At 31.2% G+C, this 72,089-nt stretch overlaps 1 protein-coding gene across 4 annotated transcripts; it reads right to left on the bottom strand.

Annotated features, from left to right (window-relative positions):
- Positions 1-14,405: 14,405 nt before the first annotated feature.
- Positions 14,406-56,873, bottom strand: LOC148602107 (uncharacterized). 4 transcript variants are annotated; one of them, XR_015917194.1, is made up of 2 exons: positions 50,329-50,750; positions 14,406-15,434 (listed from the first exon to the last, which is right to left on the bottom strand). XR_015917194.1 is itself a non-coding variant. In XM_088555886.1 (2 exons), the coding sequence occupies exon 2, from the start codon at positions 42,511-42,513 to the stop codon at positions 41,317-41,319; it is 1,197 nt and encodes a 398-aa protein (XP_088412012.1). In that variant the 5' UTR covers positions 42,514-42,550; positions 56,711-56,873; the 3' UTR covers positions 40,303-41,316. The 4 variants fall into 4 exon arrangements, 3 of the variants coding, with proteins under 3 accessions (XP_088412012.1, XP_088412013.1, XP_088412011.1); XM_088555886.1 differs by lacking the exons at positions 14,406-15,434; positions 50,329-50,750 and adding exons at positions 40,303-42,550; positions 56,711-56,873; XM_088555887.1 differs by lacking the exon at positions 14,406-15,434 and adding an exon at positions 40,303-42,550 and having other exon boundaries at positions 50,412-50,739.
- Positions 56,874-72,089: the final 15,216 nt, after the last annotated feature.

Raw genomic sequence — 72,089 nt, 5'->3', positions numbered from 1 at the left:
CTCCATACGCAGGACCCGAAGGGATGTTGCCACAGATGAAAGGAAAGTTGACAATTCTGAATGAAAAGTCATCACGTTTGTCGTAAAGTTTGGTCAATAGTTTTCCCTTACCATCGATGTTTAAGTGTAGGTCAAGATATGAGGCTGACTTCACAGTGTCTGATGTATTAAATCCCCGAAATTAGGATTGTTTAAAGATAATACGTCATCTACATAGCGGAAACTGAGATTGAAGGATCTAGCCAAACGATATTCGTTCTTTTTGATCAGATCAGGTATAAGGTCAGCCTCATTAGAGTGAAGGAATACGTCAGCAAGTAAAGGAGCACAATTTGTTCCCATTGAAATGTCGACCGTTTGTTGAAAAACACGTCCACCACACTGGACAAATATGTTGTCGATTAAAGATTCCAGTATTTTGTAAACATCTTCCTCTGTATATTTGGAAGATGATTTGGAATTATTTCTTACAAAGTATGAGGAATCTCTACCAAGAACTATCTATTTGTATTTAGGTGTACCATCTTTTTTGGAAAAACAACGATGTATAATGTTTTAAAGTCCGGATTTGAACTGAGTATAAGAAATAGAAGTATACAGTGTTGACAAATCATAGGTTTTAATGCTATTGTATTTAGATAATAGTCTTAAACTGATTGTCTCCAAAAAATCTTTCGAATTTTTCAGGATCCACATTGAATTAATACCATTACGGGAGTAACAAGTGTTGTGGCAGGACTGCAGACCCACTTTAACAGTTGTGAGTATAGAAGTTAAAAGTTTTGAAAGAGGTTTGGTGGTACATTTTGCAGATCCAGCTATGAAACGTTGTTTGTATGGATTCTTGTGAAGTTTAGGACTCCAGTACATAGACGGTAAATTACAATCATCGTCCTTGGTAGACAGACCAAAAGAGGATAGCACAAATTTATGGTTTTCCACTGTCTCTTCCTTGGATATAGTGGTAGCAGTATAGGTCTTATCACTGCTATTATTTTCTACGTCTACCTCTGATAATAAACATTGGATATAAAACGTTTTGCAGACGAAAACAATGTTGTTTTGGGCTTTGTCTGCTGGTACGACAACATACTTGTCATGTATAGTAGACAATGTTTTTGCTACATCGGGGTCTTTGAAAACTGATGTAGCCTTGGCACTCATTGACCTACTTAAAACTTTCATTCGTTTCAAAATTAAAGACCTCAAGGCCTTTAACCACTCTGACATATTGTAAACTTCCAGTCAACACGTATGAGTTTGTGTCTTATTTAATAAATATGTCGTATTTCTTTGTTGTAGCTACAACACGTTTATTCAAAGTCGATTGAGTGGTACAACTTAAGTACCATTCTGTGTAAGAATCAGACAGTGGGTGGCACAACATTTTTCTAAATTTGGTGTTTTTTTACATCAATTATATTCAATATACATACAATTAGAAAACAACTAAAAAGCTTTTTTGAAGGTATCCTTAAGCATATGCGAAGTAGATATTTTTTGAAAGCTTATATAGCATAAAGAAGCAGAAAAAATATTGCTCTCATTGTTCTAGAGTGCATTTGAACTAAATTTGACCTACCAATATCTTAAAAAAGGCAAACTTTACAAACCCTTTCATGATTGTTTTCAGAGGTTATGAGGTATAAATACTTGTATAAGGCAATAAATCTTTGCGTTTTTTTTCTTCACGTACCACACCTTTTACACTTTATGCTCGATTCTGAAAAAAAATCTTAATACGTTAACGAATTAAAATCTATCTGATATGCAGTAATATTTGACTATAAATTTATGAGAATGTACCCATAAATGCTTAAATCATTTAAAAAATGCCAAACATAAACATTGCACATTTCGATATACTGTACACGTGTGTCAAGGAGTAACCTTTTAGCAAGAGCAGTAGAATCAAATACACGGTATGTCCCTCTTTCGTTGCTATTGGAGAGCAATAGAAACAATTAAGTGTCAGTCCCTGTAAAAATCAGGCAGTGGGTGAAACATAGTACGAAAATAAAATGTTAAATTGACTATTTGCACCATCAAAATCAAGAAAATAAGAAAAGATTTTCCTAGCACGTGGACAATTGAGTTTTGCATTAAAAAATAAACATTTCAAAGGCAGATAACTGTTAAAAACATTTTTCTAACATTTTATTAAAAAATTTCTTCGCAAAACCATACAGAGGTCAAATAATTGTCTTTTTCAAATATAGCATCCTTTGGTGATATTACATTGTTAGTTGGGTGGGGATTTTCCCATTTTGCCTGATTCTTACAAATACTAACACTTAAGTACTTCTTTGTCTAAGAATCAGGCTAAATGTATATAAGGGCTGACACATGAAGGAAAAAACATCCAGAGTTTTTATTGCATTAACCAATTAATGTTATCTGATAACCACCAGAAATAACCATCGAAGTGTGTGAAATTTCCCTTTTTAAAATATTGATAGGTCAAATATAGTTGAAATACACTACGGAAAAAAGGCAGGAACATTTTCCCGTACTCTTTCCATATATAAGCAGTAAAAAAATACCTACGTCACAGATGCTTCAGGATAAACTTAAATATATTTTCGGTTGTTTTCTAGGTGTACTGAATATATTTTAGGCAAAAATTACTAATTGGGGAAAATGATGTGCCACCCATTGACTGATTTTTATATAGAATGGTTCCCGAAATTGAGTCAATGTTATACCAAATATGCAAATTGAATCACTGAAAGCGGGTTTTACATTAAAAAGTACGTAGACAAACAAATGGAGATACTCGTCTGTAAGAAAATACATCTATGACAAGATGATCTTACAATATACCACTAATGCAACTATGTATAGATTAGGCGTCCATTATTTTGATTACCCTTCAAAAAGCGATAAAACCAAAATAAAACCGACTTTCTTTTTGACATTTAATTGCATTTATATTTTAATTAAATCCGTTAAAAGGTTATTGTAAACACAAATCGTTCCCTTGGTGTGTTATAAGTTGAATTAATTTCTCCAAGACAGGAAAAATCCAAGATATATGATATCATTGAACACTGAAGTTCTGGAGTATAAAATTACAGTAGTTACATTGTCCTATTTCACTTAAACGGGGTCAATATGTGTCATTGATCTAAAATTGGAAGATAAAAAAAAATAAATAGAAACACTCAAACACAAACACAAACTAAAACAAACAAAAACAAAAAACGATATTCACTAACTCACACGGTTAAAGCCTTCTCATTATGCACCATCGAAGTAATGTGTGCATATAAAATGTTTATTATTTTATGTATGTAGATTCTGTCTCGATGGTATGTTTCAGCTGTTCACATGCCGGATTTGAATCAAGTATATCATGTAAATTATGCGTGAGATAAAAACAGTTTAATCTTGATTAAAGGGTGATGTATGTATAGCATTGTCGATATAATCATTCGACCATCCAATATGCACGTCCTTTATTGATTTTGGGAGCACAAACTTTTCTCCACAAAAAAAAATTATTTGATGTGTGATGTTCAAAAACCTAAATTTTGTATCGATCCTGCCATTCCAGGAATCATGCAATGTTATCTGTTTGTGAAACCACATTTGATTTGAATACTGTCTGATAATTTTGAAAGGTCTATTGGCGTTACATAAGAGAAAAAACAAACGTCTGCCGCTGAATGCTGTTCAATTATTCACAAAAAAATGCATCATCAGTTGGTCGGAGAGATGTAGTGTAAGGTTATATACACTGACCAGTAGATATTGGTACAATTAATACGTTATGGAATACTACAATATGGTTACGATGATATATGACAAACACAACTTAAGAGATTAAAATAAGTAAAAAGAAAACAGCTCCAAGAGCAAATATTTACAAATTAATGAAATAAACAGCCCCAACCACCATAGAAAACGATAAATCAAAACATACAACAATAAAAATCAAGTAACCAATCAAACAACAATAAAAAGCAAACATACTCAATAAAAAAATGATATATCCATTTTGAGTAGGGAGTGTTTTGTAGGCAAAAGGGTGTCCGTCCTTCCTTCTAACAGTACTTCATTCATTATTTCTGTAACACTATGTGGTATGAATCTCTGATCTGTTACTCTACACCACATAATGACATCAAGTGAATCATTCACAGGCTCGTTATGCCATGCGCGTCTTCGGTTTCGACATTTTGATTCTTTAGCAGGTCAATGCATGCTTTATCACATATGGGAGAGAAGGTATCAAATAAGTAAGGATTGCTCCCAGTTTTTTTCTAGTTCGAATTAAATTAAAATTAGAATTGCCAAACAACAGATATGGAGAAAACTATCCGTAACGTTACACGCATAAATTAAAAATTGACTTATTCTAGTTCTATTCCAAAAGATACTATCACACTAAACGGATCTATTCCTGCAGTTATCAACATTAAACATACAACATAGTAGCTTATGTAAGCATTACCACTCAGTATTTAAGCTATTCGTCTATTTCAACAACGACATTGTGTATTACATAAATAGCAATGTCATGAATCACCAAACATGTTTTATAGTTAAAAGGGAGGAGTAAACGATGCTTTACAAGAACACAGTTTTTAAGTTCTTAAGTGAAAGTTTCTGCCCTTGAAATGTTCATTTTCATTTCAATGAAATTATCACTTAATTTATCAAAGTGATATGGAAATCTTTTTTCCCTTGATTCTGGTTCTCCAAATAGTCAAATTTAACCTTCAAAATGGATTTTTTTTTCATACCATGCTTTACACAATGCCTGGTTATTACAGTGATCGATACTTAATTGCAAGCATCACTTATCTAATTCAAGTTCATTTCTAGCAGGTAATTCCACTCTTCAAATCACCAACAGTAACACCCTTGAATGGTAAAAAATTATACATGTTATATTAAACACAATTAGCTTTTCCGTTTGTCCACAATATATTTTCTCATGGAGAAATATGTCCTACCGCAATATCCTATCGCCAATAGAATCTGCCGTTGCATTTGTTTACCATTATAAACTCAAATTTGAAAAAAAAAATAACTAAGTGTAGTAAAAAATTATTTATATAGCGATTTTTACATTTGAGCCCTTTTACAATCCATGGCCCATACGTGATCCGTAATCTAAAGACCAACTCCTACAGAAAAAGGGTTTTCCCATACAAGTTCCATATCTTCATACTATTTTATCATTCTTAACGTTCTTGATAAATAGATTCATATTGTGTTTTTGTAACAATGTAGAAATATCGTATTTACTGACCATCAATTCTGTGTTTATTTTTATTGTCGAACTGCCCATTAATTATTCTTGGCAAATGCATTTTACAAAAACAATTCTATACATAGCAGGAAATATTGCTAATTTAAACACAAGTGACAAGAAACAATTGTTTGTACCGCTTAGTTGTTAGGGGAAGAATGAAATGGTTATTACGAGTTATATTGTTTTATTCAAGAACATATTTTGCTACAGAAAGTACATAAAAGTAATATTCTATCGTACTAGTTTTTTTTTAATATCGTTCAAAAGAAAACTCTGCCAGGATAAAAGAAAATCATCAAACAAAACACAAACAGTAGCCTATTGATAAATCCACACACACACACACACACACACACACACACACACTTTTTAAATAAGCAACAGTTTCGGTTCAGACCAATGACAAGAAAAAATCAAATATCAACAGGAACGGAAATTACTACTTCAATCACAATTCGAAGTAAGATGCTTCAGAAAACAAAAGAAAGAAAGAAAGCAAAGAACCATCTCATCAACCAAAAAAAAAAAAAAAAAAAAACAGCCTGATTATAGCAAATACCTGCATTAACATTCTAGATGACCCCTTTATGATTGTTGTCGAAGAATTTGATTATTGTTTCAATCTTTCTACACTTCACTAACTTACAATATTATAATTCCGATAGCGGAGCATGGAAGACTTACCTTTACCAATCATAGAGTTCATAGTGCTTGACTTTTTTGTGATACGTTTTTTTTGTTTTTGTTTTTTTTATTTGCTTCAGTATGCATTTAGATCGCGGCGTATTTGAATTGTCCTATTGTTCAAGCTCCGGTATTTTTGCGAATATTTCAATAATTACTAGACGGTAGTAATAAAAATGTTTCAAATAAAAACAATCATTAAAACACAAATATTTTCTATATATTGAAAAATACGTATATATTTTTTTTAATATGATGTCTTGATTACACCATATTCAATAGTGTTTTCATTGTATGTTTTTTTTAGAATCGCAGTTCATTAAGTGCAAAAGAATGAAGTGTCGTATAGATGTCATGTCATATTATAAACCTACTGTTATGAGTTTAAATACAAGCTATTATTAAATCGCCGAAGAGTACTTATTATTTATGGCGCTTATTATATAACGTTTATTTTAAATAAAGTGTACATTTACATTGTTTTTTAGCTCTATTGATTGTAATAAATGTCAAAAGAAATTAAAACATTTGAAATTCAAGAGCTGAAACTTATTTCTGTAACAAATCCGTTTAAACAATAAGATACCTAGATTTCATTCCATTTATTGGTATAAACGGATTCTCATGTACCAATGCCATAATAGAACTCACATATCTAAAAAAGAGTAATCAAGGGAACCAAGGTTTTAGCGGTAATAAAAATAAATGTAATCCAGGGACAAAGACCAGACATGGAAAACAGACATACACAACAAAGAACATTAAGTAACTAAAATAATACATACAAAGTAACAAAAGCAAATGTGCAACTCGGACTCGACTAAAAACTGGGAGCATGGACTAGGTGCACCGGAAGGGAAAGCGTCCCCTGCTTTTCTAGAAACACCCACCGAGTTGCTCATAAAAAGTCAAGTCCGGGGTAGTTAAACTTAACAATTTAAAAAAGGCTTTTTACAAAATCACACTATCATATAAACAAATTCCACATTTAATTCACAATGTAACGTTGTATATCTTTAGCAAAGGTACCAGTAAACTAAGGTATAATTTTCACTTTTTATTTTAATCATTGAGTATTTCAGTTTGGTAATTCTGTGATTACTCTTCATTTTCAAGTTTGTTTTCTTGATATGATGTAAATGTGATTAACTTGTCTGGCCTGTTTGTATGCACAGCTAACAATTCAACCGAAATGTATATTTGACAAGACAGTATTATCATATATATTAGATCAGGCTGAAATAACACGTACAACGAAACAAAAGTAAAAGACAATTTACGGTTCAAGTATAGGTTCTGAAGTGAGTTAGTTAAAGCTTTCAAAAAGGTATACCTTTCCAATTTCTGTTCCGAGTTGAGAACCATTGTGTTCAAAATGTCATAGTTGATTTGTTTTTTTCATGAGCAACTCGCCAGTTATCCATAGAAGAGCAGAGGATGCTTCCGCTTCCGGTGCGCATGATCCATGCTCCAAGTTTTTAGTGGAGGCCGACTTGGTCAATAACTTTCATTAATTTGTACGTGTTATTTTGATTATTTCATGTTTTTTGTTATGTATGTATATGTTTTCTCTGTCTGTTGTTTTTTGTTACTTGGTTACATTCTTTAGATTTCCATTTTAATTTGGTTCCCTTGACTACACCAAGGTATACCATGTTCAATACCACATTATCCCAATTCTCACTGTATATATTTCCAGATCGCCGTAAAGAATTCCAATTACATATTGCAAAATCCTTATCCCAATTGCAATAGATTCCAATTATATCATCGTCATTAAACTATTGCATCAACAGCTTGGAACGTATTAATTTCTCATGATTCAAACTATTTTTAAACAATAAAATAACTTTTTTTTTCTTCATATCACATACCTTTAAAATAATTTATTTCTTTTTTTTTCTATTACAAACTCATTACCAAATATCATTGAAATAGAACATTTTTCCCAAAACAAGTATTGGGCAACATTTCCTGCCTTTTTTTATAAATAAATACTACAAATTATCCAAAATATAAGCCAGATTTGTTGTGCTTCCAATCGCCTACGACAATAATAAAACTTTGTAAAATTCAACCAATATATGATGTTATCTTTATTCTAAGTATTGCATTTTCTTAAAATTACACAAACACCATTAAACCATTGTAAAGAAAATACATAAGAAATTGATTTTTACTTATCTACTGATAATAATAATATTATGAATATTTCTTTTTAGGTGCTTATATATGCACCCCGTTAATATTTTTTTTAAAATAATATTTAAGTACCGAGGATCGTTGTAAATGACACAACTTTTGAACAAATATATCTGCCTAACAAATAGTTTCTTCAAGTGTATGCAATTATGTTGTACCTCTGTACTCAAACATTTCCTTAAAGGACATGTTTTGTATTGTACTTTTGTGGTAAAATATTTTCTTAAAGTTGACATACTTGTGTTGTTTCTATATGCTCATACATTACCTTAAAGTACATGCAATTATGTTGTTAAGAAAAGGTTCCTTATTTGTTTTGAAATTTGTGATAAAATATTTTCTTATGGTACATGTACTTGTCGATTGACTGTGCTCAAACATTTTTAAAAGTACATGTACTTATGTTGAAATTTGTGCTAACACAATTCCTTAAAGTACATGTACTTGTGTTGCACCTCTGTGCTCAATAGCAAGTTCATATAGAAAGTACGTTTTTTGTTTAAAAAAAAAACGATCATAGACAGTCAAAATGATCATGATTACATCTAAAATTCATTTTCATAGCGATTCGTATTTTTAACATTGAACAGTTCTTCTGAAAATTACAGGATATCTTGAAAAACATATGGCACAATCGGTGCAAGTCATTTGATTTATGGCAAATTGTCGTTTTGATCAATGTAGTGTTACAAAAAGAATAATTCAGACGGATTCAATTATTATTGATTTGGCCTAATGTGTGGTAATTTCAAGGGATACAGTGAAGTTATGTAATTTTGATTGCAATGAAAAGCAGTTCATACCGGAAGTAATAAAAAGAGTAATGCAGTCAAGAGTAATTTAACAACATGCATGAATATAATGGATATGCCAAAAACAAGTCATTCATCCCGGGATCGTCCTTAATTATATTTGACTATTTTTAATCTCATTCGATCATATGATTATCGGTTAACAAGTGCCAATCCACATAACGTACAATAAGATTATCATTAAGCTTCAATATTGCAATGTGCTTACATTGTAGCTGCTATTGAAGAAAAGGATCATTGAGAACCAGTAGTATCATTGATTTATTATCGACAGCAAAGATTTTAATGCAACATGCATGTGCAAGGTAACATGGGTAAGAATGAAGAGAGCAAAACATTATCAGCTAGTATTTAGTAAGCGAAAGCAGTCAGAGCCCCAAAATCTAACAACAACAACTATATAAAAAAGAGGATTGAAAAGTACAAATACCATTCAAGTTATGAGGAAGACATATTGCAGTAAATTTTACCCCTAAGAAAACAAACAAAACAAAACGCATTTCGGAAAATTACACTCAATTTGCAATAGTTTATAACATATATATATAAACAGCCTGATATGCCTCATATGAAAATGCATTCGTGGTTCAAAATGCATATCTAGGTGATACAGATATGATACGGTCGCTGCTTGTAAATGTATACTCGACTACTCAATATTCGATTTTTTCAAGCTTCCTTCAAATTGTTTAAGAGTGATTCTAGAAGTGGGTCTAATTCAACTAACTCCACTATTTTTTAAACCCTGACGAGAATCTTCAAGGACTGTGACAACTATTCTCAAGGACTAAGAGATGGATTTATAGAACTTTGAAACAGTATGAAAGCTCCTGGTGGATATTTTCATAAACCAATCAAACAAGAATATGCTTGTAGGAGTTTGGTAAAATTTGACGATCTTTCGTATTTCATTTAAATATTGATTATTCTAAGCCAATTGAAGTAAATGATAAGCAACGTTTTAATTATTTTAATGATAAAATATTTGTAATAAAACAGAAAGCGCACAGAACTCAAATTATATAAAGACGCCAAGTGCATCGGTTCATGGTCTATATGCGAACAACGACTAAACAAGAAAACAATCACAAACATTAAAGAAATAAAAAAATAAAAAAACCTGTACAAATACATACAAGTAAACCAGAATCCACTAAAAACTAGAAACATGGAACGGGTAAACAAGGGGGAGGGAGTAAGCGTCCGCATTGATTTTAGAAAAAACGCCAGCGAGTTGACCATGAAATGCCACGATCAGGTAAACTTGAAACGTTTGTTTTTTTTCTGTAGAAATATGCTGAATGGTTGCTATATTGTAAAAAAAATATCATTATACAGAGGGTCAACAAAAATATTAAAACGAAGCATCCAATTTAAGTAGGAAAGATTAAATTAGAACTACTCAAAAAATAAAAATAGTGAACAAGATCGTGTAAAATATGTCCAATTAACTAGCCAAATCTTTTTTTTCGATCCCGTGAAAACAAGAGTAGTCAGACAAAAAATTACTACCGTATCCACCAACTGGTGTTAAATACATTTCAATCTCACAAATAACATTAACTAAGCCGCCATAGACGGATATAAAAATTGGTGATGTCATTTTGAAAATGAAATTGTTTAGAAAAAGTATTTTAAAATCATAATGAATCCAATATTGAAATGTTTCCAACAGAATAAAAGAAAATGAATGATGTTAGACATAACCCTGGCAAAGGTACAAATTAGATTATATCTTAATTAATCGTCAGTTGAAATATTTGACATTTGTCTGACAGTGTTATAGATTCGGACGTCTACAGTAAATATATATACATTTTATTCCATAAATCAACGTTTAACGAACGATTAAACGTGAATAGTTCGTTTAATGATCTTCAAAGCTTATCATCTTTTATGTAATTAGAATAATTTTCCAAGTTAATAGACCTCAATCGACCAAATTAGCGGGTAGGCTTTGGAGATTTTATTACGTGATGGAGTTTGTCTGGAAGAGAATAACAAAAAGTATACATATCATTACGATACCAGACTAGACTATAACAGTTAGCATACTTTTGAATTTTAAATTTAAATGATTTGTTAAATTTTTGCTTAGTTTGAATTGAAGTTATATAAGATGCTAAGACAACATCGTGTATTTGTATTTAGATTCAGTCCAACAAATCGAGCCAGTTTATTTTTGGAGCTGGCTTTCAGAGGACATTTACGCCAATGGTGCACCTGATCAATACTCCCAGTGTTTACCATCCTTGTTAATATTCTTTTGATACTTTGTGTGTATTTGACTATTTTATGTTATTTGTTAGATATTTCTGTTTTCCATGTCTGTTCTTTGTCCATGGATTGCATTCTTTTGATTTCCGCTAAAATCTTGGTTCTCTTGATTACTCTTTCAATTATGATAGTATTGAAGGTCGTGTCTATTATAATCAAAATAACGTTAAATTAAAGGCATACAAAGGTAAGTCAAATTAAGTCTTTTTTTCTATAATTATGCACATGATATACTGTAGAAAACTTTTTAAAATCAAATCAGTCTTCTTGTTTGTTCTCCGGAAACAAATTTTCCAAGTCATCATAGATGTATACATTAGCTTACAGCGAGGATCAGGTGTGCAATATTTCCTTTGTTTATTTGTATGGCAAAGACGGAACAATGTAACTAACAGTTATGTAAAACACACTAGTAATAGACAGATATTGATTAGGACTCCCATACTTTATTTTTCGTGAAAAACATGTATGTTTGTATTTATAACAAATTTTAAAGGAGACGTTTCATGAAACAGGCTGTAGGCTTTGTTCCCTGTTTGTTAGGTGGTTAGGTTAGATTAAACGTATATTAGACAGGGCTAGGATTAGATATGAACCTGTTCAACATATCTTATTGTAAGTGTTTGTAAAATCAGGTAAAATTGGAAAAATCAGAAACACGCATGTCAAAAGCCCACCGATCTGACAATGTAATACCACTCAAGTATACTTTCTCTATTTGGAATGACCAGTGTTTGTTCTCTGCATCATTGCCTTTGCTTAAACATTTTCAATATAATCTTAGAAAAATGAGGTTTTTCAAAGAGATATCTGCCCTTGAAATGTTTATTTGCAGTGTATTTCAATGAAATTGCAACTCTATAGTAAAGCATGATATTGAAAATCTTATCAGTTTTCATTGATTCTGATTGTGCAAATAGTCAATTTACACTATCACAAATGATGTTTTTTTTTCAAACCGTGTTTCACGTACTGCCGTGTGCTTACGGTGACAGACACTCAATACTTATTTACAGCTTATATTCTATCCTACCTTGCACTGCAAAGTTCTTTTTGGAATTTTTATAGTGTTTTTTAATTAAATGTCACTTGATTATTTAAGGTCTATAAATTTCGTATTCTGAGTTCACCCACACTCTCTTTAGACTTTGTTTTCAAGGACAGAGGAAAACGTGCTCGAAATGTGGACAGGCGCTTAATGATGCTATATTCACAATGCCTTTAGGAAATGTGTATGCATTTCTACGCTCGATGTTTGCTTGTGTCTGTGTTCTTTTTGTAACAATCAAGCTTCTTGTTAATCATGTCCTTGCAATATTTGATATCACAATAACAAAAATTGTAATAATTCACATTAAATATCTGCTCACGGCCCTTAAATAATGCATACGTTTTACTATTTGATTAAATAAAAGGTTCCAATAGAACGATATCATATATGACAATCAATTCTGCTAACAAGGTATTAGTCAAAGAAATAAACACATAGGTACATGTAGTTTAATTCATCTTGTGCATGTTTTAAATATATATATATATATTTTCTTTTATAACCTTTTCACACTGTAATTACAGCATTTGAGCGGTATTAACACTTACACCATCTAAAACACGCCATTCACCATCGTCTCCTACCCCATTTTCCATTGAAAATTTCCAGTTTCTGACAGATAAATCCCTATCCCCATTTAATGTACACTGCATATTTCTTATCAATATTTACAATATCAAATCAAATTTTAATTTTTTTTTCTAAATTCTTCAACATTAAAACTGTTATTTCAATATCAATTTGATACATCTTTTTCATATTGATAAATATTTGAAACCTACTTTTCAATTCCTCCATATTCAAAATCCAGTTCAATGATACTTTCAAATTGTGAAATTTAATCTGATCGATTAGCTCTTCAGTATAACGGTATTTAAATCATTTCTTAATGAAAAGCAGATTTATGAAAGTAGATTTCGAACTTAAAAATACAACCCAGACAGGGACAAAAAGGTATATCTATCAAAGACACGACATAACTAGACAACACGAATAATGAACGCAAAAGTAAATAAGCAACACGGACTCCACTGAAAAACAGGAGCACAGTACTGGTGCCCCGTCATGGTAAGCGTCCTATTTATTTCTGGTAACAATAACTCTAAATCATTTTTGTTTCCAAATACACATATTTTAACTTTATGTTCATATTCTGTTTATATAAGTAATGAATAAAACATTTCTTTTTTTAACGACAAAATATCAAAAGCGATTTTAAATAATGCGTAACTAGAGTTATGTAATTGAACAATAATTGAGGCTACAAGATTAAGACTAGAACAATAATAATGTTTTTGTAATAAAAATGATCTGATGATTTGATAGATGGATATGGGTACAAAACACACACCAAATTAACCAAAAGTAACAATTTTGTAGGATTTCATATTGTTCTTTGTTTTTCGTGTAATTGTTTTTCATCTTCAGTATAGATAACTAAAAAAGTAATCCATGATTGGAAAGACCGCATATTTTTATTTTTGATATGTTTTGTTTTAATGTTATACTAAGGAGAAATTAACACGTGAGTATTCATATAATCCCTATTCATAAGATATATAAATTACAACGAATGTACTATAGAATTCACAATTAACAGGGATACCCCAATAAATAATACTGAAAAACAGTATTAACTATTGAGTTTTCAATGTGAATTATCTCCTAAGAACAGACAGATTAAAATGAATGATTTTACACTTCATAATATAGACCCATAATATTTAAAAATAAAAAAAAACATGAAGCCTTTTTTGGGGTGTATCATGTATTTAAGAATTTGCTCGATTCTTACAAAAACTGTTACTTATCTAAAAACAGTAAGAAACTTTGAATTTATAGTTTAGGTGTCAAACTGTGTAGCCCGAAAGGCTATCACATTATATCATAAAACATCCTCCATTATTATGTTCCACTTGCAATAAGTCTGCAGATTATATGGCAAAGCAACTTTACACATGTCATCTATTCTCCTAAACAATGAAGGTGTATAAAATCAAAATAAAACAATTACATGAGATTCAAAATATAAATTGTATACTCAATGTATGTAGTTTGTTTTGTTTGTGTTGTTTTCGGGGAATTTTAGTGTCTTAGTTTCATCTTGCAAATAATTTAAAATGTACAAAACATGCAAAAAATTGAAATCGTTGATTAACACTGGGTGAATTTCAGGTTCCTCGTCAATCTTTAGTGTTCTACATTGAATGAATTTTTTTTAAGAATATCTCTCATGAAACTTTAAGTATCTTACCCCTTTCACCAGAATGTAACAGAACTTTTTTACCCACCATTATTCGTAGTCCTAGTCTTTTCCTTGAAACAAAAGTTATATGTTCACCCTTTTACACTTCACAGTGTTGTAGAGTATGTATTTTTCCTGTACTTTTGTATCAAGTAACATACATATATAAGACAAACGAACATTTTACAGGGCATCATTCGCAAATTTCCTTTTTTGTGGAAAACTGCATTACTTGAAAATAACTTTTACTTTTAGCGTTTTTTTTCCTTTTTCTCAATCTTAGACAATTTCCTTGTTCTTTGTAGCTTTCTTCTCCAGTCCTTGTAAGTTGTTTTTTTTTCGCCTGGAACAATGTACACTTAGAATCGAATCCATCTGACTGAGATACGGTATATACATTACAAAGGCTTGGAAGGGGTGGCTCAAGCCTATTTCTAATTGATTTTGCGGTATCAGATTTGTAGTATAAGCCATTTACTTTTTTTGTTAGTCGAGTTAAATGCCAGTAGATACTTGTTCATAAATTAGACAATGGAGATTTCTGGATTTATTGACCAAAAAGAGACACATTTGTTATGATTATGTGCATCGGTTTTATTTTCTTCTTGTTTGGCATTTGTCATGAAATAACATTGTCAATGCTACACAAGTATTACCAATAACATTAATAAAGTAACACGAAAAGTTTTGGACGACCGATAACCGTTCATAATGTATGGTTGTACAATACCCTAAATTACATCTCAAGAATAAGCAAGTATGATCAACTGTATTGATAATTCCGCATTGATTTTCGGAACGTAAAAATGAATGTATAAAGCCGTCTACTTTCAATACACAATTTTTTACCATCTCGAGTCACGACATTATTTAAATCACGAACAGGTTTCTCCTAGAAATCTGAAAAAGAAAATAGAAATTATGAATTGGCGGGACAAATCTTACAGAAATTTAATCACCGCGGTGGATTTAGTAACCACGTGTATTTTTAATCGCCGACTTAAATTGGGAGAACTTATATTCTCACGACTCCAAAATATTCTTAAATACATTCCATACTCAATTTCAAAACTGGTAGAATTTATTTATGGATTAGTTAGTGCAACCTAATCACCAACATTACATGAAAACTGACGCATACTCATTTAATCACAATTAAATGATGCGAAAAAGTAGGGGAAAAAGAATTATATAAAACGTGATATGCATGGGAGGATGGACTGTACACATATAACATTAACAATTTGCATTGACTTTTCTTTAACGATATGAACAATGCAATGCTTGAATTAGAAAATGCAATTTGAATGGAACTTACAACTCAAATGCATTTTCATATTCATAAACGTTTTTAATAGGAAGCTGACAAGCAAATCGTTTTGTTACTATTATTAAACTGATACCAGAGCCAAACCCCGCATACATTATTTCGAATGAAAATGAAAATAACTTATTCTCAGTACGATCTTTCTGCAATTTAATATGAAATACGCAATCAAAGTTTGATGAATATATAAATGCGGACTGTCAGTAAAGTTATTGTTGCAAATATAAACAATTTCCGAAGACAATGATAATGTAATCTTTGTATAGTACAGAAAGGCAACAAATTCAGAATATTGAAATGAACGACGAAATCAAATAAAGGTATAAACAATAAAAGTAATTTGATGGAAACTTTGAAACTATGAAACTGACGCCTGGAGAATAAGGCTTCATTCAAATGGGATTAAACCAAATATGTATAAAATTCTTTGCAATTTCTCGTGTCCTAAAATAATGAAAGGTAATAAAAAACGAACCTATAAGCTCAAAAGGGAAAGTCCATAAAAGAAATGTCAATATCAAGGTAAAAACATGAAAGTAAAGTTAGAAACCATCACAATGGTTCTGACTTGTACAGTCATCTATGTTGACTGTACTAGTTACCTGTATCCTTGCAAAATGACTTTGGACGAATTCAGGTGTTCACATATACCTTAACTACCACATACGATCTGATGAAGTAATCGTCGTTGTCACACAAACATTTTTCGCATATATTTGCGCAATTGATACATGTAGTCAAGTTGACATCTTCCATTTTTTGCAGAAGGTATAAAATTTAAAAGGCGTTTATTGACAATTTGAAACGCATTATCAAATAACCTTTTCTTGCATGTTTTTTTGACAAACTGTTAACATATCAATAGTGGCGGTGTGCTTTTTGTTTCGCATTGTTCGCTTTTGACAATTACCCTGAACAAAAAAAATAGTCCCTGCAAAATTGATATTCCACAAAATGAACATTAATTCTCTCTAAACATTTTCGTTTCACTTTAGTCTTCGTAATGTTTTAACGTTCACCTCAAATCGTGATAAACTGTAAAGAAAGAAACATTAATTTGAACACTCTGTATTGGGATAAAAAGAGCCACAACAGAAATGCACTATAATATGATCATGCAAATTTTTATTCGTGTTTCACTTAAACTTGAATTATGATAAGAACAGTAAGGTCAAGTCGACTTTACTAGGGTTATCTTATTGTAAATACATCAATTTGTATAAGTTATGGAGAAACTGTATCCCTAATATTATTTCTGCTAGTAGTGATAACATAATTTTCTGGTCAATAAACGAAAAATATCATTATAATAGAAAATAATGACACGAGCGCCTTTATGGATAAAACTTCAAAGGCGGATGTCTTTGAAAATATCATTACAGACCTATATATCTCACACAAACGTTTAATTGTGTGGTGTAAACGTAATCAAATACAATATTATCATGTTTTTTATTTATTTTCGTTTCAGCTCCCTCTGTTTAATAATGTATCTGTTTTCATTTTTATATCTTGATGGGGTTTTAAAATGTGATTTGAAGCAAAGCATATTGGCATAACTTCTGGACTTTTCAGAGGTATTTATTCAGATATGTGATAACAATCTATATAAAATGAAAAAGTACGTCATTCAAAAAAGAAATATAGGTACTTTAGTTAACAAAATCACCCCTATTCAAATCAATTATACGGATATTAAATTAACAGAAAATTTAAAAAACTGAACTATAAGATGTTTATTCATTCCATATACTTCCTTTAATTAGTTCAAGGCCAGAAACAAAATAAAATGTGTACAAACAAGAAAACGTAGTACCTGTACATTCTGACCTTGATAGGGTTAGGGTTAGGGTTAGTGTTAGGGTTAGGGTTAGGGTTAGTAAAGCAACAAAAGAAAAGAATAGTAACTCTGACCTTGATAGGGATGGCCATTTGTCAAGCTGGGCTGCAATTATATTTTATTATTTATTATGTTCTTATTAGTAAACTATTAGTTATTATTAACAAAAGAAAAGAATAGAAACATTCGATCTTCCTTCTTCATGTTTGTAAAGAGTTATCATCTGAACCAACATTCAACGGAAATTAAAAGGATATATAGTATAGCACACTAATGTAAGAATTTAATATCTTATTACATTTTAGCTGATTAACTAAGAATGATAAGAAATAAGGATAAATAACGGCAAAAATACCTAAGCGTCAGGAGAGGGATGATTCAAAGACGTCATAATCCATAATAAAGCAACGCCTAAATGTAGATTGAGGGACTTAATATATCTATGATACGGACAATGCTTTAATATGAAGTTTTTTTTGTAAAAAATATGTGCCGTGAATGGGGTTTCAAAATCACCGGGGCACCTGTTGTCACTTTCGTATTTGGATTATGACGTGTTTGACATATTTAGATTGTCTCTTTCTTCACTGTTCAGGATTATTTTTGTGCTGATAAATACTGTATCAAAATATCACAAAGGCTATTATGCTCGCCATTCTGGAACACCTGCTTTTATGCAGGTGGTTTAGTTAGGTTCGCCTACTTGTTTGTATGGGTATGTTTGATCACATCGTGTTATATGTGACTTTATGATCATTAATCATTTTTTATGTTCTAAACTGTCGTTTGACATAAGTAATTAAAAATTCCGGCATTTCCGTCAACAAAACTCACATAGGAAATGTACTAAATCGTTATGTATCATTGAAGTAACTATCAAAGAGCAATTCAAACGTGTTAGGAGTTTTATGTTAATTATACCAAGAGTCATGAATTGAAGTATCATTGCTGTAAGCATTATATACGATGGTAGTATAAAAGCAATTTTCCGGCCAATAAACTAGCATAGTAATAATAATATAGCAGAATGATAAATAACCCCTCATTTTAATGACTACAAAGACTTAATTTCTCTGATGAATAAGATTTCAAACAGACACTATATATATTTCGCATGTAGAAAGAACTTAATCGATAGCATTCACTATGTTTTTCATGAATCATTAAAGAGTTCACGTCAATGAATGTATTTTAAAGAGTAATGAAGGGAACCAAGATTCTAGCCTAAATCAAAACAATGTAATACACAGACAGAGACCAGACATGCAAAACAGACACACGCTACAAAGAGAATAAAATAACCAAAATAATACATACAAAGTAAGAAAAGTACATGGACAACTCGGATTCCACTAAAAATTGGGAGCATGGATCAGATGCATCGGTAGGGCAAGTGTGCTCTTCTTCTTTAAGTTGATTGTTTTACATGGCAAGTTAAGCTAACTATAAAACCAACATCTTGTGTTAGTCTATTGTACTTGTCACATCCTATTAGAAACATAAGAACATGAATATGTTGATTTACAGAATATTGCTGGTTTGTACTTTAGTTCATAGATTTATTAAATTATAGGCAGCTGCATCATCTTAGTAAAATCTAGTTAGTCTTCATTTCCGTCGTATCTTGCAGTCTGTAATTGTAACAATACAGGTGCCAAATAAACTGTTTTTACATTTCTATAGAACACTTAATTATAATTAAAAAGCAATATTTTCTTTAAATTATGACCAGTTTTAACAAGAATAGAATCAGACAGCACCTGTTTGAAGTCATTTTAGATTCTTTTGATTCCTCAATACAATATTATGTCCATCATAGTAATTAGGATTGGTTTACCTTTATGATTAAAAAACGAGAACCATCACAGATTAAGACATAATTTCATTGTATTAAATCATGAATGTTACACGAACAACTGACTTAATAAATTAAGTAAAGTATACGTACTACAACTATCATATTTACTGGTAAATTAGTTTTATGTTCCGGAATAGTCTGCTGTATTACATTTATTCAAAACCAATCTGCCCTTTTCTCCCAAGACACAATCCGGATCTTATCCCTTTCATATTCCTCATTCCTCTGCTTGGCATATTCTCATTTTGAATTTATTCCATACAGGAACTTAAAATAGCGAACATACACCTGTCTTTAATGAAGGGTTCACATTAGTTCATATAAACGATTTTTTTCATTAAAACATTAAAAATGCCCCCAAAAAAAAAAAAGAATATATATATATATATATATATATATATATACAACGTCTCAGAATGTGACGACTCTATTCACTACACTGCTCCGTCGGATCAAATTGATACAGGGAGGATAACGTAAACTTATAGAACGATGTTAGAACTGTCAATTTTGCGAAGCAAATTTTTGTCGTTCCCTCTGCGAGACTCGAACTCGTACCGCTGTGACATCTATGGCAACACCGCCTGCACTAAGTCCAGCGCCCTAGACCACTCGGTCAGCTAGGCTATATAAAAATATAGCTTTCGCTGGCCGGGTTATTCCTCCTCGTAGGATTAATCTAGGGCTGTAACTTAGTACACGATGTATGGTAGTACGGGGCAGTTCATCTAGAGTCCCGCGGTGGGAACGACAAAAATTTGAGTTCTAACATCGTTGGGAATTTTTCAGACCCTTCTATATATATCTAGCGCACTGGACGTTGTGCAGGCGTTATTGATGTAGATGTTCATTTTTCCTTCGGCTTTGCCAAGGCAAATATAACTAGCATTTTTTCATACATTATCAAATATTAAAAGGAAAACTTCATTAGAATTTTATAGTCTCTGTAATGCTATAGATTTTCAAATTGGTACATACGTTTTATTAGTCGATTGGGTAATTTCATTAATGAACCAATAAACAAAGCAAATGCTTAAAACAAGCTTGAATCTTAATTTCAGAAGGATTGGCTCTTCTTTTAAAAAAAATATCTTCAACATTAAATCTGATTTTCTACCACTTCTATATTTTTTACATCATGGACCCTGATTAGATCGGGAGTGAATGGCAATTGAAATAAATGAGTCCGTCATAATTTTGAGACAACTTTGCAACTTAATAGAGTATGTTAGGGAGCTACACTCTAACAGCTAGACTCCTACCGTTTCTAATCACTTGCAACGTGAAGTGTGCCAATGGCAGAAACGGACAACTGATTCATAGGTTTGTTTAAATGTGTAATGTTATTTTCAAATTGGCCAGATTTAAATTCGGGTGGGTTGTGATCATACCAAAGTACTTTAATCTAGTCGCATTGTTAGCGCCTGTCCACAGTCGGAATTTCTGGTCTCTGTATGTATTGTCTACATTGTTATGCCATGTCTCTAAATTCTCCTATTTAGAACGCTTCTGTAAATTTTGCCAATTTCAATTGAACAAAACCAATACTGCACTATGCCAGCTTAGAGAATACCATGACATCTTCATTGAGATTTATTTCAGGATTTGTTAGAGCACTATTTTTGATGGAAAAAAGAAAGAATTGACATGAACAATACAAAGTCAGTTTTATACAAGTCATAGAACTCATTAATGCAAACTTAAAAATACTTTTGCCGGCTAAAACAATAACATAACAGTTTACTAATATGAACTAAATTATCGACAGGAGACTGTCTTTATTGACACTTGTAAAATATCCCTAATGACCAGTTTTATTTAATAAACTAAAGAAGCCATTTCGTCGATTTAGATTGGCGAAGTAATGTCTTACAAATGCGAAAAAAATTTTTCACCAATTATTGGGTTAATATTGTATCGTAATGGTTACACAGAAAGGATTCCTGTATATTGTAAACGTATTAATTTACGCTATTTTGGCGGTGGACTGTAAAGCATGTTAAAAAGTACTCGTGAAATTGTTTTAACTTGTTTGATCACAAAAATAATACCCGACACCTCACTTGAATTAATCAGCCTAAAATTAGCAACTGCATAATTAATACGTTTATAGTAATTAAAATGTATATTCATATAACCAGTTAAGAGTCAGAGACTATCACTCACAACATTAAGTTTCCTAACCTATATTGGAATCACAAAATAAAACATCGAACATCAGATAATAAAACAGAAAAATGATACATAAAATTAAGCAGGCACAGAGAAATGATACTTTAAAGTTACCAGTGACGTAAAATAAGGACAATATGTACTACAACAGATAAAATGTACTACAGACAATTATATCCATATACGGTGGTATTAAATTTTTTTATCTGAAATTCTGGAGATATAAACTAATGAAACAACAATGGTTTTTACTCAAAACAATTTTTGCCTTTTTTTTTCTAATTTTTTTTTCCATTTAGAACTTGTTTTTGTCCTGATATTTCATAGTAAAATTACAATTAAAAAAATGATTGCGTCAATTAAAAAAACAAAATGATAGTTTACAACACTAAAATAATGACTGAAATGTTTTGAGTTATGCTTAATTTGTAGACCATAATATTAGTCCGATTTGAAATTAAACTGATATACGGATGAGGCATACATCTCTTAGAACCCTGCTTTCCTTCCAATAATTTTAACCTGTTGACACCGAATACGTCCATTGAATTTGTTAATTACAGGTAAGTCAGAGCTCTACTATTGAAATTATACCACAACGAAAATTATAAAATAATGTAATTACTCAAAGCCGGCGACATCTAAGCAACTTGTACATTGTAATATTTATGACGTGACCGTGGAAAGTTATATTTAGTCAGGGACCGTATATAAACTATATAATTACGGTCAGTGCTTCTTGACTGCTCAAAACAGTTGTTATTAATCTTACATGTCTGTAAATCACATTTGCTTTTGTTACTTTGTATGTATGATGTTTGTTACGTTTAAGTTACGTTACGTTGTGTTCTTTGTTGTGTATGTCTGTTTTCCATGTCTGGTCTTTGTCCCTGGATTACATTCTTTTGATTACAGTTATAACCTCGGTTCCCTTGATTACTCTTTCAAAGACATATTCGTTGATAGCTGAACTTACGCTTACGCTACCGGAGCACCTGGCCCATGCTCCCAGCTTTTAGTAGAGTCCGAGTTAATAATTTGCTTTTGTTACTTTGTATGTATGATTATCGTTACTTTATGTTCTTTGTTATGTATGCTTGATTTTCATGTCTGGTCGTTGTCCCTGGATTACATTCCTTTGATTACTGCTATAATCCTTGTTCCCTTGATTACTCTTTGAAATCTTAGTCCGTAAAAGACGGTAAGTTACTTTACATTTTGTACGTCATCTTTTGAAAATTGTTATGTTTTATGTATTTGTTTATAACAATGAAAGGTCACTCTGTGAAACACGTGTACCGAATATCAAATTGCACAATATTCATTTGATTGGTATTTTTACATATACATTTTTTTTTAAATCTAAATTATAACATATTTTTGTGTAAGCTGTTATTTTCGAGTCAAATCGACATTATTTCTATCACGTTATTTGTATTTCGTGGGATGATTTGTCACTCAGATTTATAAGCATAGATAGATATGAGGATGTCTCAGGCCATGAGACATTGGGCGTAGTGTGGACGATACAAGGTAATACATATATATCGAATTCTGCGTTACATTTACTATACAATTATATAATGATCAACACTATTTTCTGTAACTATGTTAACAAATAAAATACAAATGAAAATAATAAACTGCAATACACGGACGTATTATAGCAAAGGAATCGGAAATAGAATAAACAAAACCATGTGTTAAGGAGGAGAATGACAATACAAGTTGTTAAACGCTATTTGTCATATTTCTTGAAGGTTGGAGAATATAAATTTATTTGAAAAAAAAAACATCACTTAAAGTCGAGAATCCTCTCTTTAGAAATTATTCCTAATGGAATATATTATTAATAGAGTAATTACTAAACTGGCTTGAACTTGATTAAGAAGTGTGATTATATGAAATATATCCAACAAATGTTGTTTTCGAAAATAAATGATGCTTTGAAATCTCTGTGACTTAGAAATGATGTTTTAATATTGCATATGAAAATTATTTCCTATAACATATGATATTATCTCTAAATTAATTTCAAAGTTGTAATTTAAATATATGATTGATTGGAATATAACCAAATCAATTTAACAGTCCAATATTTCACCTATTTGAAGTCACTTTGAATATTTTGAAATATGAAAATATCAAAATTGATTGTAAGAACTATTTCATTCGTAATTTTGTCTTTGGTGTGTATGTATTAAGTTTATTTTCATAATTGGTTGAAAAACAAAATGCATGTAGCGCATTGAAAACATGATAGGTTTGGAAACATTCGGACATTGGGGAGCAGAAATGGCCTACCCTGCAGGAACACTTGATACCACTTCGGTAGTTTATGGGATCTAATATTCCAACTACTTAAATTTATGTCTTTCGTTTATTTATTTTTTTTTGTTATTTATTTATTTATATTTTTTTTTCATTTGTTATTGTGCTTCACTGTGTTTTCTACACAGTTTATTAATTGAGGTCTCTGTATATGTATATGGAAATGGCTTCGGATTTTTATGTTTCTAAATAATTGTCCTTTTGTAAAAGGTTTTTTTTTCGATAGGTATTTACAATACATCCACGTAGAAATTGTTATTAAATGTAAAATAAATTGATTAATACATATCCTGAGTTTTTTGCAGAAAATAAGAAACAAACAAAAGTTAAATTAGTAAATATCTTCTGTTTTCATTATTTTCAAAATGAAATCTAATTATCAATTGCCGTTATTTATGAAAAAAAATGAGCTAAATGCGTGATTATATGTCAAAGAAGTATCCAGGGAACCAATATTCTAGCGGAAATCAAAAGAGTGTAAAGGGTCAAACACCAGATCTGGAAAACTGACAAACACAACAAAAAACATATAATGAAAAGTAATTGAGTAACTCGGACTACACAAAAAACTGGGAGCATGGAAAATCAACTTAACTTTTCTAATGAGTGCTGAAACTTTATATGCATTTGTCTGGCCAAAGCGGATAAAGTAATTAAGTACCACTCTAGATCTGCGAAGAATCACTCTACGAATCTGGCAGTTGGTTGGGAATCCCAATTAAGGATACACAAAGCAAGGATTTAAAACTTTACAGAAATATTATTATATTGTATTTTGTTAAAGAAGTTTACATTGCAAATAGATACAATTAGTGGACCAGATGATTATTCCCTAACCACTTTACACTTTTCTAACTTTCTTGATGCTAAAATAGCAGCTTTCCTGTAATAAAATTATATTCTTTGGAACCAGAAAAGATCAATATGAATTATAAAAAAAGTTCTACATACTTATTGCTTGTATGGGCGTTGTGAATTTAACTACTACTGAAAGAATAACATAACAGCACCTATCGGATAATGTCAACATCTATTAAAAACAAAGCATGCTATAAAAACAAAAAATACTGCTGAAATATGTATGAAGGATGGTCATTATTGACGAAGGAAACACCGTTTTACCTAAAATGTTTGAATAGTAGTATAAAGACAATTTGGCATTTTATCCTGAACTGCTTTTACGCTGAGTGTAATCGTTGCAATGGTATTTACACAACATCCTTTTGACACGTTCTTAGTTGAAAAAACAAACCAGCATTTACAATTATTTCTTTACACCAACTGTAACTTATTCAGCTCAATGTCAATTACATATTTACTGATAATAAAAAAAATGAACTACAGTCACATCTGCTTTAATGGATATTCCAAGGGAAAGCGCAACCGTGTTCGCTTATACAGGTGGTTATTTTAAAGGTTAACTTCAGATAGAGAACACAACATAAACATGCAAAATTCACCTTCTCTGAAGAAGATTGTTGTTAAATACTGATTGATGTCTAGACAGGTTTGGCACCAATTATATTCTTAAAAACTTTTCAACCCCTTTGATAATGCATTGTTATCAAATGGCAAATCACAAGCATGAAGATAACGCGTGGTGACTTTACCTATTATGTGATGCTTTTTCAATGTATTTTTTTTTTCTTTTTTTCTACAGCAAGTATATATTACATAATCATTCGCAACACCAGTTTTTGATAACAAACGCGTGTTATTTCAGTAATTCCAATCAATCAGAAATGAGGAAAAGTACCTAGAAGACGTAAATTTATATCGACATGTGTAATTGTTCTAACACGGAATTTTGTTTATATAACTAGGAATACTTGTGTTCATCTAGCAACAAAACATCAACTCACTCCCGCAACTGTTGTTTAAATTTGACGAATTATTTTACCTTAAAGGTGAAGTAAAAACTGCTTAAATGTATCTTTCTATTTATACTCTTTTTTCCGACGCAGTCGATAAACTTTCGCTTTTTACCCCTTGACATTAAAGACGCTTTCCCATGGAAACGCAAGTCACCTGATTGCAATTCTGTTTTCCGATTGGCCAAATTCTGATAACTTAGCGGCGTTCGAAAAAAAAAACTGTATCGAAATTACGTGCTATGTGTTATTTTCTTGAATGAAATGTAGAAAATTATAAGTAAGGGGGAAAGATTTAACTGTGTCGGCTATCCATTTGTTAAACATAGTACTTGTTTATATTAGGTGTATGCACCAAATGATCGACGAAATTGTATCAAAATTCTGATGAAAATACAATTTGTGCGTATGAAGTATTGCTTAAGTCGATGTGATCCACACACAATCGATTTGTCCAAAACAGTTTAGCAAAAGGAAAGAGAATCAGCAAAAAATAAGCAATTTATATGATAAAAAAGACACATGAAAGCTATAACAAAAACGCAATATAAATAACAAACAAGTACAAGATCAAAACGAAAAGTGGGTTGTCTGGAAAAACTAATGAATTATGAGGCAAGGTGAGGAGTAAGTCGGGAGTATGAAAAGGACAGAATAAATCCCAATAGAAGGAAATGGCATACTGGTCTACTAGTTCGGAAGAGCTGCCAAAGAATCTTAAAAGACAAAAACGCCATAATGGAAGTAGCAACTTATTTCGCAGATCATTTTATTAGATAATTTCTATTATTTAAATGTCCATATATGTTCAATCTGGTTTTAGATTTGTGAGGTAAAAGAAAATCAGCAAATCTGTATTAATCTTTCTTTATCGGAAGGGAAGAGAACTTTACTGTTGAGAAATTAAAAAAAGGTTAATACATAAAATATGAGAACAACGAATACCGTGGTATTTTAATTTTAATAAACAATCGTACTGCAATCGATCAGGTATAACGTAGTAGATCAATTTTCGAAATTTTTCAATGGTGTTATCAAGCTTTATATCAGAAATAAAAAAAAATTATTTAAGGTAATGTAACATTATTGCAAGATAATAATTATGATCCGTCGTAGCAAGCAGTTTTTTTAAGATGTAAAAGAACGTGAAAGACCCATAACTGACGATTGTAATCTAGATATAATTACATCACGCAGATAGATATCAGTTTACATATTACGTTTATCAGCCAACCGAGAGTTTTCCAATGTACTCGCATCATTTATAATTTAAGGTGTAGTATTTTCTCTGTAATAAAGACTGATGCAATTTACATTGTTCAACTAATTAGCACAGTCATCAGACAACTATTATTATTAGCTAACATGGAAATGCGAAATTCAACGACGAATAATAACAAAATAACACCATCTGATACATAAAGTCCAAAGGAGAAGTCAAATAAAAAGTCAATGTAAAACATGGCAATATTAAGGTAAAAATCGGAAAGTTGGAAACTACTGCATTGGTCCCGACTAAGTACAGGGATTTCCGATAGCAATAGTGGGTCAGTCATGTTTTATAGCTCGTTTTCATTCCCGCTTTCATTACAGTTGATAATTTCTGGTATGTTTTTACACAAATGGGCAACATAAATTAGTCACTGGTCAAAATTTAAACCAAAAATACCTTCTCGAATCAGTACAGACATTATGAATACATAAAAGTAAATAAAAGGACCTGAATACAATATAATATTCAGTCTTAATAAACAGTGACAGTGGTGTAAGAGAAATGAAATGACCTGGAATTGATTAAAGCCATAAACTATTGCATGTGAAAAAAATATGAAAACAGATCCAATCTACTGCGTCGTTTTGTCGAAAAGGTCTAAAGTCATCTTGTATATAGAGATATGAACACCAAAATGTATCGAGTAGAAACAAAACAATCCAAGTAACTGAACGGAAAAAAGGAACAGAGACGATCTACATACAAAATCGTAATGGCAAACAAAAAAAAAACTTTTCAACCCATTCTTTACCTATTAATTATTTGAGGCTACGTTATGCTAAGGGATATCTCCAACATATTTTTTTTATCTTTGACAAAATGATGAGTGTACTCATAATAAAATATATTTATATTTATGGAGGTTGATGTCCATGATGTGGTCCATGTTGCCAAGGTGACATATTTGAGGGGGTGGGGTGGAGCTGGCTGCAATGGTTACTGTCCTGTAGTTGACGTGACAGGTGTTGGAGGTGGTATTCCTTGTACAAACATATGTTTGTTATAATAGATAAATGAATAATATCATAATATCAGTGTTAAATGGATATTCCAAATACTGTGCAAACACCTTTAAATGTATTATCTTGGTATCTTAAGTGGAGTTTTCGGATTTTGAAAGCAACTTAAACTACGCATTTGTGAAATTACCTGGCGGTAGTACTGGTTTTGTTTGAAACTCCATACCATATTAGGTCTGCCATGTAGACAGAGATAAATTGTTAGCCATTTGATATATGATATAAACATTATTTATTAAAGAATTTATTTATATGAAAACGTAATTACATTTTATTAAAAAATAACAGATTAAATGATGAAGAATTCAAAATTATAAATTTGATAATGTAAATATGTAATAAGAAAAATGCAATGGGGTTTCTTATGGGGGAATTCTCAACGGGGATTGGGATAAGGAGGGGGAATTCTCAACGGGAATGGGGATAAGGACAATGAAATATAGGACATGGGGATGATAGATCATGGTTTATATCATGTGTTTGATTTATATCAGCTAGTTTTACCCAAGCATGTTTTCCTAATCAGTAAGTTGTGACAAATAAATGGACAGGAATTGGATTATATTATATCAAAAACCAAAACAGATGAAGAAAATAGTTTACGAATAAACTAGTGAACAGCATACATTTAGTGTATTTTTATATTACTTGAGTATATAGGTGCAACTGCTTCTTTGCACCTTTGTATAATGATGTTTTGGGGCTACCTGCCTAGTGGTGTGAGGATTTCCTCGTCGTTCATTGAAGACCAAATGGATGGCCCTTGGACTGACAATTTCATTTCGGTAGGTAGTTATTTCTTTGACACTTTGAAGTATTCGCTATACCTATTCTCTAATTTATCATCGATTGTATTGCTCTTTCATTGTTCTAGCTAAACTTTCTATCTCAGCAAGATACTGTCCTATAACTACATTATATGGACAATTCCACTTCGAAGCGACATTGACGTCTGCAATAAACACAATAACAATACCACCAGTTTGGAACATCTTGGCGGAAATTTATGTCTAGTCCTCCAAGGCTTAGGATGAAAATCCATGCCCATACTTTAATACTGCCATGAACGTATATCTATTTTTTTTACTTAACAGGAAACCAAAACACTGAAGCGCACACAGTTTCCATGTTAAACAGAGACATCTAACTACCTCAGTTAATTGTTTAAAGTTCAATTATTGCATGTTCCTAAGAGCAATTTTGTTCCGGGGTTGTTTTATTAGAGTTTCTTTTTACGACGTTTACAAAGGAAGGTTTTGCTTTTTTGAATCAATTAAATCAGATTTAATAGTTGATATAGTGAATAAAAAAATATGCGTTTATTCGTTAATTAGCTTAGTTAGTGAACCTTACACGCATTACGTTAAGTGCATGGGAAATAAACTGTAGTAACACATATTAACCGCGTTTATGTAAATCGTTATAGTTTCTACTAAACGTCAACTATTTTGCATGTTCAAGCACGTTTCGGGGATGTAAATATAAGAACTTCGAATGACCCTGAAATCCAACCACAATTAATAAATATATTTCCGGAAGTAAAAATAAAACGTTACATATAAACAAATAGTCTGTACTACATGTGTGAATTTGTAATTTAAGTTGAAAATAATGTTGTTTCATGATTGTTAAAAATGTTTCTAAATAATAAAACCATTGCAATAAGTTTCGAATTAAAAAAAAATCGTTAAATCTAGACTAAATTACAGCACGTAATTTGCCAAAAAGAAACACACGAACCATCCACTGTTAGATAGAAGAACAGATTTATGCAAAGCAATCTGTTTAAACAAACTTATTTATTTAACTCAGTGATTTAAATTTAATGAGGTGGTATTTTAACCTTTAAGGATCTGTCTTTGTACGATGTAATATGTTATGCACCCCAAAAAGTCTACAGATTATTATCTTTGTAAATATGAATGTCTTTATAGTTCTACATAATGATGTATAATTATTCATTCCAATCCGTCTGCTCTCAAGAGATAATTTACATTGAAAATCTAATTCTTTCTATTGCTTTTAAGTCACAGAGTTTCATCCCTCAATTTTGAATTAAACATTATATTCTATATCATTCATATATTTCATGAACAAGGCTAATATGGAAATTTACATGTTATTTTCTGTCTACTTAAGCATTTTAAACACATACATGTATCAAAAATAAAAAAAAAAATATGTAGGCTTTCGAATCATGCATCACATTCTGCATTATTCTTAGCTGGAAGGTTACTTAAGTCGTAGTTAAATACACAAGCGATTTAAGTGCCGATAACTTTTCTTTCTTTATTTCTATTTCAACTTCGGCTTCAGGGTTTAGTAGAAGGACACGTCATTGCATTACTACCCCCCTGTGCAGATATACAAAATCATCAAAGTTTAATTTTCTTACTGCTTCAGATTGAATTTAATTACTTTATTTTGATGATCATATTTTACGCTTAGTTTAATTTAAATGGCCCAAGTTTGTACATCATGTACTTGTTTCAATGATGAATAACATTTCTCGGCTGAAAATGATAATCGGGCCGATGGGAATATGTCTGATTAGACTTGTAGCATGAAAATTAATCTTTCGTTTTATTAGATCGTACGCAAGATGATAGATACAGAAATATGAAGAATCGCACGGAATGATATATATAAGCGCTGTCATATACATTGACGTGTAATATTCTTTCTCCATTCAATCTTTCAGATGTATGAATTCCTATGCAGCTTTGTAGATTACATTGTACAGGAAAATAATGCGGCGATATTAAGCATTCGTCTAATACCAGTACGAACTAGCTTGTATCATTTATAGATTTAAATGAGTTTAACGGTAAAAAGCAGTATTTGGTACATCATAAGTTTTGCACTACCGAGTAAGACATAAGAAAAAATGAAACATGACTTGGTATATTAAAAAAATACAATGCTATCATTACAAGTCATGAACTCGTGGATCTTTACGGTGTATCAATCTGCGCCATGAAAACTGATTTGTTCAACGTGTCATAGTGTTACTTTTCTCTTTCGTCTACCCCGGACTTGATTTTTATGAGCAACTCGGCGGGTGTTTCTAGAAAGGCAGAAGACACTTACCCTACCGGTGCACCTGGTCCATATTCCATGATTTTAGTGGAGTCCTAGTTGCGCATTTGCTTTTGTTACTTTGTATGTATGATTTTAGTTACTTTATGTTCTTTGTTGTGTATGTCTGTTTTCCATGTCCCTGGATTACATTCTTTTGATTACCGCTATAACCTTGGTTTCCTTGATTACTCTTTCATATCATACAGTCCCTGTATGGGATAAACTTCCCAATTGCCCCATTGCCCCATGCCCCATTCCCAATAGCCCCATTCCCCCATTGCCCCATTTCCCATGCCCCACTCCCCATTGTTCCATCCCCCATTCTCCAACCCTCATGCCTCGTTGCCCCATACCCCATAAAATGGGAAGTTTATCCTATACAAGTACTGTAATACAGTACTTGTATTGGGACAACTCCTCATTCTATGGCATATGGGAGATGGGGGATGAGGAGGGGTTAGTGTACGATAGGATGAGAATTTTGAATGGATGGAGCAATCAGTTTTAAAAGTATTTATTAATAACATAAATCTATTGAATTTATTTTGAAATGACAGTTTAAATGTTAAAGAATTTAAGATTTGACTAAGACGAGCGTATAAGTAGATTTTTTAACATTGTATTATCGAGTTACCATCGCATTATGTTCTGTTATATGTGTTTGCTTCATTTTTATGGATATTACAAGTTAAAAACTCAATACATTAAAAAAAGAAAAAGAGAAACAATCGAAATTTGTATTTGCCATTTTGTAAAGCAGTTAGTTAACTTTATAAAAAAAAGTTGCCATTGTAATATTAAACACTGTTTGTTTATTCTTAAAATTCACATTTTATACACTTTCTAAAGTATGTTTTCTGGTGTAAATAACTTTCATTTCATAAATATTTTCTCCTAAAACGTTCATTGTCCAAAGCTTTTAGCTAAAATAGAATTACCATAGACAACTGTACTAACTCACACTAGGACACAAGCAGTCAGTAGAAAATAATAAGCCCCTGTTGTAACAATTTGTTACATACTTTCCTCGATAGTTTACATAAAATACTATTATTATGAAGCCACATCAATTCGGAAGTCCTTTGTTTTATAGAAATCAAAGGAATAGGTTCCCTTTGACGTGCTTATTAAGGTTTTTTGATATTGTAAACAAAAATAGTTTATATACTTTGTAGTAATAACTGCTTATAACATCAGATGAAGAATAAAATCTTTTGTTTCATGAATGTCATGAATTTATTTTAGTTTAACACATACTGCAACTACGAAGAGATCTAATTGTCTTTTGAATTTGATCTCTATTTTCTTGGCATCAAATGTTGTTGTTATTGTTGTCGCCGCCGATTTAGATTATTTTTTTGTATTTTTATTTTTACATTATTATTTCTATGCAGTTTTTATGTATAATCGACTCAATTAGACTCAAATTCTATATTGCAAATGCAATTTCGACGTATACTTTTTCAAAATCTTTATATTGTATTAATCAACAAGCAAATACAGCCTTTTTGTCAATGCGGTAAAAGTGCCAAAGAAAACCAGACTCAGTTCCATGCAATATGTGACTGTTTTAAAAACTGCAATATAAAATTGTTATACACTTGATAAATATCTTTACCCGAAAGTCAGAAAATAACATGGCTTTATTGTCGTCACATTTCATTATATCCATTTTCATTGAGGGCTATCATTTAATTTAGTAATTTGATTACCAATGGCTCCTTAGACACATAAGATCTTTATCATTCTCTAAGTAATGTGTCTTCCAAACGAATATTGCACCCAGGAGAATGGTTGATATGTAGTTAAGGATTAAGATTAATCATTTGGTTTATTAAATCCTTAGAAGTAGGTATTATTTGCAATGATTAAATATCTTTGAAGAATATAATGAAAGACTATAGTCAAATCAATCTTTGATATGAAGACTGAATTATATCGTTTTCTTTAATCTGTTACAATATTTTACCAATTTACCAATCAGCAAAACAACAGACCCCATTCTAAAACCGATTATGATATCTGTACTAAATAACATATCTTGAAATGGAATGAAACAAAACACGAATTCAAATGAATTGAATTATATAAATGTACGTTTCCTTTTACATTTATATTACTATACAGAAAAGGGATTTATGATGGAATATGATGCACTTGCTCTTGAGACTCTATGGAATGGGTTTTTACCAGAGGAATAGTAATCAAGGGAACAAAGAATCAAGAAATCAAAAGAAAGTTATCATAGGACAAAGACCAGACAGGGAAAACAGACACATACAACAAAGAACATAAACTTATACATGCAATGTAACAAAAGTAAATAAGCAACTCGGACTTCACTAAAAATTGGGAGAATGAACCAGGTGCACCTGTGGGGTAAGTGCCCTCCGCTGTTCTAAAAAAATCAACTGAGTTGCTCATAAATACTCAAGTTCGGAGTAGACAAAAGAGAAAAGGAAAACTAGGAGACGTTGAACAAATAGGTTCTCATGGTGTAGTTGGATACATTTTGTACACCGTAACATGCAGTTTACGAGTTAAAATTAGAAACTAGAAATCTGGAGTTTAGGAATTACCGAACGTGGTATGAAATGTGTATGGGAAAGCACGACATTAAAAACAAAGATCGAGTTGATACAACTGTCGGTGGTTCATTTACTATAATATGTATAACTACCTGCAACTATTGGAAATGGATATTCAAAAAGGTAACACCAAAAAAGGTAAAAAAATGCGAACGAAGCTCAACTAACTTGATACCACCTACTCCCTCATTTAATAACTCAAATTGATAATTATTGAAGTCAAAATAGGAGATGCAAAATGGTAAAAGTGATAAGTTTAAATCCACTCAAGAGGGATGAGAAGTAAATCCTGATAATTTTTTGTTTGTATCAACTGATATAGAAAATGATCTTAAATTCTTTTTCGATACTTCAAATGTTGATATAGATTATTGTCAACCGCTTTAAATGACGTGAGGTTTTAAGTATATCAATTTTGCATGTAGACAACTGATACTGATACAAAACTTAATATTTATTTTTTTATATTCCAAATTCAATATATTTAATCTAATTGTGGTTCACAAAAATACTTATTGCATCGTAGAGGAAAACGATATTTACAACAATTTTAAGAATAGATTTAAAGTCGGTGTTTTCCTATATATTTTAAATAATAAATGTTACAGCAGCTGCTATTGCGTGCATCAATACATTATTGTAAATGGAAGTCCAAATTTAATTCGAAATGTCTATATTGAAACCAATAACAGTGTTACTGTAATGTCAATTTACGTGCGATAAAACAAATATTAAATTGTGTTGACTTTATATTGAGAAAGGCTTTTAAATCATTAGTCTAACTTATTCAAGTTCTTGACGTCACAAAACGACACTCAGTAAACCATATACTGATTAAATTCTAACAACGGGCTCCAGTCATACAATGTATGCTGTTTGTGTGATTGAAAAACAAAACGTGAAATCTTAAACTAATATAGACAAAGAACTTTCGTAGATGGTCAAAAATGAACCTGTCAGAAAAAAAAGTTGTATTCCAGTTTTCTTTTTAAATCATTGAAATGCAACCATGTGTTAATGTCATGTATTAACAGAACCTCCAAATTTAAACAGATGTATTTTTAACATTTTGTAGTTATAATAATAATTCTTTCACAATTTCAGTCATTAAATTAAATCATGCAGTCCCAATATGCTAACGGGAGTACCTAATATCTTCTCAAAACATTATTTTTTCAGATTTCTTCAAATTATATTCAGCTCTTTTCGTAGATACAGGAAGCAAAATATATAAATTTCAACATTTTTTAACCACATGGGAATAATTCCAATGAACATATAACAGGTTCATCAACATAGATCTTGATCATTAAAATGCTTTAAGTTTTATATCAGAACGTCACAAGATAAAATGTTTTAATGATTTTACAGAGTTATTTCCCTTAGTTACCGTGCATAATTGTATTCGCTTGATATGTTTGTTCTTGTTCTTGTTCTTTTTTTATTGTTACTTTTTTCAACAAAACAGTGATTTAAAAAATATATTTGATAAACGAAGATAATCATTTTCTTCTTTTAACTTTTATTATATACACTAAACGTGAAAACAAAACTTTGAAACTGTGTAGTAATAATTACAATAAACTGTTTACGTTTCTAGTCTTAAAGTTTTGTTCTGTTATTAATCTACAGTATTCAAGTTAGAATGAAAAAATTCTTTAATGCACTAATTGTGTTAATATCGCAAATTGTAAGGTTTTTTTGTTCATGTAAACATCGATAAGCTATGTATTTAAACAACAGACATACACTATTTATTTCACGGCTTCTATTCCCAATGTACACGCACAAACATTAGAACAATGATAATATTAATTTGTAATTAACTTCTCAATCCCTGAAATCAAGCGAAACAAATGACCTTCGTGCGTTTAATGACAGTTGCAAAACCAAAAAAAAAATATGCAAATATTGCCTTTTATGGAAGAATTATTTAATCTAAAACGAGAAAACTTCTACTTTCAAATAGACGTTTTAAATACCTTTGATATACTGTCATTTTCACAGCATAAAATTCTACGAGACATTTTTACAGCTCAAAAATAATGCAACTATGAAAATTCTGCTCTGTTTATTTGGCATATTAAAACAAAGTAAATTCGAAGGGAATATTAAATGAATTTGTTCATAGCGTGATGTTACCAATAACTCAGATGCGCTAATCAATAGATTTAAACTTAAATGAAAGGAAAACTTAATTCAATTTCACTAATCTGAGCAAGAGGCCTTGTTTGAAATACAATAACATGCAAATTCAATCTACAACATGTAATTCTTACGTCTTTTCAATTTGAAATTCTTACAACACAGAAGGAATAAGATATATTGAATTTAAAACTAGTCAGTGTTGAAAGAAGATAAAAGAAACAATAATTATTAAAGAAAATAAAGAAAAATGAATTACAATACCAAAAACCATTAGTGTTGCAGCAAGAAAAACTATACCAGTATCGATCAGACCGTTTTGAAAATTCCAATGACTGTTCATTTATGTTTATACTTTGTGTTGGCTTGAAACGAGTATATATTGAAGTTTTATAAGGGAGGTTGCAAGAAGATGACGTTCAAAATATTTTTTTTCTAAAGGAACGTTAAGAAAATATCATGAATAATTGAAATCTTATTTAATTTTAGCAGATTTAATTTTGGTTTCATTATGTGTGTTTTCCTTTGAACATATTAAATCTTGGAGATACACACATTTTTACCTGCATGTACAACGATTTAAAACCGGAAAATCATGTGAAAACTTTAAAAAAAAAGTTTTAAAATATTTGTCACAGAATTGGTCTGAATCCGGAATTTAGAACCAAGGTTATAGCGGTAAAAAAAAAGAATGTAATCCAGGGAAAAAGACCAGACATGGAAAACAGACCCACACAACAAATATTGAAAATAGGTAATAACAAACAGCCTATAAAATCTAAGCAGTAGTAAAAAGAATGAATAAATTGCAGTATTAGGGTAAAAACCGGGAAAATAGAAGCCATCGCATTGGTCCTGACTTCGTATATGCATTTCGGAAGGGGTGGCCGGTTTAATTCGGGTTTAAGCGCATATAACTGATCGCTTCCATCAGAATTACCGTGCTGATAAATACAAGCTACAAAATAAGTCTTGAACTTTGTGGGCAATATTCGATAAGTTCAAGAATTAAATATCAATAAATAAGTGAAATCTACAGAAAATCAATCATATTCAAAAGTATAATATTCTAAATATGACCGTCACTTTATTTGCCATTGGTAGCCTTCTATCACATTAAAACGTTCTATTTGCCTTGGTGTATGAATTACTTTAATCGGAATATGCCATATTAAAAAGTATTATCTTTAAAAAAAGATAACGGACGCAGTGTAATTTTACATTTCTTTCAAATAACACATGGCACGCAATTCAAATTTTCGATACAGTATTTGAACGCCACTAAGTATATGGCCAATCGGGAAACAGAATTACGATCAGGTAACTTGCGTTTCCACAGAAGAGCAGGCTTAAAGTCAAAGGGTAAAAAACGAAACTACACCAACTGCGTCGGAAAAAAATACTTACAGGGTGTATGCAACTTATCATTAATTTTAGATTTTACTGCATTCTTTCTTCAAAGGGATATTTGTTTCATTAAAAGTTTATATATATATGTTTCATAAGAAGTTGTTTTTTTTTCTTCCGGAACTAACGAATTCATTCCCAATGTTTTATGGGGATCTGTTAGTGTAAGTGCACGCGTTCGTTAATCTTATGGTTATTGTTTTGTGATTTGTTCGTCGTGTACTGGCCTTTCAGTATTTCAAGCATTGTATTGTCTAAGTATTCTCTCTTTTGTACCTTCGAAATAGCTACTCTGTTTCACAATATTAAAAACATAAATCAGTATTCATGATTAAACAAATAATGTTGATCCATGCGTTTCGGTTAATAATATACCGCTGTTGCCCCCCATTTAGATTTGTTTATGAATTATATATATGTAGATTAGAATGCTATATTCCACTGCTGTATTGTTATTTTAAAAAGACAATTCAATTATTTTTCATTGAAAGTAACATATTTCATAATACAAATCAGAAATAGTGGTAATGGCGTATTGTACTTTTTTTTTTATCCTCGATTATCTTTGAAATTGCAAAGTTATTAATCAACATGTGCAAATAAATAGTTTGCATGAACTATATATAGTGCAACCTAGCTAAACAGAAACACGTTTTTGATTTTTAAATTTGTTCGGTTGAGATATTGGTTTGGTTTACAAAGGTTTGAAGTATATTTTAATTGATAATAACGCTCTTTCAAAAATGTATCGTTCGGACAGTTTTTCGAATTATCAAATGTTTGGTTTAGTCAGGCGTCACTGTAACAATAGGTACGTGCAGATTTTATCATCGAACGAGTGGTAATGGTGCAACATTTCTAACGAGGGGCGTTCATTATTTATATAATTGGTTCCAAAATGATGAGGTAATAATTAAACTTTGTGCATTTGCATCAAAAACAATTATCGCTTTGAAATAAACATCTGACATAATATTGAATAGAACCTGCGCCAAGTTGACCTATATTTCAAGTCATTACAGGTACGAATAAGGGGTAAGGAGTGAAAATGCATATGTGATTTGTTGAGTTACAGAGCGACTATTTTTGTAGGACTTTCGGGTGAAGTCTTGGTATTGATTCAGGTCGTGAGTGTAGTATTCACAGACTGTTGTTCTAAACGGCACCACTTTAACTTGACTTAAACATTCTTTTATTATAATGGTAGTTTTCTGAAGATTAATGACTGTTCAATTTTGGACCCCACTTGAAGTACGATTGCATAATAATGCACTGTAGATGTCTCTTCATAAGAGACGAGTGTGGTAAAAGCCGACAATTATCTAATACAAAATAAAAAAAGAAGTAACTTCAGGAAGATGTTACTTGTAATAGACAGTACATACACCTCTTTCCGTACATGTCATTGTGGAATTGACTTTTGATTTTATCTTCCGTTAAGTATTTTGATCACACCTTTATGCACTTTATTATAATTTGAGACACAAATATATCATTATAATATTGTTTTCTTTTTATGTTCTTAGTCATAGTGTGATTCGTTATTTTGTTTCAAGAAATATGGCCACATTTTGGAGGATTAAATTATTTTCATATTCTTAATCAATTTGGATACAAAACCATTGTTTGACTACGAGCTTTGTATCATATGATTTATACTGAAAATTGCCAAAGCACAACCTGCTAAACCCTATAAACACTGAAACTACAGAATCAGTATCAAACGTGGGGCTACAATAATGCAACTTAATTTACAACAAGAATAATCAATGTGTGAATGATAGCCACGTTTAAAAGGAAACAAAGGAATTAAATACAAACAAAATATGAATGAAACGTAACAAAAATAGATAAATGTGATGATGATGAGTGTAGTGATGACTTCAATTTTGTAGCAACATAACTCTGTTCCAGAAGCCTATTTAGTAGAGTTCTAGCGCGATACAATAAGTCTGCGTAGTTTCGGAAAGCTCTGGCATAACGTAAAAGTTGTGATATGTACACTCCATACGCAGGTGATGAAGGTATGTTGAAAATATATTTAGGCGCGAAATATCGAAAGTTCCTGGAACGTCATATTATCAGCTTTTCGGGACTGCCCAACCCTTTGGAATGAATGTCAAAACCCGCAGTTTTTAGTCACCATAATCCTGTTTTTTTACTACTTTTCGTTTTTGTAATTTTGATCTTGAACTTGATACATATCACATAATGTTCAATTTTGAAGGGCACCTTGTCTCTGTGGTAGGGATTAACAATTTTATTTTCAGTACTCTTTGCCCTTGACGAAGGCCGTAAATTTTGGCTCAAATTTATCTATTTTGTTACGTTTTATTCATATTTTGTTTGTATTTAGTTCCTTTTTTACATTTTAAACGTGGCTATCATTCACACATTGATAAGCCTTCTTGACGTTTTATTTGAGCCACTTCACAACATAGATTATTTTTATTTAACAACACTTGTGGGACTTATTGCTTGATTTCAGTTGATTTCGTTGCTTGATAGATCAGTTATGGTTTAACGTTCTATGTATGACATTGACTGTATTTCAGGGCGGGAACAACGGATCTTTTTTGTACCAGCTCACAGGAGCAACAGTATGTGGGTAAATATATACCTCCTTCAGGACACATTATTATTACTCCCAATTAATCAGTCATTTTTACGCCATTTAATACTATTTAAATGCATATTAAACAAGGTGCTTGCTGGATAGGTTTTGACTTATTACTTTAAAATATCATGTAACTCGTCTGGAGATCAAACTAATGCCCTCCTGCTTTTGAGACAAGCACACTTGCATGAGACCACAGGGGCGGTTGTATTACAACATATAACATTAAAAAACGTGTATTTTGTCATCATCAATCAGTTAATTTATTTTATTATGTCAGACAAAGCTATTTACTGCATTATCAAACAATACATACATAAACAATAGTGATTAACAACATCATTTCACTTTTACACAATAAAACCTCAAAAAAGACATTGTCAAGCTCGACAAATTGGCAGACGTTCGTATGCTGTCCTTCTAATAGCTGTAGACAGGGTTTTCCAATATTTTAACAATACTCAACATATCTGCCTTCTTTCTGTAGCATTCACATGAAATGCCGTTTGACAATCGAATAAAAGCGCAAAATAAAATGTTTTTAACGACTTTGCAAGATTCCTGCATTTTCCAAGAGGGTTGTCGGCAGCGTTTAGAGTGATTTTGAACCTCAGATGTTGTTCTGAATCTGTAATGTAACTACCATTTCAGTGAAAACTTGAGATTTCGGAAAGCAGCGTTCTGCTATCAGATAAACACTTATCATAATACAGATACAGTAATACGACCAAAACTTAATTTTGGAATATCTTAAAATGTAAACTGAGCGGCACGGCTATTTTTTTTTCTTGCAATCTGAATTCCTGATTCCATATTTAAGCTGTTAACAATATTAAATTTTTAAAAGCTTTATCACCGTCATGTGGAACGAATTTAACTTGAAGGTAAACTAATTGAGAAATATCATTTAGTGGCCATTTATCATATTATCCTTTTGTATAATAAGTAATTTGCGACTTTCTGTGATCTATCGTTATGACATACACTTACATGTAAAAAGAGTAGTTTAGCAAATAAGTACACGATGAGATATAGAAGGAAATTTCAATGCCTGAAATTAAATTTATAAAACAATTATTGCATGTTGCAATAATAAACGAATTTCATGTTTGATATTAAATATCGAATTGTAGTTCTTTGTTCTTTAAGTGTAGACCGTAATCGATAAAGTATTGTATGAAACCCATTTACTATAACATCAAAAGTCTACTCATATTCACTGGTATACACGCAACATTTCTTCTTTCATTTATTCACTTACGCCACTTTTTGAAAATTTGGAAAAGCTGATTTCGAAATTCTGGATTCATAAATGCATACACGAGCGGATTACTGACATTGTACAGGAAATAACAATAGAACACAGTTACATTCATATCAATAACATTCAAAATCATTAACCAAGCAGGCAGAAAAGCCAAAATGAATATAATGGCAACAATTGACAACATCAAAGCAGTCTTAATATTGTTCATTCGAATTTTTTCTAATTTGCTTTGCAGTACGCTCTTTGTTCTGTCTGTAAAGCCGTTTCTGAACTTCCCGGAAGAAGAAGTTTCATTTAAATTAAGATCGTCTCCTGTTTGTGTAGTAGCGTCATTACCAAGATAAACGATCTCAGTATTGTCGTTTTCACCGATAGGACTCTGTTTAAAGCTACAACAAGGGAACGATTCGTTTCTTAGTCGCCTTTGCCTTCGTTTAAGAATAAAACCATAGATGATACAGTATATAAAGATGACGGCTATTTCACAAATCGCATAAAATACAGAATGAGCGGTTTGAAATCTTCTGGCGCCAACGCTTCCAAATATTAAAACATTGAGGTGACACCTGCCGTCAAAAAAAACCGTTTCAGTCAATGGTTGAACTTCATTCGTTAACGCTCCTGATTCATTATGATAAATTTCTTTAGCTTCGGCGACCCGTTTGCTCGTTTCTTCCAAAGTGATATTTAGGTTGAAAATCGAGGTATTCACAATTGAACTGTTAGACGTGCGTAATCCAAAAACTCCAAAATTAAGGCAAGAAAGTACGCCGATTACGAAAGCTATCAAAACGGAGATAAAAATAAGGACCCCAGCTCTAGGAACTGACATAACTTTCATAAACGGTCGACAAATACAGAAGTATCTGTCTATGGCAATTAAAACCATGGTTAGAGCGGAGAATGATATTGTACTGGTCGTTAGGAAGTGGTACAGCTTGCATAAAATATCGCTATCCATTTTAAAACTGTTTAGTTCCATTGCAATAGTTGCTGGAATCGTAATTAGACATGTCGCTAAGTCCGTTCCCGCTAGTGTTAGAATAAAGATGGTGGACGTATATTTTGACCTTGCCCTTGTAAATCCGTACAATACTAAACCATTTCCTATTACTCCAACAACAGAAAAGACACACATTATTCCTATTGCAATTTGAACATCTGTTTCTTGAACCCCCTCCATAACTATATTTCATTTATAGACAGGCAACAAGTTATACCTACAACATAGATAAGTCATTAATATAACTTTATATGTGTTACATCTACCGCGAATCAAACAAAAAACATATGCTGAAGTTGGTAGACCTAGGGTAAGGGACAGAACTCTTGAAATCAGTGATATGTTTGTATCACATTCGATTTCATCAAAACCTCTCAAACTTTTGTTTGAAGCAGAATAAAAACATTCCAAGTTAATTAGATGCTTACTTAAGATGGATGTAAAATGCTGCATACAAACGTTCCAATGATTTTTAAGAGTTGTGTTCCTTACCCTAGTCTACTTAATCTCAATATAAATGAACAATTTATATTTAACAATGAAGTTCAAAACCGATTTTCAGCATACGAATGACACATAAGTACAACTGTTACATTTGAAACACGCCGCAGTAGAGGAAGTAGGTTTAGCGTACTGGAAAACCTAGATTTAATCTACACTTTTTTTGAAATGCCTGCACAGCCAAGAACACTGCGGTACCAGTCCCTCCGGTGGTGAAATTTCTATTTGCCTGATTCATTTTAGACTTGACCTGATTACGGATTGGATCGGTGTTTGGTATTTTTATTATAACACTTATTGACCATTAATTCTATACTCCATTCATTATTGGTCCAACTAGCTTTCCAAATAGAAAATACGAAGTCCCTATTCCTAATCCCAATTGCCAATATTTAATGACCCATTCTCTGTTTTCTCATATACAATGTACCATTAAATAAGAATATACCCCTAACCATTTTTATATTTTTATATGTAAGTACAATACAGTCCCTAAACTAAACGTAATTCTCGTAAAGTACAAAAGTACTTATGTGTGGTACAGGTCTTGTATGGTATGCACTTCCCATTTACCATTGCCCGATTCCCCATCCCCCATTTTCCATTCCTCATTGCCCTCGTCTCCATTCCCCATAGAAAAAATCCCCTTTCCCAATACAATCCCCATTGCGTAGTTTTTGTCAAATATTAACATATTGAAAAAGTTCTATTTTTAAACTTTTCAACATTAAGCTGTTATTTTGAATTAATTTTGATATATTTCTTCATATTAATAAATATCTTAAAACTAATTTCTCCATTCTCCCCATTCTAAATTCACCCCCCTCTCATTTCACCATCCACGTCCCCATTTCCCCATGTTCTATCTTCAATATACTATAGAATGGAAAGATTTCTAGTCTCCTTGGAATTTTCGATTAATGCGACTTTTAGAATCAAAATGTTTCGTGAATCATTTAATCCAATGATTTAATAAGACACTCTCGGTTGTTATAACATTTAGCATTTCATTGGGGTAGTTTAGTTCTCAGTTGTCTCTTAAACAAGTACATGTATAGGGTAAAAGATCGAAAATTTATCGGTGCTTAAGACGGTAGACCTAGGGTAAAAGACCCAACTCCTTGAAATCATTGGAACGTTTGTTTTCAGCAATTTTACATTAATTCCATGTAAAAATCACAGTAACTTGGATTGGTTTCATTCTGTTACAAATGTTCAAATGAAAGCTTGTTAGGCTTCGGTTAAATTGAATATGATACAAACACATCCCTAATTTTAAGAGACATGTCCTTTACCCAAGGTCCACCTCCTTAAATCCAAATGAAATCCTTGATACTTAGTTCTACAAAGTAAAATTAAAGAACTTCCTATATGTAAATCGATATATCGTATTGTAATCATGTGTATATTACCTCAACGTAATTCTACATTTTCCATATTTTATTATTTAACTGTTCATTTTCCTACATGATATATTTGAAATGTTCAATATAAAGCAAGTGTAGGGACAACAAGTGCAAAACACGTTTCAAACGTTCTTGAACAATTTGTACGGCAAGGATGCTAGTTTTTGTTACGAAAAGATACAAATTTGAGATAAATGAAAATTATAGATAATTGCTAAAAAACGATTTTATCAGTACAATATTTTATCAAGAAACATGTCTAAACAGCTTTCTTCTGGCTAAATTAAATCAATATAAGACTATGAAATGGTCAATGGTTTCCTTCAGAGTAATTATCAATATCACCTTCTTGTTTCATGGGAAATCAAGACCCAGTTCCCATAAACAGTTGTAATTCGATAATATAGAGAGTACTAATCGCTTTGATTAGTGGATAATAAATGGTAATTCAATATGCCATAGGTAACTTAGTCTCTGGACCATTATGTCATGCGATATCATCTTAACGATTTACGGCAATATCAAGGGAAAATAAAAGTGTATTACTTCCTTTAAATTGGAATATATTAACAGTAAAACTTTGGAAATGTAGTATTAAGTATAACAACAATTTTCACAAATCATAAGACTTAGTGAACCTGTTTTTACCCCGGACAATTCAAAAACATATCTGAGCTAAACTAATTTTAAAGTCCGAAATGCGTTTCGTTTATTTAATCATATATGCTGTCAGTGGCGACTGACACTTAATTCAAGTTTCACATCGTGTGGAAATGTACAATTACATGCATGGAACAAAACAAGACAATGGTATTAAAAACGGTAAAAATATCTAAACAAAAGAACGATTTTTGTCTAACTTGTCTAGATCAGGGCAATTTAGAACACGAATAAATGTGACACATAATTGCAGCAAAGGAATATATCACCTATTCAGTGGGCAGATAAGACATTCAGTATTTATTTGATAGGAAATGTATTTTAGTATATTGGTAGATGTTACATAAGCCGATGTGCTTAAACAATGTTTGTGTCCTTTTTTAAATTTAGCATGTTTGGATATAAATGTCACGAAGATAATAAAAGTTATGCACAACCTACAACCGAACATTGCACTTATACCTTAATCTTACGCTTACGTTTGTATAATCATCTAAAAAATGGAACGCTAGTTGAAAAGGGCGATATAGGATTAATTGTAGCCTTGAAGCTAATAACTGCCAACAAAATAGGCCGGTGTATTAATTTATGATAATTGTAGTATTTTGTAAACATCTCTTTCTAATACTTGTTTTTTTTTTTGTTTTTTTGTTTTTTTTTTTTTTTTGTTATCTGAATTTATTTCCGTTAGTGTCATTTTATCTAATTTCCATATTTGTTATATCGCACGTCTAGCGAACAACGTAGAAATAAAAACAAATCATTTTAGAGTATTTTTTTTATATCCTATGAACTTTGCGAATTCAATACTAGCATAAAATGTACCTAAACTACATCTCAAAACTGTTGTTAAGACGTTTTATACATTCATTCAATAGATGATTTAAGGAGGTAGACCTTGGGTGAAATCAGTGATATGTTTGTATCATATTCAATTTCACCAAAGCCTATTAACTTTTCACTTGAAACAGAATGAAATCAATCCAAGTTACTTTGATGCTTACACGAGATTGATATAAAGAGCCTGAATGCAAACGTTCCAATGATTTGTAAGAGTAGTTTCCCTTACCTTAGGTCTACCTCCTTAAGAAGTGTTCAGTAAGAAGTCAAGAAAGATAAGCCACACAATGGGTAAAAACATAAACACTCAATAAGTAATGAGACTCATCCTTAAAAATATCATGCTTTATTAACAAAACAATAAAGAGAACTTTCAGAAGCATGAATGTTTCATGTATGAAACGAAATGGATGGGAGGTGGCAATGTAGAAAAGCACACATTGAAGGAACAGTCTTTAATTCATTTTTATTTCGTATTTAGAGACTGTTATTGATCACATAACCAGTCTTTGTTTTTCATTTGGTTTTTGTACTTTTGAGATAAAATTCATATAGATTGTACATGAAATTGGCCTTTTACAAGAGTTATCGTTCGTGATTAGGTTTGATTAGGTTGATTTTAGTTGGAGATAAATGTACGATTTTCTAAAAAGTGCAAGACCAAATGCAGAAATGATTATCGTTATATGAATGTATAGTATATATGGACTGAAAAAGCATCGTTTGTTCCGTGAGCTTTACCATTGACAGTGACTGATTTTTATATGGACTGGTACTTAAGCTCTTCACAAATGATTATACCCATTTACATCGGATGCTGACTTAAATCTTTACGACATTCAATGCATTTTACAAATATGTACATATATTTCCTTCGTTTTAAGCATTAGCGCTATGTATTAAAAGATGCACGTACACATAAAAGTCGTATTAAAGATATATCGTTTCTATTTCAAGAATATTTTATAGTCTAGAATTCCGATGTAAAATGAGACGACTTGCCTCATCAATAAAGCAACATCGCCATTTTTAAAAATCTCAATCGATATCATTTTAAACCAATTATTATCTTAGTTGAATTATGTAAAATGCACTTTCTATTCTTTTCAAAATTAAAGTCAAGTAATGGAGTATAAATCACATGTAAATATTAAACATAAACTGTGCAATGAGTCATCGATATGTCGCATAATATATAAACGAGTGGTGGATTATGATGACCATAATTTATTTTAAAGAGTTTAAACTATATATATATATATATATTTATATATATATATATATATATATAGGTCAGAAAAATTCCCAACGATGTTAAAACTGTCAAATTTGCGATGCAAATTTTTGGTCGTTCCCTCCGCGGGACTCGTACTTGTACCGCTGTGACATCTTTGGCAACACCGCCTGCACAAAGTCCAGCGCCCTAGACCACTCGGCCAGCTAGGCTATATAAAATATAGCTTTCTCTGGCCGGCTCATTCCTCCTCGTAGGATTAATCTAGGGCTGTAACTTAGTACACGATGTATGGTAGTACGGGACAGTTCATTTAGGTGTTATTATGTAGGATAGAGGATCAAATTAATGATGCATGTCACAACAAATCAATATTATACAACGTCTCAGAATGTGACGACTCTATTCGCTACACTGCTCCATCGGATCAAATAGACACAGGGAAGATATGTAAGCGTATAGATAGGTCTGAAAAATTCCCAACGATGTTAAAACTGTCAAATTTGCGATGCAAATGTTTGGTCGTTCCCTCCGCGGGACTCGAACTTGTACCGCTATCTATGGCAATTTAAGGCAACACCGCCTGCACAAAGTCCAGCGCCCTAGACCACTCGGCCAGCTAGGCTATATAAAATATAGCTTTCGCTGGCCGGGTCATTCCTCCTCGTAGGATTAATCTAGGGCTGTAACTTAGTACATGATGTATATGTATTTATATGTGTAGCGAACAAGTAACTGATGTTTGGCCTTACAATAAATATTAATTCCGACCAATGAACTGCATCTTGCAGTTTCTGTCGCAGAACTACTACCGTTTCTTGATAAACCAAAAAGGTTGTTGACTATTCTGGGTGTGAAAAAACACCACAAGCATGAAAACTTTTCATTACAAATTTGACGACAATATGAACGCTTTAATGAATAAAATTGCATAAAAGTCAGGAAAATAGATATAAAAGACAATATTTGAAATATTTTGTTGCTTTATTAGCCTGTTCAAACATCTGGGAAGTAAGACATCAGTAGGGTAAATGTCTTTTACCTTCGAATAAAAACTATTGTCTAATTAAGCAAAAATGTTTTTTCCTACTTAAAAACCCTTTCCAGGGCTTCTGCCTTGTGTCTCAAATATTGCGAAGAAATCTCTTTAAACCGAATATCTTATGGACTTTTAAATTGGTTTGGATTGGGCAGGTATTATGTTTATGAAGATTAAAATTATTTACACTGAAAACGTGGTATTTAACAAAAAGTCTTGTTTCGCAAATTTCTGGAATAATCAGGTTCGGATATCAACAGGTTTTACTTTAATCTGGGTGAAACTGCAACTAAAAGTATTTTACTCAAATGCAAAGAAAATGAGGGTTACAATTAGCAAACAGCCAGACAGAAAGAGGCTACTAGTATAGCATACTGATTTTTTATATTTCTTGGCCTTAAGATACTTTCCTCTAGAATAGAGTAATTCAGAAATAAAAACGATAATGAACTTCGCCATTCTGTCGAAAATTAAAGGCTTGGAAATTGCCGCTAGCTATTAAGTCTGATACTTAATACAAAATTGTTTATTAAAGATTTATGTAGAACTGCAATGGTTTTAAATTTGAAATTTTGATATTTTCCAAAAAAAAAATTAATAAATTTTGCTATTCAATGCGTGTTTTATGGGAACCTTTTTTTTCAAATTAAGCAGGTCTGCAAATATCTTAGAAGTAAGCAATATGGGTATAAAGTGTGGTACATGAATAAACGAACGTAAAAATTTTATTGTATTATCCCACTATATATACAGAATAACCTCCAGAAATGACCATCAAAAAGTTCGTAAAGTTTATCTTTTTAGAATATTGATAGGTCAGGTTTAGTTAAAAATGCTCTATAGAAAAATGACGAGTAATTTTGTCCACAGTTATATCCTATATAAGCGGTCAAAAATATCTACGTCGCAGATACTTCAGTATTGATTTAAATAGCTTTTATATTGTTTTCTATACGTATTGCGTATATTTGAGGCAAAAAGACTAAATTGAGAAAAATGATTTGCCGACCATTGTCCGATTCCTACACAGAGCGGTATTTAATTGGAACAACTGTAAATACCCTTTTCTTCCCAGAGAAGCTACATTGTTCAAGTATTCTTCTAGTTGTCAGGTTATAAAATAGTACCTGATTTCAAATTGCTTATGAGGTCAACGTTTCAAAAAGGAAATCAAGCGATCCAAAATTAGAACGATAATTTTCTGAGTGTAACCAAAGGATAACGAACTGACAGGCAAATAGACACATAAAACAAAGAATATGAACTAAACAAAATAAAACGTACATGAAACCAAAAGTGAATAAGAAAATCAGCAGTTCACTTAAAAATTGGAGCATGAACCAGGTGCGCTGGTAAGTTCAAATTCGTTTAAATCCTCCATGATTTGCATTTTATCTTTATTATGGGTAAAAACGGGGTCTTTGAAATGCTTAAAGAATGTGAGGCCTAGAGCGGAGTAAGATAGATGAATGTGAAGCGGGCACATGCGATGGTAAAGTCTATAAATTGACACTTTTTTTACCAATAAGAATTGCTCAACTGATGTGGATTTATTAAGTTACCATATCAACATCATTAAGATCTAGTCACTAAGAAGATGCTAGCAAATAATAAAACAATCATCTTTAACATTTCAATGCAAAACGGGTAAAACTGTATAATTCATAACTATTAATACCAAATAATTACAGTCGACATATAGCATTCATTATATCAGGTTGGAAAATCCTGTCTTAGAAATTAATATGATTCAAATATTGTGAAAAAAAAACACGTTGCAATTTACCTTAATACTGACTGAGTTAAAATTTAAATATACAATTCGTGTGGCATATACAAAACATTTTAAATATACTAGTACATTGAATTCGACTATTTACAAAAGTTTTAAAAGTATTTTAAAATTTTTAAAAATGTGACCGACTTTAACGTAAACAGCACTTCCCACTTACAGCATATAATGACCCCTCATTCCCATTCCCAATAGAAAAATCCCAATTCTCCATAAAGTCCCAATTGCATATGCATATTTTTTTATCACATATTTATATTATTGAATTATTAAACTAAATTTTACATTTGTATATTTCTTCATCATTTATACTGTTATTTTTAATTATATCTAATACATTTTTAATATCATTAAATATTTTATAAACAAATTACTCCATCATCTTTATTCAAAATCCCATCCCCTATACACCATTCCCCATTCCCAATTCCCAGTTTCCCCACCATGTTCCATCCATTGTGAAGTTTTCCCCATTCAAGTACTGTATAAACATCACTTGATAAATGAAAAAAAACAAACTTACTCAATATGAAAGTCGATTAGATAATTTTATTCCTGTGCATTTGTTTGAAACTGACACAATTTGTCACATAATGGTATACAAACCAATCCATTATTCCACAGTTAAAACTACAACAGAATGTCTCTAACTATAAAAAAGTTTATCAACTATCTCATACAGTAGAAGCACGAAACGCTACTGAGCTATCTTAATTCAGGTAGCAAAAACGATTCATTTGGAATCTCTCTTCACATATCGACAGAACGTCTATTACGGCAGCGCCTCGGTTGATTAGCATCCAATACTTCTTTTGTCAGCTCCAGAATAACAGGACAAACGATGTTTTTTTTCTAAAGCACATCAGTTAATCTCCGCCCTACTGGTGTCTTCTTTGATGAGGTTACATGTGAATCGAATGAAGAATTAACAATTGTTATTGCATTCTGATATTAATCCTAGAAATAATCAATTGGTCTTTAAATGAACAGTTTATATCGAATTAAATGTGATATACTACTGTCACAAATATCAATGTAGCTGATTAGGTAAAGTAAATAATACTTAATTGATAGGTTTATAATAAAAGGAATGACAATTGCTTTTAATATGTACTGAGTTATGCATTTAAACTAAAATAAAAAACCGAATTTTAATAAAATCCTCCTGATGATAAATTGAAATGATATTGTCTTTTTTTTCAATATCATAAAAAGTGAAATCTATACTAAATTTATTAGGTTCTTTGTTTTACTTTTTTTCTAATCATATGACATTTAAACATTTCATTGATTTATGAGTTAAAATGCTGAAGCAACCTCAATGGTTCATACAACAAACAAAGTTTTCTAGATAATTCTATGTAACTAAAAAATATATAAGGCTGAGTCAATGTAGTCTAAACCACAAACTTTATTTTTACTTTATTATTATTAATATCACCTTTATTATTACTATTATCTCTTTTGATATTGTCATCATTATCATTGTTGTTATCATTGTTATTATTGATAATATTATCAATACTTTAACCATTTATCATCATTGTTCTTATTCTTCTTCTTCTACTTATTCTTCTTCTTCTTCTTCTTCTTCTTCTTCTTCTTATTATTATTATTATTATTATTATTATTATTATTGTTGTTGTTTCCATTATCATTATTATTATTTTTAGTGATATAATACATTAGATAAAGATTTGATATGAGTGATTTAAGATTGGGGTATTCAGTAAAGCCTTATGACTGTGTCGAGATAAATTATATTATTTTTGGTTTATTTTTATATCACAGGGAATCTTTGATATTTTTTCAGTTGTGATCAATTTACAATTATATTTCACAAAGTTAAATGAAGTCGTCGCTATACCTATCTGTGAACTATACATAGGGTAAATTTCTTATACATCTTCCGTGAATTACGTAGGTTAAACTTATTTTCAAAGTTGTTCTCTTATGTCAGGATTTATAAACTGAAGAAACACACCAGCTAAGAATCATGCAAAATGTGATTCAAGGTTGGAAAGCCGACAATTTTTATATTTGATATTTTGTTTAAAATGCATTATGAAACGGAAATTAACATGTGCTACTCATAAAGCCCATGTTCATAGGGGATTAAACTTATATAGAATGTAAAAGACACTGACATGCAATGGAAACTATTGTAATCTCCATATAGATTATCTCCTAAGAGTAGACAGAATAGAATGAATAATTATACATTTCATCATAACGACCTATAAAGGAATTTGATAACAAAAATAAATATAAATGGAATTTTTGGCTGTGCATCACATTTTACAGAATATGCATGATTCTTAAAAAGACAACAGATAAAGAGAAAAATGAAAGTAAATAAAAATATCACATTCATATCGTGTGTTCTTTCGTTCAAACGAAAATTAAAACAAACAAACAAACAAACAAACAAAAAACAGGTGGCGAACAGCTAATCTAAAACAATTTGCCAAACAACCAACAAATGAACAGTATAGTACTGCTATCAATACAACTACAGTAAGATCAAGGGCGTAATGCCTTGAAAGACATTTACTGGTCTAGTAAAATCTATAATGGTTTATTACCAATCCTAGAAATAATGCCTTCTTTCATCGTACAAATACCCAAGAGGTTCAGAAACATGACATTTTCATGAAACAAAAGCCTGTTTCACAATACCACTATTGTCAATGCATTACATCTCCAAGGCAACCTTGTTAATCATAAGTAAAGCGCTGTTTAATGATCGGGATTAAGACAATAAAGAGGAAGTGGTAAATTTAACGCAGTTAATGCCACGTACCAATTATCTACCTTTAATTGTGAAAACAATGTGATTGTGAATGAGTAAGACTGATAAACAAGTGTACATAATTATTTTGTTACATTTGTAGACAAAAACACATTTACCATTTTGCTTAACTATATTCTTCACACTAACTGTTGGTAGCTAATTTAAAAAAAATTCGAAATATAAGTTCGGAAGCCTTATGTCTTTCTGCATGTGCATAAATTGCGTTGATACAAAATAAAAAAAAAGTTTCAATTTTAAAAAAAGTAAAACAAAACCTTTTTTTCTTTAATGTACACAATAAGTACAGTTTTTTTTTGTTTTTGTTTTTTGTTGTTGATTTTTGTTTTTGTTTTTGTTTTTCTTTTTTTTAGTGTATTAATTTATTCGCACTATTTGTACATATGCATTAGAATATGCGTTAAAAGTCATGTAATGCTATTTCATGGCTTATAATTTAATTACCGTTAGTTTACAAAATTACTCTATAGCATACCCTATGTATCGGATACTTCAATTCAGGGACAAAGACCAGACATGGAAAACAAACATACACAACAAAGAACATAAAGTAATTAAAATCATACATACATACACATAACAGCAAATGAGCAACTCAAACTAAAAACTGGGAGAATGGATCAGGTGCATCGGTAGGGTAAGCGTCTTTACGAACGAAAAAAAAAACAAATTAGACTATCGTTATTATGTTTGCAGACCTCTACAAAATTCTCGATTTGATTAAAGTTTTAGGGTGATTCGGTGTGAGTAGTATTGTCATGCCTATGCAATGACACAGATGTCTTTGCCTTTTTGAATTTTTCCCGAACAAAACCCCAAAATTGTTAAAAATGCAATATAAATACAGCCGAAATATCGTAATGTGAAGCATGAAATCTTCATATACCTTACATCAAACCAAAATTAAAAAGTAACATACACTTCACTATAAACAGGGGTTGCTATATCGTGAGCGTCTCTGTTCCTAGAAACACCCACCAAGTTGCTCACAGATGTCACGTGATACGAGATAGGAAAAACGCTATAATAGGATGAACAAAACGCTTGCAGTAAGTGTTGAAAAGTTGAAGTCTAGGAAGATGATTGATAAGAAAAGTTGATATGCCCGACTTTATGACAGGGCAGTACAATTGATACCAGCGAACAAGATTGTATTGAGATTTTCCGTTGTTGCTACTTAAGTCCATTTCAATTAGAATCAAATCTTATGCTAATCAATCAACGCTGAAAGAGCATTGATTAAGGTATGTATGAATGAAGATTCAATTAGTTCGAAAATACAGGTAAACCTGCCGAAAGCATACCCCTTTTATAATTTACACGTGGTAGTTTTGACAGGTGTTTGGTTAACCAAGATTCAAAATACATTTAACCTGAATTGAAAGGACTTTAAAAAATATTCTTGTGTAAACATATTTTCGGATTATTCAGTGTTCGGTTTAGACATGTTTTACAGTGCCATTAACACGCGTTGATAAAATAGGAGCATACTTATGAATTATAATTAGCGCAGGTTTAAACATACGCGAATTCCAATATTTTCAATAGAAAACCTGACGGTTATTAGAGATTTAACAAGTGTTACTGACATGTAAGGAGCAATACGCACAATTCTTAGGGATCAATAAATACTACTTTTAAAGTATGAGCAAAGGACGTCTTGTCTTTTCATTTGAAATGTACCCTAGTATTTCACACATTAACCAACAATGAAGCAAGTAAAAAAACGTGGGCTATAAGAAACACTCTAATACTTAAACTGTAGGTATTTTTCTTTTGTAAGAATCAGGCAAACTGAAAAAAAAAATTAGAGATTTGCTTATCAAAACCCAACCGATCTGATAAAGTAATTTTATTTAAGGATAATCTCTATATTTAAAAGTCAACTATTTGACCTCTGCAACACTGAAGGGTCCAGAAATGTTTGAAAAGAATGTTAAAAAACATAAGGCTGTTGACAGGTTTATCTGCTCTTACATGTTCAATAAAATTATGACTAAAAATGATATGAATATCTTGTATTTGGTATTTATTCTTGGTGTTCAAAGTCAGAGTACACTTTCAAAATTTGTGTTTTTATACCATGTTTCACACACTGCCTGTTTCTTATAACGACTAACTTTTTACAGAAACAGTACCTTCATTTACCTAGAACAATCCGTAAATAAATGAACATTACATGGTTTGTAATAGATAGTGGTTAACTGTCAGAGGCAATAATGTTAAGGGAAGTTATTAAAAAAAGTTGAAATAATATCAGAAGAAATATCAGATGAGACCTTAAACTATGTATGTATATTTATATGTTCTGAAATTAGATCATCTTTGCATGTTTTGTTTTCACCTTCAGGCCTTGTACAGAATTTGGCGTATTTGGACCATTTGAATTATCCCATCGTTGACGCTTGTACTTGTTTGCCGACAATTAATACTGTGCTTTGGGAGATTTAGTTGTAGTTGTACATTAGGAAACACAAATGTCAGCGACGAATCAAAATTTTATTAATTGTCAGCAGTCATATATACGCAAACTATTAGTTTTTTTTTCAAGAAAAGTCTTGAAGGCAAATAATAACAGTCCTTTTTCTTTTTCTATCAACTGATTCATAGTGTGTGAAAAAAGAAGCGTTCCGTGTAATTTGACATGTCATACTATCTTAAAAGACAAAAACAAAGTATGATGTTTCATTTATTGAAATGCTGCTAAAATAATATTGGTGCGTATTAAACAAATGAACAGCTCAGCTGTATAAACAGAGGCGGTTGTAACCAGATGGAGGAAGAAACATATATAGAGATTTTTAAAGAGTGAAACCGGTCTCTCAGTGTTAACATGATAAGAGAGGTAATATTGGTAATGATAACTGTTATGGAGACTTTGTCCTAGATTAATTACAACAATGAAGCTCTTTGACGTTATCTGGAAATTCTTATCATTGCTGAATTTAGCTTCTTATTTAGATATTTTATATTTTTGAGTACACCTGGTATAATTTTGTTTTTTTGTTATTTGTTGTATTTTTTTTTCTAAAACCTTTAACTAGGTTAAATAGTATGTTCTAATGTTGTTGTTGATGGTAACTCATGCATACACATACCAACATTTACAATATCTATATAAATAGTATATTTGCAGAGTATATATGCGGTATTTGACCAGATTTCCTTGAAATACACTGATATATTTGAAAGAAGTCGAATGTATGAACATATATATTAGTTGTTACACTGTATTTTTTTGTGTTTTTTGTTTTTGCTATTGTTTTGTTTTGTTTTGTTTTGTTTTTTGTTGTTTGTTTTCCCACTCATAGATGTGTATGTCAGTTGTACTCTGTATTCTTTTTCATAGCTCATTCAATTAGAGATATGCTTTGCAATATCCATGCTAATTTGTTTAATGAACAAAATTACAGCAATAAATAGCAACTTATGACTTACCTGAGGCAAATATTATTATGCACGTATATTGATTAGATGAATGCAAAAGTTAACGGGCATAACACTTCAGAGAATAAAAGCAACATATGTATTGAATCAATAAAAATGCCACTAAAGGTGGATCCAGAGAAATGTAAATAGTAGGTTCCAGAGAGGTTCCAGAGAATAGGTTCCAGGCTTGTTCATGTATTTGACACATCCCCCTACAAACTACCCGATTTTTTCAAAGTTAACCTGCAGCATTTTGAACACTGCGAGTCAGTCTGCAATTATTGCTGAAATAATAGTAGAAATACTACTCAACTGACAAAGTTCAGTTGCAATCTTGGTATACATAATAGAATTAAATTAGTATACGATTTATTATTATTATTATTATTATTATTATTATTATTATTATAATTATTACATGTATTATTATTATTTATATAATTTTGCATAGCTTGAACTACGAAAACACAATTCTCAAGCTTAAATATACACGTTATTTATTTTTTTATAATGACGTGGGAATTGAGGTAATTTGCTTTTTTATTTATACAATTCAATCGAGTGTGCCTTACTCCCAGTTTACTTCGAGGATTTGCCTTTCTGACAACTTACTTTCCCCCTTTTTTCCCCTTTTCTTTTCTCTATAATCGATGTTAAAACATACCTCAGAATGGGTTACAATAAATCCAGATAAAATCCAATATTTTACTATCATGAATACATTAGGAAAACACTTTAATCAAATATTAACACATGATCTGTTGCCCTGCTTTTATACTGTCTTTATATCTGATGCTTGTTGATTAGTATGTTTCAGCCAGAAATGAAAGGAATCTTCCCCTGCTTAGAATACATTGATGATATATTTGCAGGCTGTGTACTACAATATAATATGCAGCTTAGTTATTTTTTTCATAGAAGAATTGCATGATATCTGAACAATGTTTAAAACAAAAAAGAGTCGAATTGTTGAATCTGTTTGAACATGCTGTATTTTATTTTAATTAGCATTTATTTAAGGGTATATGTTTCTGTTACATGTAAAATATTGATATTTAATGATACATTCTAATACAATTTAAATATATCAAAATCATTGTTGAATCAATTTTGATTCTAAAATATATTTTATCAAGAATATAATTAAACCGCTTTCTTTAACATCGATTTAAATGTCAAAGAAAAACCTACTCTTTGCATTGATATTAAATAAACGAATCTCACAAACCAAATCTGAAGTTCATTTATTTGCATTTCTGCATGTCAATGTATTATTTGAATTGAATGAGAAGTGCCACTATTGTCATGCAAAATAACATTTATTCGATATCTCTTTGGCATACTGAATTCATTCAATTTATTGATGAATGTTCATTTGTAATTATCAACTAATTTATTTAAAATGACATGCCATTCAAGTATTTGCATCACGCACAGACAGGAAATGTGAAACTTTAATTGAAATGAAAAAGGTTTATACTTTACTTCATATCGAGGAAATTAAGAAATTAGTTTAAATAAAATAATAGCCGATATAATTCATATTAACGGAATATGCGTGCAATGAAACAAAGCCCTTACTGCATTGATTTATTAAAATAAATCTCCCAAATCAAAATCGGATATATGGGTAATTGAGAAAGGAAATTCAGTAAAAATATATCAACCTTAAACTCAGGTAAACCATATTGTTTCAATGGGACGTAACAGACCAAACTACTGCAATACAAAGTTTGACAGTATTTTTGTTTTGTTCATATTTATATATCATCTTACAAGTTATTTTTTAAATCATCTGTTTGATTCAAAATGAAGAAATATCAATTATATGAACATCATGAATTTCGATACGCTGTACAAACGCACAGATCAATAAAACTGGGCAATGGGAGGCCAGAATTAGCACATAAAATATCTGTAGAGTGAAAATAAGTTATTCAACAGTGAAATTTATCTTTATTTGTAAGTGTGAGTATATGTGTATGAGAGCTCATGTTTTGTATAATTTAAAACATATTAATGCAAAACGTTTTGGGCGAAAACAATATTCATTTCATTAGGTGAGGACATACCATACTAAATAATTTTAATACGTAGCTTTTCGAAATTTGTCTGCATGATAATGTCAAAAATATGGGTCACAAAACTCAACAACATGTAGGTCAAAACCACAACGATCTAACATCAAAATTCACTCTGAGATGCTTTGTCTATTTGAAAATATTATTATTTGATCTTTAAATTAATAGGTTTGCTGAGACATTTCTAAATAGAATATTTAAAAATGAGGTTTTTTTGGCAGAGTAACTTGTCTTTAATGGAGAGGACTAATCGCTCAATTTCCCACCTGTTGAGCTGTAACGTCACGAAGTCGGTTTGTAAATTGAAAGTAAATAGGTAATTGATTAAGATGTCCGAAGAAAGCGTAAATTTGAGACTATTGCCCTGTTATTTCAATACAAAATACGGAGAAGAAGAGATTGAGGCACAACATGTTAGTGACTATCAAAAACCATAGACGTACGATGATACTTGTAGCTAAACAAGAGGCTCACAGGAGCCTGAATCGCTCACCTTCTTGAATTTTGCCTTTCAAAGTCAATAAATTAAACAAGAAGTTGTCCAACTATTTTGACTAAAGAAGTCTATGGTAGGGCTATCACAAGATCTTTTCAACAAATGAAAGTTTCTTTTAATCTATCATAGTTTTCAAGATATTGACTGAAAATTATTTAAAAAAAAAAACATTTTCCCCTCTCAAGGGCAATAACTCTTACAAGGTGTCTGAAGACTTTGGAGTCTTAATAATACGGATCTTTTCAGCTATTGAAAGAATTTGGATAAACCTAACGGTTTAGGAGATATATGTGAAAAGCTGCTCTCAGACCCCAATGTTCTATTTTTAGTAACGGCGACAATGTTTTTTTGACAAATCAAAAATCCCTACATTAGTTCTATGCAGTATACCCCAAGAAACATTCATACCAAGTTTGGTTTTAATTGGTCAAATAGTGTCAGCGGAGACGATTTTGGAAAGAAATAACATTAAAAATAGAAAAAATTCGTTGAAGAAGGGCAATAACTCCAACATGGCTTAACGGATTAAAACCAAAATTTGACCAGAGATAGATCTCATCATGCTAAATACTTTCATTAATGTCAAAATTCAAATAAACCTAACGGTTTAGGAGATATATGTAAACAACTACTGTCTGACCCCTATGTACTATTTTAGTAATGGCGGCCGTGTTTTTCGACGAATCAAAAATCCCCACATCAGTTCTATGCATGATACCCCATGGAACATTCATACCAAGTTTGGTTCTAATTAGTCAAGTAGTTTCAGAGAAGAGTTTAGTATAAATGTTAACGACGACGACGGACGCCAGTGATGGCAGTATTTCTGCGGAAAATCTAATAGCTACTTCTGGAGAGTTTTTGTGTTGCCGGTAAAAAAACAGTTTAAATATATCTCTTTTGTCATTTCTGCAAGAAACTATACAAGACAGCATGTTTTGGTGATAAGAAAAACAGGATCGTAGAGGTATGTACGGAATATTCTTTGTTCACATATTAATATGCAGTACTTGTATCAGTACCAAACCGAATTAGTGACGTCACGACCTAATCGGAAATTATGGTTAAAAATCAATTAAGTCTGCTTATTACCAACACGTTTTGCAAGATGTTTTTTTATATATATCTCAAAGATTTCGCATTTTGCTTAGTCTTGTACATTTTACGAAAGCGCATTTTGCATTTAAGTTGTTTTTGTTTTACTTTTTGTTACATGTGTACGATTTTTCATAAGAGTGCAACTTTATACAAATGTGGTCTTTCCCATGAAATGTTCATTTTCAATGCATTTCAATGAAATTATAACTCAATTTACCAACACGGTATGGCAAATCGTTTTTCCTTGATTCTGATAATGCAAATAGTCAAATTAAACTTTTGCCATTCTTACAGAGACTGACACTTACACATTCCCGCAAAATGCATTTTCGTTGACAGTGTTACAAGTAAAAAAATATTGTTTTATTTTCCGTTTTGAATATTTCAAAGAAAATGTATTTTAGCATTGTTTCAGACATTATGTATATGATCACTGGAAGTACATAATTTTGCAAGGTGATAGAAAAAAACGTTGCGTCTAATGTATGAACTACCTGAAGTCATGTCTAACATTAAGAAGTAAAATGTAAATACGACACCCATTGAAAATTTTTTAGAATCGACAATAATTAGAATTGCCTTGATTTTTTTTTTTTAATGACTTACTCAAAGTGCAAGCAGAAATAAAATATCACAAAACTTCCTTGAATTATGTTGGTAATATGTACGCCGACTTGTGAGGTTTGGAAGTAATTCAAACGAATGTTCCACTTCTCCTCTACCATTGCAGATTTTTTTTCTTTCTGTGTTGTTAAAAGTCCTTGTTCACGGTGTAATGTCAAACCAAATCCTTTGAAAACAATCCGAATCAGATTTTTTACATACATGTGTTTTAAACTGCATCTTTTTTGTTTTCATGTGTATTTCAAGAAAATGTAAATAATTCAGTATTTACATGTACTTCGTAGAATCTGCATATTAACGCTTTCTTTTTGGTGACCGTTTTGCACCTTCAATAAGTATATAACATTATCTATGTTGTACATTGTAGGTAAATTTACATTTTGCATTCATTTTCTATTGTGATGTTGGCAACGTCTTGTCATGCCTTTGTGGCGTTAAAAAGGTTTGAATTATGCAGCAGCCTTGCCAAGTGACTGCGTTTGTTACCAACAAATACAGCCCTGGCTAGATACTAAAAAAAGGATTATAATACCAGTAGACTGTATGTACACCACCAGCAAAATAGAACCATTTTGAAAATATAACGAGAACATGTATTATGATTATGTCAAAAAAACAACAACCCTACCTGGGAGAAAATATCAGCCCAAGGCCAACCATTGGTCTTCAGTGAAACACAGGACAGGCTGCAGCTGGACCCAAAACATTTAATACACAGGTACAGCGAAAGTGTTGCTCCTATATACTCAAGTGACTTAAAAATAAAATAAAGGTGAGAACGAACAAGTCATACAGAGACCAGACATTCCTGACTAGAAGAGGCGAAAAAAATGCGGCGGGGTTTAAATACTTTTGCGTGATTAGAACTCTCTCCTTTTAAAAACTGGCGACTGAGGAAAACTATTTTACAATTAGACACACATAAAATATCAGTTTAAAATAGTCTGAGTCACTTATTGCAACGGAAACACAACCAATGTTATGACTAAAGATGCTTTTAATTATAGTATTTTAATTTCTATGTAAAGACCCTATGAGCAAATCAATGACTTCGCAAAATATCATTTTTTCATGTATTCTTTAAAGCACAAAGTTTTTTTTCAATATGTCTTAAAGTATATGAAAACATGTTACAATTTTCCCTGTGTAGGGAAATTAAACTATATCTATATTTTGTTATGTTTTTCGTAGAGTAAGAATCACTTTCAAATCCTGGATTTGAACAACTTGTCAGCAAATAATTCTGACAGGAAAACCTTGTTTTAAAAGCAGGAGATTGTTTATGTCATAAATAGTTTTGGTTTCGTGAACAACTAATCCAAACGTTTTACATATAGACATAATGTCATTTTTGATTTGTAAGCTTACGATAAGTACTGTCTAATTCATAGTGACATCCAGACGACATGTGGAGAGGTAAGGATTTTATGGATAACTTCTACTTTACAGTTGAAATTAAATGCATCTAAAAATAAACTTGTTTGTTCGAATGGCAAAAACAATAATTTGAAGCTCCCGGCACAGGAGATGTTTTCCAGTAAAATATATTGTTTATGACTTTGTAAAATTGCAACATTTGGACTCTTTTCTAGATTTGAAATAAGCAAGTCACGTGATTAACTGCATATATGACTAAATTATTATCTTTGTCTACGGTATTTACCCATTCATTATTTTAACTTAACACATGTATATTAATGTAAACTTGTTTTGAATGCCATTAATCTAAATCAAACTTTTCACAAAATTAACTAACTGTTCAGTATAATATAATTCTGTAACAGAAATGTATTCCCTTATTTCAGGGCGGCAGAAATGAAAATAAACCCTATTTTGTGAGATAAAAACACAAACTGATTCGAACAAAAAGTACTCTAAGTCTGAAATATTGTTTATGCTATAGTTTAACAATATGCAAATTTCGAAACATTTTATTTTCACAATTACGATGTAGCTTAAACGTAATGGTAAGTTTAGTTGGGAAGAAGGCGCGTAATAGTATGCCCAGGGGATTCGTTTAAATATGATTATATGGCTAATCAGATGATGCGCCAATCGTAGATAAAAAGTAAGTGTTTCCTTGTACATGACAAACAATTCAATAGAGAATTTTCTGCTTAATTTCTTCAGACATGAAACAATCAAAGCACAGTACTCTAAGGATATATTGTTGAATGACTCGTAGAAACCAATTTAATTTGAAACTCACGTAGTTCTATAAGACATGTTTATAAACCGAAAACGGTTAATTTACAAAAGGACTTTAGAAATGTCTTGTTTAGATGTGTTTCGTATTATTCAGGATACAATTGAGACTGATTTCACCGTACATGTATATGTATTTTTAGAACATCAATGATAAGAAATAGGTTTGTAGGAGACTAGACACGGAAAACAGACACACAAAACGAAGAACACAAAGTAACTAAAATCAAACATACAAAGTAATAAAAGCAAATAGGCAATTCGGACTCCACTAAAAACTGGGAGCATGTACCAGGTGCACCTAGTTCTCATTCTTTTTTTCAGTTTCTCTTCCGGAATTTCCTATGTATAACGTATAGAAATCCGAAGACCGGTCGGCATTTCATTGTTTACTTGCTGCATCACAATGCAAAATCTTCTGTTTTTATGCTTTTCTTAACTTTTTTATCCTGTAGAACTAAACTATATTATTGTCATATTTTGTCAGTAATTTTACAAACAAAGACATTTTGCTTTTAAAATTAACCTAATGATATGTGACGAATCTCCATGCATTTGAACGGTAGACGAGGACCAATTACCATGAAAACACGGGGTCACGTGATCAGACTTACATACCCTATAAGAAGCTTAGTTCCAACTACTCACAGTTGTGTGCATGTAATTTAATCTTACTGTTGTGAATTATTCTGTCCATTCCCAAAAGGAATGAAAGCAGATTTACAGAGGCAAAATAGTTTTGATGAAAAAATATTACGTACACTTGTTCGTAATAAACTCTTATATGATAGAACGTAATTGTTTCCTGATACATGACTTTGGACATGATTTCAATGTCTGTTGTAATTTTTTAGATATAGAGAAATATTGAGTAGGCAGTGCAATGTAACCGCCTAAAACACTTTTGTGTGCATGTATATATATATGTAAACATAAATCATAAAATTGATTTGCAGGTATAAGCCTTCACAGAATGTTGAATGACCATTTATTTTTCTTTTACCCGGAAATATATATTTTTTTAATTACAATTATGCATATTTAAGATTACAAATTGTTATATCGTTTTTATTCCAAACAACCTGTAACCAGCAAATACCTAAGCTCCTTAAATAAATATTCTGGTAGCACAGTTTTCATAATAAAACAAGAAGTTGATAAATAATTGAATTTTGAAAATGTCAATCAACATACAATGTAAACCTTAAGGAGGCAGACCTAGGGCAAGGAAACTGACGAAATCATTGATATGTTTGAATTATATTCAATTTCAAAGCCTCTCAAGCTTTCGTTGGAAACAGAATAAAATGAATCGAAGTTAATGAGTTGCTTACATAAGATTGATGTCAAATGCTAAATACGAACGCTACAATGATTTTTAGGAGCTGTGTCCCTTGCCCTAGGTTTACCGCCTTCAAAGTGTCACAAATAATTAGGGAACAAAAAAGTTTTAGCAGAAGTCGTTATATTTGACACAATTTTCTGCAATGTAACAAACTACTGTGTTATCAAACATATCGTTCAATTTAATCATTAAGTCTCTAGAAGTAATTCATATTTAGGCAACGCGTTCATGACTCAACGTCATATTGTTGCAATTAGAATTCATGCTTGAAAAAAAAAGCGATTTTGTTAAAATCGATTAAATATTATCATGACTGAAGTCATTCTCATCGTGAGCATACTGTATCACTGTTACTCAATTCCTTTCTCTTTACAAAGTATATCAGAAATTTGACAAATGAAATTTTAATCCGACTATTAATCATAATTAGCTGCTGTATTTTTGTTAGTATCATTCTTTCTGCTCCATAATCGCAGTCATTACTGCTATGATTGTGATCACGTATATAATGAAGATTGAGTGAAACACTCAATAGTAAATCGGTAGTACTTTGATTAATTAATGAAAACAAAATACTGATACGAGATAACAATATGTTTTGCTTGTTAAGCTTCGGAAGCATATTTCCAGATAAAAATCTATCGTATAATATACAGAAGGAAGGCACGCAAAGTGTTTGGTGAGTATTGTATGTTTCAACTGTAACGACGATTATTGCTTATTATACATAATTTAACATGACATGAACAAATCTGTGTGGTTTGTCGACAATCATTCGAATTTTATTCTTTATCATAGTCATCCGTTGGTGTATTAGTGATTTGATGTTAATAGCAAAGAATAGCTTGTTTGCAAATTCCCATGCTCTAGAAATAGTCTTCTAAGAATAACCTTGAATCAGTGGGTTTTCTTGATTTTACATTTAATTACACTAGTCATGCTAGAAAGTCATTATTTGTCTCGCTAACTTGAATATGGTAGGGTTGCTATTCTCTGTCGTTTTATCATTTTTAATTTTATTATTATTATTATTATTATTATTATTATTATTATTATTATTATTATCATTATTCATACTTTAATAAGAATACGCAATACATTTATCTTAATCTTCAGCTATGCCAGTTGTAAAATTGTTTGTTTACTTTAAACAGGGAAGAAACACACGTGTTTATAACATTCACATGTATCTGCATTAAGAACATTTTTTCCGGTAATTAGTATTGATGCATGGTGCATTTATTTGTCACACTTTGTCTAAGGTAACTTATCTTTAAATTTTTTTAACAAACAACCACAAAGGTGGTTTATAAAAAAAATGTCAACTAACCCAACCCATTTCATTTGTTATAACCTCTTCTCAAATTAGATTAAATCATGGATTCCATTCAACCCTAGAAACAATTATTGATTCGTTATAAAAAGTTTATGTTGTATGGGATTATTTGAAACACGGAGTACAAACCAATCGACGTCAATGACTTAACAGTTTTAACCCACCCAATTTCAATGTATTTTTTTTATTGACAGTTTTCACCAAAATTCTGTTCTATTTTATCATATTGTATAGTTGCCTGTTGGTAGTTAGGGAATACCCCTTTCAAACATGATTACCATTTTTTTTTGCTGTGAATAGATAAAATGAAACAATTCTTTCATTTGCTTGATTTGTATCATGGTGCTTCCAACCATGTTCAATGTTAATTCTTGATTTTACACAATGTTAGGTATAAAAAAGTTATCAATACCATAAACGCTTAGTCGCGCCATGTTACTTTATACAGATACCAAATGAGACATCTGTGATCCCTGCTTGAACAGAGTTTATCCCTTACACAATAGATAACCTAGTAGTCAGACATTTTGATGTCCCTTTTAGATGATTACTAAAGCATTATGGACCATCTGATAATCAGTAATTTATTACTATTCATTATGTTTCATGTGATTTAATAATCTTTTATGGTCATTTGTATTGTATTACACATAGTTTATTACTCTCTTGAATTGATCTGATGAACCCTGACCTAGAAGTATTAAGCCGCTATGGTTACTCTACAACGCACATCAACGAAATTATATGAAGTATAATATCTTCATTATTTTACTAAGTCTGCACTATCAAAGGTCTTTACGTAAAAATGCATTAAGATCGCATGTACGTAAGATATTTATTTAATTAGTCTTCAAACTTTACTAGTTTTTTGCTAGACTTCAGTGTGTGATGTGGTAGATTTTAGCCTATTCCAATCTACACAAAAGACATAAAACTGGTAGAAATCGCTTCTCATTGGATAGAGTGAAGAGAGCTGGCCTGGCGTCTGGCAATCACGTTCGATTTTGGATGAACGTCCCATGTGAAGACTGTTGCTTGTATAAGATTGCACTTTAATGATAGCATAAGTGTATGACATGTAGCAGGGACTGAAATATTGATCAAAACATATCTTCCTGCAGTAAATAAAATGTGTGCTATACGAAGTAAGAACTACAAAACAACATATTGATCAATCAAACAAATAAGGGTAAGAACAAAATTACCGAATCCGATCCATAATCAAACAAGTCAAAAATAAATGTGGAAAAATAGATATAACACCATCGGAGTAGCTGGTACCTCATTCGTCCTGGCTTGGTACAATCATTGCAAACAAAATGGTGGGTTAAATCTAGATTTTACAATTTTACCCCCCCCCTTTCATTGCGATGTGAATATACTAGTGGTGATATAATCGGTAAATCAGCGGTCACATAACCACAAAGTAAAATTTTCAAAACCCTGATTCTGGAGTATGTTTTGCAGATATTTACGGCGTGCAAGGAAACCAACTTCAATTTTTTCGAAAATATATTGTTAGAAAAAGAGAAACTGTGGGTTCCCGTTTAAATGTCAAGGTAAAAATATAAACCTTTACTCGGAAAAAATTAAATTCTAATGAAAATAAATAATACAAATAGGATTCGTTTGTGAATGGCATTCATTTGAGAAGTTTTTTTAAATCAAGAAGAGACGCATGTTTATTAAAAATGCAAATACATGGTTTTATGGTCAAGGTTTAAGATTTGTTCTTTAAAGGAATAATTTGCAATTTATCGCAGCTGTTCTCAACAATTTGCTTTTCCATCGCAAAAATAAAAGTTTAACATTTGTATGAGACAATTTTAGAATCAGTTTTAAATGTCAATGTGGATTTTTGCATTATTTTCATTGTATTTTATATAAAAAGAGCAAATGCGTTAAGTTATGTAAAAAAATATTCTCTATACGTGATCAAAACTCAGCCTTCAAAATTGTGAGTAAAAAAATGGGCTGTATTATTTTCTGCATTGTTCCTAGAAAATGTTTTTTTATTTTTTATTTATTTCATTTTTGTTTTGTTTTGTGAATGTATACCCTTTTCTCCAAGCACCTCGTGTACATTAGCCACTGCTTTTACTTATTTTTATTACTATTATTATTATTTTTGTACAATGATTTACACATATTTCGGTTTTTGACCTATATTGTAACTATGTTCGAAATATATAGCATTGACCTTTGAATTATTTCTATTATAAACGTACATGGCAAGCCCTCTACTCAAGAAAAAAAGCAAATCAAAACTATCGGTCGTTCTATCGGTCGTTCTATTGAGGAAACAGCTGAAGTCTGAATACAATTCCATTCATATTTGTTTAGTGTAATGTTTAATTCCCTTATACACAATGCATTATAATCTAATGTATTTCTTATCAGCAGAGACCAGAAGAAATTCAAGACTAAAACCATTATAAGAACGATGGTTCTAGGAACAACCTGAGAGCACATTATAATTTGATAAAACTTTTAATATATTCTGGCAAATTCTGTTTATTTTATTGAAATGCACATGCATAGTATTCTACAATTATGGCTGATCATTGCATGACATATTATGTTTCATACAACACTTAAAAGATATATTGACCGAGGCCTATAATACATGATATAGTATGCACAAAATTGACATATTTTTGTTATTGTTTTTCTCTTTTGAAATTTGAAGTCCTTTCTACTGAATGAGTTTTTCTTCATCACGATTAACAAATGGTGTTATGAAAAATATTTAAGAGTTATGATTTGTATCTACTTGTTTTTAATGCATCTTCTGTTTAATGAGAGTAAATTTAGGCAAACACGTATTAGATATATTTGACCAATTGATATTCACATTGATAATTTTGCTACATAAAAAAAACTTTCATCATGAATTAAAACAGCTGACATCAGTCTTTGCAATATAACTTGTAATCAAATGCAAGCGTGCAATATTACAAAATAGGTGTTGTCGAAAATACATTACTTAAATGCAAACTATAACATACGAAATTTGATAATGATATTTATAGCAGCTTCATAATAATATCCAGTAAAACCAAATTCAATAACAGGATGCTATGACAAGCCCAAGTCTATTATAAGCAAGGCTTACCCTGTCTTACTTCTCGTTTTTATATTAAGACTTAACCCTTGGACCGTCATCAACGAGGAAAAACAAGCGAGTTTATCAAATATGTGCTTGTTCTATTTTTATCTCAACAGATCCGTTTTACTTGGGATAAAGTGATTTTAATCTCAGAGAAAATTAAGACTGACTGGATTTGAAAATAAATTCAGATTTACCTTAATCTTCTGAAGTCATATAAATTTCAAAGGGCATTCAGTTATCCAATTTCGTTATTTGGTTCTTGAACTCAACAAATCAAACAATCTTGTCAAAGCTGTTATCTTGTGGTTCGATTGTAGAAAACTTAATTCTACTGGCTTTACCATGATTAATTAGATTTCAGGACAATAATATTGATGTTGAAAGATAAGAACACATGAACTTATTTTGTTATAAACGAAATATAAAATCCAAAGAGTAATCAAGGGAACCAAGGTTCTAGTGGAAATCAAAAGAAAGTAATTCAGGGACAAAGATCAAACATGGAAAACACACATACACAACAAATAACATTAAGTAACTAAAATAATACATACAATGTAACAAAAGCATTTGAGTAACTGTGACTCCACCAAAATATGGGACCATGGACCAGGTGCACCGGTAGGGTAAGCGTCCTTGGTTTTCCAGAAACACCCGCCGAGTTGCTCATAATTCAAGTCCGGGGTAGACGAAAGAGGAAAGGAAAACTATGACACGATGCACAAATCAGTTTTCATAATGCTGATTGATACATCGTAACGATCCACGAGTTCATGATGGCGACCACAAAACTTATGTAGTGATGACTTCAATCTTGTGGCAACATAACTAATCTGGAATGATATTTTTGAACGATCCAGTATGTTTCCCCAATAAATGATAATAGGATAATTTGAACACAATTTTTTAAAGAAATGTTCTTTCTCCATCATGGGATGACTCTAACGTCCATTACGGACATTTTCTTAACCCCAGTGTGTCTATGTACGTGTTTTTATTTTTATTTTTTTATTTTTATTTTTATTTTTTTTTTTGGGGGGGGGTTGTTTTGTTTGTTTTTTGTTGCTTTTGTTAAATGTGTTTCTATTTGCCATGATTGTGCTTTCCAATGCTGATTCTTCGATTTCCTACTTAAAAGTTTTAAAATATTGGCTGATTCCATGTTAGTGAAAATAATGATTCGAATGCATTTCAGAGGCTGTCGTCCATGTATAAAATCAGACAAATTATCCCAATTAATTTCATTGGTTCCAATGTTATGTTTATAGAATGTATCATATGTATGTCAAAAAGTAAAATATATTAGTAACCGTTGAATGTATTTGACCCAATTAATGATGTTAAAGTTCCCTAACAAAGCAACAAAAAATTACACAAAAGTAATGGGTTATCTCTCTTTTTCAATCTTGTCAAAGCTGTTTTCTTGTGGTTCGATTATAGAAAACTTTATTCTACTGGCTTTACCATGATTAATTAGATTTCAGGACAATGAAATACACAAAACTAAAAGCAGAGGACGCTTACCCTGCCAGTGCAAATGGTCCATGCTCCAAGTTTTCAGTGGAGTCCGAGTTGCTCATTTGCTTTTGTTACTTTGTATGTATTATTTTAGTTACTTTATGTTCTTTGTTGTGTATGTCTGTTTTTCATGTCTGGTCGTTATCCCTGGACTACATTCTGTTGATTACCGCTATAACCTTGGTTCCCTTGATTTCTCTTTCAATGGAATAAAACGCTTCCATTGCAATTTATTTTCCCTTTAACCGTTGCTGTAAATTAAAACAGCATTCAACACTGAGAAAAATGCATTTGTGATATTGAATTGATGCACATTTTCTTCAAACAAAATTTGTCATGTGCAATCCACTGCCTGGTATTTACATTGACAACCTGTTAAATGTACTCGATGATTTTTCGGTACGTAAACAGTTATATTTTAACATTGATTTGCTTTGTTATTTGGAAACGCTACATTTAATGTTACATCTTTAATCTCCGGCAACTTCACACGAATTATGTGATTATCCATAAACAGTTCCTTTTAATTCAAATCAACTATAAATGATTAAAAGTCATCCAGTACTTTTTCATTATTAAATAAATTGATTTAAGATTTGTCACTTTTTATATTTCTATTTATGCAAACACGAACATTGCGTGAAAATAGTGTAAAAACAGTAAAAGGTCCAAAACTTATTAATCACATCTTAATTTCTCATATTTATGCTAATTTTACCACAGGTTAGAACTATTTAAACATTGCATCTAATCTAAATCTTTGTAAGAATCAAGCAAAATGGAGCAATTAGAAACATGTATGTAAAAAGACATCCACCGATCTGACAACATAATTTCACTCAAGGATGCTTTCTTTTTTTTTGTGCAGACTAAATTTTCTCAGAAATTGTTAGTAATATGACAGAATTATCTGCCCTTGAAATGTCAATCAGCAGTGCATTTCAATAGAATTATAACTAAGGGTACCAAAATGATACGAAATTTTGAATTTTTCTTTAATTCTGATTGTGAAACTAGTCAAATTACACTTTCAAAATTGTGGATTTTTTCATACCACGTTTTAGCCAGTGCTTGATTCTTACAGAGACTGACGTTTAAGTGCCATTCTATATAAATTTTAGACACTGACAATGGTAAAGTAATTCATGGTGTAGAGAAAACCACCAAACAAACGATGTTTTTTCAGTTAACATATGCTATATCTTTACCTAACAATAATCATTTCTGTATTCAGATCTGCACTTTGAGAAAATTATACATTCATCTCGCACTAAAATCAACCAAATGGAACAAAATCTAGAACAATAACTTTTGCAAAGTACCGATTTACGGTACAATTAACATAATTTTTTATCACAAAAGCGCAACAACCAAATGAAAAAAATAAGACTTTTACTGTGATCTGTAACTCCTTCTCAACAAGAAATAAGACTGAATTCGGTGAGTTGTTGACATGCATGATATACCCTCTTTAGAAAGGTACACAATCATTTACCCTCTTGTTGGTAAACAAACATAAAAGGTACACCAACTCTCAATGAAAAATAAATTGCAGCAGAAAACTATATACCACTCCTTTCGAAAGAGTAATCAAGGGAAACAATGTTATAGCGGTAATCAGAAGAATGTAATCCCAGGGACAAAGACCAGGCATGGAAAACAGACATACACAACAAAGAACATAAATTAACTAAAATCATACGTACAAAGTAACAAAAGTAAATAAACAACTCGTACGCCACTAAACACTGGGAGCATGGACCAGGTGCATCGGTAGGGTAAGTGTCCCCTGCTTTTCTAGAAACATCCGCCGAGTTGCTCATAAAAAGCCGAAAATTTTATTAAACGGATGACACACAAAAAAAGTCATGATAAAAATGGTTAAAAGATTATACGCTACATGTTTGGCTTGAATTATCATATTGTAGTCTTTTCCACAAGACTAATCATTTTTCAATTTTCATGCGATCTTTTTGTAATACATTGATTTAATTAACCGAGATGAGAATAGACAAGACGCGTTACAAAATGAAATATCTGTTTACGTATGAAAAGTTCACTGGTTCAATTTTACCTTATTGCTTATAAATGCAAGTCACTTTTGTAACGGGAAATATATTTTAAACTATTTTGCAGGCTATGTAGATTTTAATTTGCATTTTCCGTATCAGTTTATACCAGTTATGAATTATTGTGGCTTTTCGAACCATTTATTCATACTTTTGTGT

This window comes from Perna viridis, chromosome 12, assembly GCF_037379345.1.
Source record: "Perna viridis isolate PV_CMFRI_1.1 ecotype Kerala chromosome 12, ASM3737934v1, whole genome shotgun sequence".
In the NCBI taxonomy this organism is placed as follows: domain Eukaryota; kingdom Metazoa; phylum Mollusca; class Bivalvia; order Mytilida; family Mytilidae; genus Perna; species Perna viridis.
This window is presented reverse-complemented; position numbering and strand designations above follow the sequence as displayed.

Excerpts from the sequence above, each read along its gene's own strand:
- LOC148602107 (XM_088555886.1), bottom strand. The coding sequence starts at position 42,513 with ATGGAGGGGGTTCAAGAAACAGATGTTCAAATTGCAATAGGAATAATG.